This window comes from Heloderma suspectum, chromosome 2 (genome assembly GCF_057233095.1).
Source record: "Heloderma suspectum isolate Gila_16-S chromosome 2, 16-S_ref, whole genome shotgun sequence".
Lineage (NCBI taxonomy): Eukaryota > Metazoa > Chordata > Lepidosauria > Squamata > Helodermatidae > Heloderma > Heloderma suspectum.
In genome coordinates, this window is record NC_139459.1 from 385937312 (window position 1) to 386008497 (window position 71186).

The following is a 71186-nucleotide window of genomic DNA, read 5'->3' on the forward strand; positions in this document are numbered from 1 at the left end:
GTATTGGGGCAGCCTCTACGGCAGCTGCCATAGGCTTTTCTTCCAAGCAAGTGAAGGCGGTAGGGAGATGACGCTCCAGGGCCTTCCGCTCTTACATTCGCAAGTTGCCTGATGCTTCATGATGATTCTCTTCGCCTTCCCCAATGTTTTATTTAGATGGGATTCGACCGATGCCGGTACGGGTGCTCATTTGTGGGCACAGTATGGTTTTTTGGGCTGCCCGCAGAGCTTCTACGTCGGCCTTCGGATCCCGGCTGCAGTTTCCCCAACAGGTGGCAATTCAATGGCTCGGCCGATGGGGTATGCGATGGGACAGTCTTCTTCCCACACTCTTTCAACGAGGTTTGGTCATTTTCCCTCCACAGGTCCTGGTGCTGCACCTAGGAGGGAACGACCTGGGCTACAAGCCTGGAAAAGGCTTGATTGAGCAAGCATTGGCTGATCTGCGGACAATGCGACATCGTTGGCCGGGGGTGACCATATTATGGTCCTCAGTGCTCCCGAGAATCATGTGGAGGGCGCAGAGCAATGCGGCCATGGAACAGGCCCGGTGCAAGGTGAACAGAGAACTGGCATGTGGGTTGTCAGAGCATGGTGATGGTTATATCAACCACCAAGGAATCCATTGGACTAGGAGGGAGCTTTACAGGCAGGACGGCGTCCACCTGTCAGACATAGGCAATGACTTATTTTTGGCCGATCTGCAAAGGGGCCTGCGGCAAGTTCTTCTGCGCAGGTGGGGGGAGTTTCACAAGCAATAGGCTTGTGACTCCTGTGGCGGCTAGGACGGGCAAAACAGGAAAGGGAGTAGGGATGGTGTGCACACAGAGGCACCTTATGGTGACAGGTGACGTCTGAGGCCCCTCGAATGGGTTGTGCGGCTCGGCGGGAGGATAAGTGTTGCCTGGGAGACCAACCCTACTCACTCACCCAGGTGTTGTGCGGCACCGGGTTGGGGGTGACACGGGAAGGTCTATCTCCCCCAGAAGGGGCAGTCCAGAGGGATGGCGAGATCACCGCCACCCCTCAGGCTGGGTGTGTTTTTGCCCAAGAAGTGCCAGCTAGCCGCTGACACAGTTAGATGCCCATCCTAGTTACCCCTTTGCAAATATTTCAATAAATGTGGCCCAGTTTTCAATCCAAGCTTGTTGTCCGCGTCTTCGTTGACCCATCTCTGCTCGCAAATGCCCTACCTGGCGCCAGCTTGTCTGGCTGAAAGGGGGGGGCATTGCGGGCGGGTAGGGTGATAAGACGTATGGGCCTCTGATTGGTTCACCCCAGTCGCACCACCAGTCAGGGAGGAGCGGGCCGAGTTGTCTTAAACTTGACCCCCCTCCCTATCTCAGCTCTTTGGCGCGACGCAGCTCCCTCCCACCCTCCCCTTAGCAGTGTGGGTTTTGCCCCTTTGGGAGCCATGTAGGAATTTTTTGGTTCACAGCCAGATTGGCTGAGGACTGTGAGCCTTTTTTGCCTACGTCACACTGTTAAGCGGGTTGTGTGTGTCCTGTAAGGGAATACAGTCTATATCATCGGTCACAAGGGGCAGTCCGGAGGGATGGCGAGATCGCCGCCACCCCTCAGGCTGGGTGTGTTTTCGCCCTAGAAGTGTCAGCTAGCCGCTGACACAGTTAGATGCCCATCCTAGTTACCCCTTTGCAAATATTTCAATAAATGTGGCCCAATTTTCAATCCAAGCTTGTTGTCTGCGTCTTCTTTGACCCATCTCCGCTCGCAAAGGATGCTTCTCTTTCTTTCTTTCTTTCTTTCTTTCTTTCTTTCTTTCTTTTTTACAGTTACTTATATCCCGCTGCATGTTAGAAAAGTAAGAATTCATTTTAAAGATCCACTCATAAAACAATATTAAAACAAAAAAACTCATAAGGATCCAGCCTACAAGGTGCTTGATGGAGAAAGCCCAGTGGAGGAAGGGAGGGACAGTCCAGCTGGACCGGGGGCCTGAGGGGATGTTTTCCTGCCACCCTCCCTCTCTTCAGAGGAAGAAATGCATTCAAGGTCACCCAGAGTCGAAGGAAGAATGCTGGGAAGGAGTCTGTGACCCTGGGGAAAAGGGCTGATCCCTCAGGGGCTCAAGCAGGAGAATCAGCAGCTCACTCTGCATGAATTGCTCAGCCTCAGGAGATAAAAATGCAGCCCAGTAAGCCAGCACTGGAGGCCAAGATAGAGAAGACTTGCACAGCCACCATGTATTTGCCCTTCGTGCTCAAGTAGGAGGGCACAAAGGAAACCCAAACACTGCAAAAGACCAGCATGCTGAAGGTGATCAGCTTGGCTTCATTGAAGGCCCCAGGCAGATTCCTGGCTAAGAAAGCCACCATGAAGCAGATGGCAGCCAGGAAGCCCATGTAGCCAAGTGCAGTATAGAACATAGTCACAGATCCTTCATTGCATTGCAGGATGATCTGTCCAGGCTGAGAGTGCATGTCAGAGTCAGGGAAGGGCGGAGAGATGCCCAGCCAGATGGTACAGATGACAACTTGGACACTGGAACAAGAAATTATGATGGAGTTTGCAAGACTCGTCCCCAGCCATCTCCTCAGCTTGTTCCCTGGCTTTGTGGCCAGGAAGGCCAGAACCACAGTGATGGTTTTGGCCAAAACAGAAGAGACAGCAACAGAGAAGATGATGCTGAAGGCTGTTTGTTGGAGAATGCAGGTCTCTTTCTTTGGCCAGCCAATGAATAGGATGCAGGACAAGAAGGAAAGCAGGAGTGAGATAAGGAGAATGTAGGAGAGGTCCCGGTTATTAGATTTGACTACTGGAGTTTCTCGGAATTTAATGAAGACTATTAAAATGAAACCTGTTGTTAGGGATAAGAAAAGGACGAAGGAAACCAGAATGATCCCTAACATTTCGTTATAGGACAGAAAAGTTATATCCTTGGGGACACATTGATCTCGGTCGTTGTTTGGATGCTGCTCTTCTGGACACTTGGTGCAATGGTCTGCATCTGAAAAGGAGAAGAGTCGCTTCAGCATGACTAACATCAGGTGTCCATCCACAGCTGTCAGTGTTCTGTTACATTCTGAGCAAAGATGGGGATGTGGGAGAGGCTTAGGGCTGAATCCAGGAGCACCCCCAAACTGCAAACTTGAGACTTCAGGGGGAGTGTAACCACATCCAACACAGGCTGAAACCCTATTCCCTGATCTGCCTTTTGACTGACCAGGAGCACCTCTGTCTTGTCTGGATTAAGTTTTATTTTGTTCTCCCTCATCCAGTCCATTACTGATGCCAAACACTGGTAGGGATGTTGGGGAATTCTGTCACGGACTCCAGTGAGGCCGGATTCTTTAGAATCCACCCGCCCCGGAGTATGTGGTGGAACAGACTACCCCACCCACCACCACCCAAAATCCCTGGAACGGACCTACCTGGTGATGGCTCCGGTGGCGGCAGCAGGTCCGGTGGCGGCTCCAGGTCATCTTCTGGGCTGCTGCGGCCCCAAATGGCGGCCATCGTAGCGGCCGCCATTTGTGTCCCCACTTTAGCCATGATAGGCTACATAAATATTTATGTAGACTATCACGGCTAAAGTGGGGACACAAATGGCGTAGGGGACGCCATTTGCGTCCCTGCTTTAGCCGTGAGAGGCTACGTAAATATATACTTAGCCTATCATGGCCTAGCGTAGGGATGCAAATGGTGTCCCCTATGCAGGATGCCATTTGCGTCCGCAGCAGCCCGGCAGCGGGTGGAGGCCCCATTGCAGATCGACCCGGCCGACGGCTTCATGGCCTGGCTGTGGAGCAGAGCTGGCTGGGCAGGATTCCGGGGGGAGGACCAGATTGCCTCCCCGCCCATCGAGGATTCTAAGGGGAGGACTGGATTGCCTCCTCCCTCCATGGACCCCAGCAGAGCCAGGTAAGTGGGGTTTTGTACACCCCTAAACACTGGTTAAGGACAGAAACAGCTTTTTTGGAATCTGGTGGAAAGGAGTAGTAGAGCTGGCCGTCATCAGTGTCAGGGTGGAAACTGAGCCAATAGAGCCCCAGAGCATTTCTGATTCCGAGGAGGAACAGCAATCCTTGGGAGAGGAGCTTGCTCATCTCTCACAAGCGCAGCAGCTGGCAGAGATTCCTCCTGCCAGCATTCCTGGGATAGATAGTGACCCTGGCAGTGAGAGAGCGCTGGAGGGGGGCTTCCTGGATGCTTGGTGCAGACACAGGGAGTAGTGACAGTTGGAGGGCATGGAAAGGAGGCATAGTGCTCGGTTGGCATGCAAACAACAGTCGTGTCCCGAGGACCGAAGGGAAAGAGGGAGGATCTCTCTCTAGCCCATAAGTTCAGGGTCTTCCCGTGATTCTCCTTCAAACGGGGACCAACTGCCTTACCTGGAGCTTAGGCTACTCAGCTATCTTTCCCCGGTGCTGTTCCTTGCTTTGGCGCTAGCGACTAGTATTCTGAAAGAGTCATAAAGTAATAAAGGAATAAAGTCTGGAAAAGAATTCCTCGTCATCTGTGTCCTGAGTTGGCTATTGGTGGGGACTACAAGAGGCAGCTAGGGTGCTCCTGACAATCAGCATATTGGTGGCACCAAACTCCAAAACTCCTGACAACCTCTCCCAGCAGTTTGATGTAGATATTAAATGGTATGGGAGACAGAACAAAACCCTGAGGGACCCCACAAGCTAATGGCCACAGAATTGAACAGGCATCCCCCAACAACACCTTCTGAGTTTGCCCCGCTAGGAAGGAATGCAGCCACTGTAAAACAGTACCCCCAAGTCCCATCCCAGTGAGGCATCCCAGAATATTACCATGGTTGATGGTATCGAATGTCTCTGAGAGGTCCAGCAGAACTCACAGGGACACACTCCCCCTGTCCAGTTCCCGGCGTAGGTCAGCCACCAAGGCTATCAAAGCTGTCTCCATCCCATACCCAGCCTGAAACCAGATTGAAATGGATCAAGATAATCCATTTCATCCAGGAACCCCTGGACCTGGGAGGTCACCACACGCTCTAATACCTTGCCCCCAAATGCTAAATCAATTCTGGCGGGTTCTGATTGAAACCCAGAATGGATTCATGACCCCACCAAAATTGGAGCCTGAAGCCTCCACATTTTGCAGAAGACTTTCTATGTATAATGTAGACCTCTCTGGGTCTTTACAGATGGCCCTGCCTTAGTCATGTATAAAGCAGAGCAGGCAGAGGGGTGATTTATGGAATTAGTGGTGGGAATTAAAAATACTGAAGCCCAGATGGGATCCAAGTTCAAAAATGTCTTTAAAATCTTCACTGAAAATGTCTGAATTTTTATTTCATGTGTTGAAATAATTTTGAGCCTACCCTTCAGGAAAAAACAAAACAAAAACCTGTTAGGATGATTTACAAACCAGAAAAAAAAGATACTGCAAGGTCAATTAATCACAATTAAAATAAAACAAAGAACAACAGCATCAACATGCAGCAGAACAGAAAAAGCCATAATTAAAACCAGATTTGCTCGAAGTGCTGAAATGGTTGGGCAAATGAAGACATATTCACCTGTTGATGAGCCTTCCTGGGGAGGACATTCCAGTTATGGGGTGCCACAACTAAAAAGGCCATCTATCAGCTCACCAGCCTCTTCATTTCAGTTGACAGGGAGATCCAGAAGAGAACCCCTGATTACAAATGTGTTGTTGAGGCAAAAAAAAACCCACCTCAAATATTGGCTCTGTTTCCAAAGGGAGCACCCATTCCACTGAGGTCACCCACCTTCCTGAGTGGAGATGGTCCCTTCTGCACATGAAGCACAAGCATAGCAGCAAGGTGGCTCTCCTTCCTGGAACTCCTTGGCATATCCAGGGCAACAGCTCTCGACACACCTGGAATGAGGCACAGTCTAGGGATAAAGAGAAGGAGCAGAAAAGAAAACATGTTAGGGGCATTTGTGTCTATGGAAATGAATAATAATTTTTGGAAAGGACCCAATGAGATCTCCAGTCCCAATGACCTCAAGTGACCCCAGGATGCTCTTTGGGCTGTTCATTTGTTCATTTCAACATTTATATCCCACTTGACTCTACATAAGTAGACTGAACACTGAATACAAAACTGAAAGGTGAAAGACACAATATCAAAATAAACTAAAATGCAAAGCAGAACCAACAACAGGAATGAATCAGCAGCCATAAAACACACCAGTGAAGAGACATTTCTAGACACCTCATAGGTATTAACTGCCACTGTATATGGACCCCCCACTTGACTTCAGACTGATTCGGACCCAACCCACTTCGCTTCAGATTTGGACCTGAAGTGAGATTTGGATATCCAAATTGTTCAGATTTGACATTTTCCCATTGACTTGCATTGGAAAACAGAAATGGCCAGAATGTTTCAGTTTGTATGATGAAGACATGAATTTTAGGAATCTGTCAGCCCCCTTGGAGTGGGTTCTACCTGCCAAATTTCAGAGAGTTTGACTAAGTAGCTTCTGTGGTAGACACAGATAAATGGTGCTGTACTCAGAAACTCAAACCAAAGGTCATAAAGGACTAATCAGAGAAGTTAGGTGTTTAAGCAGCGATTAGGAATGTAGTCTCTGCTCTAGGTTTCTTTGAAGTAAAAATAACCCTTCTCCCCTTCCCTATACAGCTTCACAGTGAATGACCTCTGGCTCTCTTTGGCTGAAGGGAGTACACATTACCTGGGAAAACAGGCTAGCAGGAAGGCTGTGCTATGTCTTCCACACAAACCCCCAAAGCAAAGAGTAGGGATGGCGGAGAATTTTTCCCCGAAACTTCGGGGGGCTGAGCGCCAACGTGTTCGGCCCCCCGAACAAGTTTCGGGGAGAAATTCTCCACCCCCCCGCCCCCTGCACCCCCCCAGGGATGGGACTTACCTTTGCCAAATGTCCCTCCCGGCGGCGGGTCCGGCCGGCTGTTCGGCGGGTGTTCATGTGGGGCGGGAGCGGCAGCCGGTCTTTCGACCGGCTGCCGCCACCACCGCCATTGCAATAAAAGAAAAAAAAAACGCCCCTGTGATAGGCTACATGACGATTAACATAGCCTATCACGGCTAGATTTGCAAAGTCAGCCGTGATAGGCTACGTAAATCGTCACGTAGCCTATCACGGGTGACTTTAAAAAAAAAAAGCGCGTACAGATAATGGCGGCCCCCATAGGGAGCCGCCATTCCCGTTCCTTATTTGGTTGCTGTAGTCTACGTAAAGATTTACGTAGACTACAGCGACCAAATAAGGAACGCAAATGGCGGCTCCCTATGGGGGCCGCCATTAGCGTACACGCTTTTTTTTTTTTTCCAAAGTCACCCGTGATAGGCTACATGACGATTAACGTAGCCTATCATGGCTGACTTTGCAGGTCTAGCCATGATAGGCTACGTTAATCGTCACGTAGCCTATCACGGGGGCTTTTTTTTTTTTTTAACTTTGGAGTTCGCGGCCGGGCGAGGCGGGAAGCCTCCTTCCCGGCCTGAATTTCGGCCGGGCAAGGTGGGAAGCCTCCCCCCTGGCCTGAATTTCGGCTGGGCGAGGTGGGAAGCCTCCCCCCCCGGCCTGAACTTCACGGGGGGAGCAGCGAAGCGCCTCCCCCCACCACGAACAAGCTTCGACGACAGGTAAGTGACTTTCGTCCACCCCTAGCAAAGAGCTATAACTTTTCACTGCTTGCTCAGAAGTGCATGAAATCTGGGCAACGGGCAGCCCCACTGCCAAGATGCCAAAGATGTAGGGATGTCAGAGAATTCCACCATGGATCCCAGGGAGGCTGAATTCCAGTGCATTCAGCCCCCTGGAATCCATGGTGGAATGAAGCAACCCCCCCTGCCACCCCCTGAAATGGGCCCGGAACGGAGTCTACCATTTTGCGGCCATCCGGTGCTCTGAAAATGGCTGCCGCATCCGCCATTCACCTTCCCATGAATGGCCATGATAGGCTACATAAGTATTTACGTAGCCTATCACGGCTAACACAGGGACACCATTTGCATCCCTGTGGAGGCCGTGATAGGCTACGTAAATATATATGTAGCCTATCATGGCAAAAGACAGGAACGCAAATGGTGGCGGCTATGGCAGCTGCCATTTGCATCCCTGCTCAGCCCAGCAGCAGCCGGATGTCCAGGAGGATTTCGGGGGAAGGGACGGAGTGCCTCCCCCCCACCATGGATGTCCCTGGATGAAACCAGGTAAGTGTTTCATACATCCCTACAAAGATGCCTCATATTGGGCTTTCTTTGCCCCACAGTGTAGTATTAAATATGAGTAATATATGTTTTAATGTGTATAATGCTTTTCCATACCCTGTTTGCTTCTCCACAATAAAAGCACACACAGAGACACACAAGAGAAAAAGCAAAGCAAATACGGATCTATGCACAAGCAAAGAAAAGGTTTTTTCTCTTTCTTTTTTATGGAAAAGATATAGAGTTCAAACATGGGAAGGGAAAGAATACAGGAATTGGGAAGTGGGTGAGAGGAGAGCCAAGAACACACACACACACGAGCGCACACGCACACACACACACACACGCACACACACACACATTCTTAAAGGATCTACTAGAAAAATTAGGGGGGAAAGTTGAAAATCACTTTTTAAACCTTGCTCCTTGTTGTTTTTAATGACTAATCTAGAAAGAAAGAAAGAAAGAAAGAAAGAAAGAAAGAAAGAAAGAAAGAAAAGGAAATGAATAAGAATGATTGAATAATTTAGCATGGTGGGGGTGGCAATGAACAAGGCAAGGAGAGGAGAAACTAAAGCACTTTTTAAATGTTTTGGGTTTTTTAAAATAAATAATCTAGAAAAGAAAGAAAGGGAACATTGAATTGAAAAGTGCTGTGTGGGAAAGAATAAGGAGAACAAAGCTACAGTATAACACATACACACACACACACACACATTATAGATCTATCCAACTAACTAACCAATTCTCACAGCTCTCCCTAACCACCACCTCTAACAATATTCTCTCTTGCAATGAAACAAACACAGGCTGATCTTTCCAATATATACAGTATCCCGTGCCCCCTTCTCCACCACTGCCAATAATTGGAGACTGCTCGGTTAAGTTCAGCCCTAATCTGGCTACTAGAATTGCCATTCCCCAAAGCTCTCTCCCTCCCTCCCTCCCTCCTCCTCCTCCTCTCCCCCTCCCTGATCTTTCACAAGTTGATAAACTTCGAAACAGGCTGTTTGGGCTTCAGAAGTCATTAGAATAGCTCTGAATCTCCGAGGTGGACCGAGACACTTTGGAGATGGCCTGGTTCGCTTCAGACCACCTCGGTGCTAGTCTGATCCACTTTGGATCTCACCGAGGCAGCCCCGAAGCACCCTGATTCTCTTCGGTATTCAGATTTGGCACTGAAGTGATGCACAGCCCTAGTATTAACCACATTTTATTAGAGTTTAACAGATACCACAAGCCCAAAATATGACACTAATCATTCCCCCTACCTGATTGAAATGCCTGGGCCACACCATGATTTCTGGGTAAATAGTGAGCTTTCTGTCTGTGGATCCTTGTGTCTTTATGCTCCCGATTTTCACTCTGCCACGAGTCAAATTGGGAAACAGCACCCAGTTCACAAATTCAAAGTCAGCTCCCAGCTCCCCATGCTTATCCAGATACAGTCTGCTCACAGAAGCATTAGAAAATTGGACTTCTCTTAAAAAAGCATGAAGCTAGAATGAGAGAAAAACCAGCTGCCATTCAAAAACCATGAAAACATACTCAATATCTTAGCAAGGGATGTACAGATTTTGTTAAATCTGTTCCATCCTTCTTTTGCAAATTCTCAGGCCTGTCTCAACTTGAACCTACCAGGACACTACGATTAATATCTAGGGCTTTCCTCTGTGTGCCTCCTCTGAGGGAATCTGAGGCAGTGACAGCAAGGGAGAGCGGAGAGGGCCTTCTCAGTGGTAGCCCCCTGATTCTGGAATGCACTTCCCACTGGAATCCGCCTGGGACCAACAGTGTCATCTTTTCAGCATGAGATTAAGACTGCCCTCTATTCCCAGGGATGGCATGGAATACTGTGGAATATTTATTTATCAGCTCTAGTATCTTACTGTAATTGTTTTCGTGGATTAAATTAAAAACAAAACAAAACACAAATTGTATGTTAAAAATTTTAAATTTCCATTGTTATTATCTTCTATTTGTGGTTTGTAATTTTTGTGAACCACCCAGAAGGCTTCAGCTATTGGGTAGTGTGGAAAAAAATAAATACATCCAATCATTTGCAAATAAATAGGAAATAAACATCCATTTGCTGTTTAAAAAGAAAGACGGAGAGATTATGCCTCATTCCTTGAGAGGGGAAGTCAGAGCCTTCAAATATGCTGCCCCAATCCTGCCCCCCAGTTTACTTTTATTACCCCTGAAGGGCAAGGGTCGAGAGAGCACATGGTAAAATGATAACAGATGACAAGGAAAAGGCAGAAGTGCTCATTTCCTACTTTGGCTCAGTCTTCTCCCGAAAGAGGGTCTATGACCCCCCTGGCAAAGGCGAAGTACAGGCTGAAGGGGCAGGATTGCAGCTTGAGATTGACAGGCATATGGTCAAGGAACACCTCATTACTTTGAATGAGTTCAAATCTCCAGGGGCAGATGAACTGCACCCTAGAGTCATAAAGGAACTGGCAGAAGAACTCTCAGAACCGCTGTCTATTCTCTTTGAGAAATCATGGAGGACAGGGGAAGTGCCAGATGACTGGAGGAGGGCTAACGTTGTCCCTATCTTCAAAAAGGGTAAAAAGGAGGAACCTGGGAACTACAGACTAGTCTGACATCAGTCCCTGGGAAAATTCTGGAGCAGATCATAAAGCAATCCATCTGGAAGCACCTTGACAACAATGCCGTGATTACTCGAAGCCAACATGGATTTGTCAAAAACAAGTCCTGCCAGACAAATCTGATCTCATTTTTTGATCAAGTAACCTCCCTTGTAGACCGTGGGAATGCTGTGGACATCATATACCTCGACTTCAGCAAAGCTTTCGACAAAGTGCCCCATGATATCCTGATGAGCAAACTAGCTCAAAGTGGGCTAGATGAAACAACGATCCGGTGGATCCACAGTTGGCTACAGAATTGGACTCAAAGAGTGCTTCTCAATGGGACCTTCTCAAACTGGGGAGAGGTAACGAGTGGGGTACCGCAGGGCTCAGTCCTGGGCCCATTGCTCTTCAACGTTTTTATTAATGACTTGGAGGAGGAGGTGCAGGGAATGCTGATCTAATTTGCAGATGACACAAAATTGGGAGGGATAGCTAATACTTTGGAAGACAGAAACAGAATTGAAAGTGATCTGGATAGACTGATCGATCATGCCAGAGTGCAGGACATGGAATCATGGGCTCAAGTGACAGGAAGCCAGATTCCGGCTGAACATCAGGAAAAACTTCCTGACGGTTAGAGCAATACGACACTGAAACCCATTCCCTAGGGAGGTGGTGGGCTCTCCCACACTGGAGGCGTTCAAGACGAGGCTGGACAGCCATTTGTCAGGGATGCTCTGACTTGGATTCCTGCATTGAACAGGGGGTTGGACTCGATGACCTTGTAGGCCCCTTCCAGCCCTACTATTCTATGATTCTATGATTCTATGATTCTATGATTCTATGATTCTATGATTCTATGATTCTATGATTCTATGATGCAATTAAGCTATGAGGGTCAGGGTTTTTGCTTGGCATTTGCTGTTTGAAAGAGCAGGTAATGTAGCATCTCTGTTTTTTATCAGGAACAACATTAAACCAAAGGATTGTTCCTTGTGAGAAATGTATTTCTTCATTTATTTATTACAATGTATTTATTATTATTTATTCATGTGTTTATATTATTATTTATTGGAAACAGAATTAAAACTAATGCCCTACCCGGTGCCAACTTGTCTGGCTGAAAGGGGGAGGGGCATTGCGGGCAGGTGGGGTGATAAGACGTATGGGCCTCTGATTGGTGCACCCCAGTCGCACCACCAGTCAGGGAGGAGCGGGCCAAGTTGTCTTAAACTCGACCCCCCTCCCTATCTCAGCTCTTTGGCATGATGCAGCTATTCAGAACTAAAGACTCGCCTGGATTCGACGAGGGATTCTCGCCTGCTGGAGACCGGCTTCGTCATCGTCTTTCCAGCCACCTGGACTCAGCATGGTTCTGCGCGCCAAAGCTTCTCTTCACGCGAGGCTATCGAGTTACCGACACACGCGGGGGGTCTCGTGTGCTCCGGCGCCGCTCCCTCTGGGACGGCGCCCGCTGGCCGTCAGGAGAGCCAACCTTACTGGTGATATTGTGTCCACCCCCCTTCTCTCCCTCCCTGCCGGCTCCTTTCCTCGAGCGCCCACCGCAGCCCCGGTTTGGCTGGCGGCGCAGTAGCGGTGCTCGAGCACATGATCTCTCTTCTTCGCGGTCTAAACGCTGGCCGCGGCTCCTAGTTTGCATGCCTGGGTGAGGCGCCTTACCCCTTCCCGGGGGTCCGGGTGGGGCGGCGCGCGCCCACCCGCCTGCCCCCTCGGCCTTTGTTCACCCCCCCAATCACCTCGCTCGCCCGCCCGCCCGCCCGCTCGATCGCCCACCCCCTCGTTCCTCTACCTGCCTGCCCGCCCGCTCGCCCGCCTGCTCGCTCGCTCGCTCACCCACGCGCCCGGTCTCTCAATCGCCCACCCTTTTTGTTGCCCGGCTGGCCGGCTGGCTGGCCAGCTCCTGGCCTGTCTGCCGGCCGGCCTATTGGTCTGACATGCTCGCCTTCCGCCGGCCTCCGCTGGGCATGGCCTTTTGCTTACCTCGCTGGGCCTCAGAGGCGTTGGTGGTGGTGAGGTGCGGCAGCGGCGTGCGTTGAGCACAGCACCCGCGTTTGTCGGCTCCGGCTGTCCCGGCAGCTGCATGCCTGCCTCCCCCTCCCCCCAGCTCAACAGGTTAGACTGCCTGGTGGGGAGGGGAGTCTGGCGGCAGGGCCAGGGGCTAAGTGTTTCCCCCCCAGTGCCTTGCTATTCTCCTGTTGGCATCTCCCCCCCCCCCAAATAAATAAATAAATAAATAAAATATTTAATTACTTAAACGATCAAGTAGCCGCGGCTGCCTGTTTGGCACCTCCTGAGCTAGGGCGCCCTCAGCTGAGGGTGCCCGCGCTCAAGCGCGTTTCCTTCTAAAAAAAAAACAAAAAAACTTTGCTGCACCTCTTAAGCTTTAATCTCTTGGTCTGGAACGCGTATCCGCTGACTGTGAAGATTGTGTGATAGCTGCCTGTTGCCCGGGGTGCCCACTTGCTTATTCTCCAATAGCAGCTAAGCTTAACTTACCTTTTGCATCATGCCTCCCAAGAAGGGCCAAGGGGGTAAGAAAGGTAAGGGGAGGGCCCCTCCCCCCTCCGCAAAAGGCTGCTGCCAAGGCCTGATTCTGAGTCTGATGAGGACTCAGACCCGGTATTGTCATCAAGTCTTTCTCGTTTGGAAGCTGCTGAACGTTCCTCGGGGATACCTCTCCCTCCCCCAGCCAGGCCCCAAAAACCCTCAGCGGTCCAACCTAAGCGAACGTGGCAGCAGACACAACGCTCGTTGCTCCTTTCTATTTCAGCTCGTCTGGACGCTATTGAGGCATCCACCTCCTCTTCCTTGGCTCTTCCAGAAGGCGCACCGCCTTCAGTGGAGCTCCTCCCTTCTGTGGCCTCATCTTCCCTGGGCGCACAAGCAGCAACGTCGGTTTTTCCAGCTAGGGATCAGAGCACACCTACGATTGATACAGGTGAGACTGCTTTGGCACCTCAATTCGCATGGCCGGGCATGGGGCAAATCACCCCATGGGGTTGGTTGCTGTGGTTTACTCTTCAGGGTGGCCCAGTTCCCCCTCTCTCACTTCCTTCAGTTACTTCAGCCTCCCCAGTTAGTACTCCCCAGCCCGTTGCCTCGGCCTCAACTCTCAGCTCAACTGCTCCGGTGGCTAGCCCACCTAATTCAGTGGGGCCTGGAGCTTCATTCCCCTTAGCAGGAGATGCCACCACGTCAGCTCCGCCACTGCTCTAGCCTCATCCAATTAACGTCGCCCCGCCAGTGTTTGGCAGAGGCCCGCTGGTTCTTTTCAGGACCCCCTGGCTTCCCTATCTCCTCCTCTCCTAGGCCCACAGTTGTCCTCAGTTGACCCATGCACCAACCTGAGTAGAGGATCTATGCCCACAGGTGCTACTTCCTACCCTATTGGTTTTCATTTAACCATTGCCACCAGAGAAAAGATTCTGCAGGGTGAATTTACCAATGTCTTTGCCCTGCTCTTTCATGGCCCGAACCCAGCGATAAAGATAGGACCCGTGACCGAGATTCTGAGCGGAGCAAAGCCCGCAAAGTGCCTCTCACCTGGGCGAACTGGTTGCCAGGGTTTTTAATTTACACTGGCATCCTCCAACAGAGATTCCCTGAGAGGGCTTGGGTTCTCACCAAATACCTTGACATAATATACAGGGCTTACACCAAATATGAAGGGAGTGCATGGCTGGCCTATGATGAAGCCTTTCATAGGAGGGCCACCATTGATCCCTCCATGCGCTGGGATCTGAAGGACCAGGACCTTTGGCTCCAATTCATGACCCCTTCTAGGCCAGGCTTCGGCAACAGGTCCGACAGCGGCCACATCCTGGCCAAGCTGTCGCCCGCAATACCCGTTAGGCCTATTGCGGGTCCAGGGGTTCAACACCGCTGGCTGTACTGGGAGTTCAGCTCCAAAAGTTCTTGCTCCCAAAACCCATGCCACTTCCGGCACGAGTGCTCTCTTTGTGGCGGTCAACACTCCTGCTCCTCCTGCCCGAGAGCCAGAGGTTGGAGAGGTTCCCCAAGGGATGGCCGTGGTGGCAGAAAACATGGCGGTGGGCACCCTCCCCCTCACAAAGGGCCCCAGCCCAGTTAAGATTCTTCCGCTCCTTCAACTTCGAAGGCGTTACCCAAATCGTCGGGCAGCGATCTACTTGGAACGCGGCTTTACACTGGGTTTCAGGATCCCCTTTATGGGTCTGCGAAAGCCGTATTTGACTGGTAACCACCGGTCTGTTCTTAGCATGCGGCGCTTGGTGCAAGACAAAATTAACAAAGAAGTTCAGTCAGGTTGGGTCATCGGCCCCTTTTCCTCGCCCCCGCTAACCAACCTGCGGATTTCCCCTTTGGGAATTATCCCCAAGAAATCGCCCAGTGAGTTCAGGTTAATTCATGACCTCTCTTTCCCCAAAGGTCAGTCTGTTAACGATGAAATCCCAGATTCCCTATGTTCCATGCGTTACACTTCCTTTGGCACTGCAGTAGCCATGATAAGAACCCTGGGCCGCGGGGCATTGATGGGCAAATGTGATATCAAATCCGCTTTTCGCATTTTGCCTATCAATCCTCTGGATTTTGATTTGCTGGGATTTGCCTTCCAGGACAAATTTTACATCGACCGCGCCCTCCCTATGGGATGCTCCATTTCTTGCGCCATGTATGAAACATTTAGTACCTTTCTGGAATGGGCGATACGGGATAAGATGGGCTGCGGCGATGTGATCCACTATTTGGATGACTTCTTGTTTGCTGGACCCGGGGACGGCAGTCAATGCTCTGACCTGATTAAGGCATTCATATCCCTGTCCTCAGATTTAGGTGTCCCTTTGGCACACGAGAAGACAGAGGGCCCAGCTGTTACTTTGACGTTCTTAGGGATCGAGCTCGATACCCTCGCACATTGTTCTCGTCTCCCTCTTGATAAATTGCTGATACTTAGGAATAAGATCCAATCCATCTTGCACCTTCGTAAAGTCTCCCTTAGAGCCCTCCAAGAGATAGTTGGCCATTTGAATTTCGCTTGTAGGGTAGTGGCCCCTGGCCGCGCATTCCTGCGACAGCTCAGCTGGGCAATGCGGGGTCTTCGACTCCCGCATCATCGCACCAGAGTCACCTCCGCTATGCGCATGGACCTGCGGGTATGGCTTAAATTTCTGAGAGACTTTAACGGCATCTCCTTTTGGAGGCGTGAGTTACTTCTACGAGCCGACATGCAGATCCATTCGGATGCGGCTGGCACTTTTAGTTTTGGGCTAATTTGGCAAGACCGGTGGTGCCGGGGCCAGTGGCCAGAGAGCTGGGCTGCCGGCAGTATCTGTCGTGACCTCACCTTCCTGGAATTCTTCCCCATTTATGTGGCTGTACATATTTGGGCAGAATTGATGGCCAACGCTGTCGCTCTTTTTTGGTGTGACAATTTGGCGGTAGTGCACGTCATTAATACTTTATCCTCCAGAAACCAAAGGGTTATGGAGTTAGTTAGAGCATTTACCCTCCAATGCCTACGCCACAACATATGGTTACGCGCCCGCCACGTGCCGGGTCTGGGGAACCCTGTAGCCGATGCTTTGTCACGAAACCAGATCGACCAGTTCCGTGCGTTGGCTCCGTGGGCACATCCGCTGTCAGACCCCATGCCAGACGAACAGTGGGAGATTGGTGCTCTCACGTCGAACACGCTATCCTGAATTCTATAGCCCCCAGCACTAGAGCTGCCTACGAGAGAACAGGTAGGGAGTTTAGCGCCTTCAGGTGTGGACTGCAGTTGCAGGAGGTGTGGCCCTTACCTGTGGACCACTTGTTACAATTCTGTGTACATCTGCATAATAAGGGACTATCTGCTAGGACCATTTCGAGGAAGCTCGCCTCTTTGGCCTTCTGGGCCAAAGTGCGAGGGGTGGAGGACTCCACCTCAGATTTCCAAATCAGGAAGGCTGTGCAAGGCTGGGCACGGATGTCTCCCGCCCCGCCAGACTCCAGACATCCTTTGTCGCCAGCTATTCTTATAGGGCTTTGGGCACTGTGGCCCTCCATTTGCTCTTCTCCATACGAAGCCTCCCTCTTTCACGCTGCGGCCTTAACAGCCTTTTTTGGGGCCCTTAGGATTTCAGAACTGGTCTGGGCATCCAAATCCGACACCACCGGGAGGGCCTTGAGGTATTCCGATATCCTGATCCATTCTAACCTGATTCACCTCCATATTCGACGTTCAAAAACCGATCAGTCAGGCAAGGGAGCATTGGTGACCCTTAACCAGGCCCAGGCTGACGAGTTATGCCCTGTCAGGGCCTTGCAGGCTTTCATTGAGTATCGCGGGGCAAAGGAGGGTCCCCTATTTTGCCATGCTGACGGTTCACCACTGACAAAGTTCTAATTTTGGGCAGTCACTAAGTTAGCCTTGACCACACTGGGTCTGGGGCATTCTTGTTTTGGGACTCACTCATTCTGTATTGGGGCAGCCTCTACGGCAGCTGCCATAGGCTTTTCTTCCAAGCAAGTGAAGGCGGTAGGGAGATGACGCTCCAGGGCCTTCCGCTCTTACATTCGCAAGTTGCCTGATGCTTCATGATGATTCTCTTCGCCTTCCCCAATGTTTTATTTAGATGGGATTCGACCGATGCCGGTACGGGTGCTCATTTGTGGGCACAGTATGGTTTTTTGGGCTGCCCGCAGAGCTTCTACGTCGGCCTTCGGATCCCGGCTGCAGTTTCCCCAACAGGTGGCAATTCAATGGCTCGGCCGATGGGGTATGCGATGGGACAGTCTTCTTCCCACACTCTTTCAACGAGGTTTGGTCATTTTCCCTCCACAGGTCCTGGTGCTGCACCTAGGAGGGAACGACCTGGGCTACAAGCCTGGAAAAGGCTTGATTGAGCAAGCATTGGCTGATCTGCGGACAATGCGACATCGTTGGCCGGGGGTGACCATATTATGGTCCTCAGTGCTCCCGAGAATCATGTGGAGGGCGCAGAGCAATGCGGCCATGGAACAGGCCCGGTGCAAGGTGAACAGAGAACTGGCATGTGGGTTGTCAGAGCATGGTGATGGTTATATCAACCACCAAGGAATCCATTGGACTAGGAGGGAGCTTTACAGGCAGGACGGCGTCCACCTGTCAGACATAGGCAATGACTTATTTTTGGCCGATCTGCAAAGGGGCCTGCGGCAAGTTCTTCTGCGCAGGTGGGGGGAGTTTCACAAGCAATAGGCTTGTGACTCCTGTGGCGGCTAGGACGGGCAAAACAGGAAAGGGAGTAGGGATGGTGTGCACACAGAGGCACCTTATGGTGACAGGTGACGTCTGAGGCCCCTCGAATGGGTTGTGCGGCTCGGCGGGAGGATAAGTGTTGCCTGGGAGACCAACCCTACTCACTCACCCAGGTGTTGTGCGGCACCGGGTTGGGGGTGACACGGGAAGGTCTATCTCCCCCAGAAGGGGCAGTCCAGAGGGATGGCGAGATCACCGCCACCCCTCAGGCTGGGTGTGTTTTTGCCCAAGAAGTGCCAGCTAGCCGCTGACACAGTTAGATGCCCATCCTAGTTACCCCTTTGCAAATATTTCAATAAATGTGGCCCAGTTTTCAATCCAAGCTTGTTGTCCGCGTCTTCGTTGACCCATCTCTGCTCGCAAATGCCCTACCTGGCGCCAGCTTGTCTGGCTGAAAGGGGGGGGCATTGCGGGCGGGTAGGGTGATAAGACGTATGGGCCTCTGATTGGTTCACCCCAGTCGCACCACCAGTCAGGGAGGAGCGGGCCGAGTTGTCTTAAACTTGACCCCCCTCCCTATCTCAGCTCTTTGGCGCGACACAGCTCCCTCCCACCCTCCCCTTAGCAGTGTGGGTTTTGCCCCTTTGGGAGCCATGTAGGAATTTTTTGGTTCACAGCCAGATTGGCTGAGGACTGTGAGCCTTTTTTGCCTACGTCACACTGTTAAGCGGGTTGTGTGTGTCCTGTAAGGGAATACAGTCTATATCATCGGTCACAAGGGGCAGTCCGGAGGGATGGCGAGATCGCCGCCACCCCTCAGGCTGGGTGTGTTTTCGCCCTAGAAGTGTCAGCTAGCCGCTGACACAGTTAGATGCCCATCCTAGTTACCCCTTTGCAAATATTTCAATAAATGTGGCCCAATTTTCAATCCAAGCTTGTTGTCTGCGTCTTCTTTGACCCATCTCCGCTCGCAAAGGATGCTTCTCTTTCTTTCTTTCTTTCTTTCTTTCTTTCTTTCTTTTTTACAGTTACTTATATCCCGCTGCATGTTAGAAAAGTAAGAATTCATTTTAAAGATCCACTCATAAAACAATATTAAAACAAAAAAACTCATAAGGATCCAGCCTACAAGGTGCTTGATGGAGAAAGCCCAGTGGAGGAAGGGAGGGACAGTCCAGCTGGACCGGGGGCCTGAGGGGATGTTTTCCTGCCACCCTCCCTCTCTTCAGAGGAAGAAATGCATTCAAGGTCACCCAGAGTCGAAGGAAGAATGCTGGGAAGGAGTCTGTGACCCTGGGGAAAAGGGCTGATCCCTCAGGGGCTCAAGCAGGAGAATCAGCAGCTCACTCTGCATGAATTGCTCAGCCTCAGGAGCCAGGCCAGAGTCAGCAGAGGGACCCTGTTGGCTCCGTGGGCCACTTAATCACTGCTGGGCTGTGACTGGAGTGATCCTCTCTGCCCCTTTGCATGGGTGCTGCTGCAGCAGCAACACAGCTGAGACCAGGCCAGCAGTTCCCTCCCCTTACATGGCTCGAGGCTGACTAGAGCAGGAAGGTGCTTGTTTCCTGCCACCTGAGTCCCTGTTTCAAGACCACCCATGGTGCCCTGCAGAACTTCTGAATCATTGGCTGGGGAACTTATGAACCCTCCAGATGATTTGGCCTACAATGCCCACCAGCATGGGCCAGCATCACCGTTGGTGCGGGATGATGGAAGTTGTAAGCCAAAATATCTCGAAGTTCAAAATATTCTGGAACACGTCCCAATTCAGAGCTTTTATTATTTTATTTTATTTCAACAGGTGCCCACCGGTCACAGTGGTGTCTCTACCTGTCCTCATCTAACAAAGGTAAGAGAATCAATGACAGAGTGATTCTATGGGGAGCAGGATAAAAAAGGTATTTCTTCCAGGGCTCCCCTTCTTCACTCTGAACACCTTCCTCTATTTCTGGATCTACCAGCAATCCATGAGAATGGGACAGACTCTGGATATGTTCTATAACTCTTTTGCCACCAGCAGAACATGCAATTCTTATCCAGATTGTTGTGGGGGTGGGATTCCCATCTTTATTTTTTTTTGGCATGAGATGCTCCTTTGTATTCAGATCAGGCCTCAGTACAATAAAGTAGCACTTGGGAATACAGATGCAGCCCAACAACCCAGCACTGGAAGCCAAGATAGAGAAGACCTGCATGGCTACCACATATTTGCCCTTCGTGCTCAGATTTGTTGTTCAGTCGTTCAGTCGTGTCTGACTCTTCGTGACCCCATGGACCATAGCACGCCAGGCCTTCCTGTCCTGTGCTCTCTCCCGGAGCGTGCTCAAGTTCATATTCATTGCATCAGTGATGCTATCTAGCCATCTCATCCTCTGCCGTCCCCTTCTCCTTTTGCCTTCAGTCATTCCCAGCATCAGGGTCTTTTCCAGGGAGTTTTCTCTTCGCATTAGGTGGCCAAAATATTTCAGCTTCAGCTTCAGGATCTGTCCTTCCAATGAGCACTCAGGGTTGATTTCCTTTAGGATGGACTGATTTGACCTCCTTGCAGTCCAGGGGACTCGTAAGAGTCTTCTCCAGCACCACACTTCGAAAGCATCAATTCTTCGGCGCTCAGACTTCCTTATAGTCCAGCTCTCACAGCCATACATTACTACTGGGAAAACCATAGCTTTGATTAGACGGACCTTTGTTGGCAAGGTGATGTCTCTGCTTCTTACTATGCTGCCTAGGTTTGCCATAGCTTTCCTCCCAAGAAGCAAGCATCTGCAGTGATCTTGGAGCCCAAGAAAGTAAAATCTGTCACAGCTTCCATTTCTTCCCCTTCTATATGCCAGGAAGTGATGGGGCCAGATGCCATGATCTTAGTTTTTTTAATGTTGAGTTTCAAACCAGCTTTTGCACTCTCCTCTTTCACCCTCAACAAGAGGCTCTTGAGATCCTCTTCGCTTTCTGCCATTAGGGTGGTATCGTCTGCATATCGGAGGTTGTTGATAATTCTCTCAGCAATCTTAATTCCGACCTCTGATTCATCCAACCCGGCATTTCTCATGATGTACTCTGCATATAAGTTAAATAAGCAGGGTGACAATATGCAGCCTTGTCGTACTCCTTTCCCAATTTTGAACCAATCGGTTGTTCCATCTCTGGTTCTTACTGTTGCTTCTTGACCCTCGTACAGGTTTCTCAGGAGACAGGTAAGGTGGTCTGGTCCTCCCATCACTTTAAGAATTTGCCACAGTTTGTTGTGATCCACACAATCAAAGGCTTTAGCGTAGTCAATGAAGCAGAAATAGATGTTTTTCTGGAATTCTCTTGCTTTCTCCATGATGCAGCGAATGTTGGCGATTTGATCTCTAGTTCCTCTGCCTCATCTAAACCCAGCTTGTACTTCCGGTAGTTCTCGGTTCGCATACTGCTGAAGCCTAGCTTGTAGGATTTTGAGCATCACCTTGCTGGCATGTGAAATGAGCGCAATTGTGCGGTAGTTTGAACACTCTTTGGCATTGCCCTTCTTTGGAATTGGAATGTAAACTGACCTTTTCCAGTCTTGTGGCCACTGTTGAGTGTTCCAGATTTGTTGGCATATTGAATGCAGCACTTTAACAGCATCATCTTTTAGGATTTTAAATAGTTCAGCTGGAAGACTGTCATCTCTGCTAGCTTTGTTGTTACTAATGCTTCCTAAGGCCCACTTGACTTCACTCTCTAGGATGTCCGGCTCAAGTTCAGTGATCGCACTATCATGGCTATCAGTGACATTCAGATCTTTCCTGTATAGTTCTTCTGTGTATTCTTGCCACCTCTTCTTAATCTCATCTGCTTCTGTTAGGTCCCTGCCTTCTTTGTCCTTTATCATGCCCGTCTTTGCACAAAACGTTCCCTTGAGATCTCCAATTTTCTTGAAGAGATCTCTAGTCTTTCCCATTCTGTTGTTTTCCTCGATTTCTTTGCATTGTTCATTTAAGAAGGCCTTCTTGTCTCTCCTTGCTATTCTCTGGAACTCTGCATTCAGTTGGGTATATCTTCCCCTTTATCCCTTGCTTTTCACTTCCCTTCTTTCCTCAGCTACTTGTAAAGCCTCATCAGACAGCCACTTTGCTTTCTTGCATTTCTTTTTCTTTGGGATGGATTGAGTTGCTGCCTCCTGAACAATGTTACGGACCTCCGTCCATAGTTCCTCAGGCACTCTGTCTATCAGGTCTAATCCCTGAAATCTATTCCTCACCTCCACTGTATATTCATCAGGGATATGATTTAGGTCATACCTGAACGGTTTAGTGGTTTTCCCGACGTTCTTCAATTTAAGCCGAAATTTTGCAAGAAGCAGCTCATGATCTGAGCCACAGTCAGCTCCAGGTCTTGTTTTGACTGACTGTATGGAGCTTCTCCATCTTTGGCTGCAAAGGACATAATCAATCTGATTCCGATATTGACCATCTGGTGATGTCCATGTGTAGAGTCGCCTCTTGTGCTGTTGGAAAAGAGTGTTTGCTATGATCAGCATGTTCTCTTGGCAAAACTCTATTATCTTTTGTCCTGCTTCGTTTTGTACACCAAGGCCATGCCTGCCTGTTATCCCGGTGATTTCTTGACTTCCTACTTCCTAGCATTCCAATCCCCTATGATGAAGAGGACATCTTTTTTTGGTGTTAGTTCTAGAAGGTGTTGTAGGTCTTCATAGAACCGATCAACCTCAGCTTCTTCAGCATCAGTGGTTGGGGCATAGACTTGAATTACTGTGATGTTGAATGGTTTGCCTTGGATTCGTACTGAGATCATTCTATCATTTTTAAGATTGTACCCCAGTACTGCTTTTCCCACCCTTTTGTTGACTATGAGTGCTACTCCATTTCTTCTAAGGGATTCTTGCCCACAATAGTAGATATGATGGTCACCTGAATTAAATTCGCCCATGCCTGTCCATTTGAGTTTGCTGATTCCCAAGATGTCGATGTTCAATCTTGCCATCTCATGTTTGACCACCTCCAGCTTACCTTGATTCATTGATCTTACATTCCAGGTTCCTAAACAATATTGTTCTTTACAGCATCGGATTTTCTTTTCACCACCAGACACATCCACAGCTGAGTGTCCTTTCGGCTTTGGCCGAGCCGCTTCACTCTTTCTGGTGCTACTTGGAAATACCCTCTGCTCTTCCCCAGTAGCATATTGGACACCTTCCGACCTGAGGGGCTCATCTTCTGGCGTCATCTCTTTTAGCCTTGTGATACGTTCCATAGGGTTTTCTTGGCAAGAATACTGGAGTGGGTTGCCATTTCCTTCTCCAGTGGACCACATTTTATCAGAACTCTCTGCCATGACCTGTCCATCTTGGGTGGCCCTGCACGGCATAGCTTATGGCTTCACTGAGTTACGCAAGCCCCTTCGCCACAACAAGGCAGTGCTCCATGAAGGGGTCGTGCTCAGATAGGAGGGCACAAAGGACACCCAGACACTCCAAAAGACCAGCATGCTGAAGGTGATCAGTTTGGCTTCATTGAAGGCTGCAGGCAGCTTCCTGGCTTGGAAAGCCACCATCAAGCAGATGGTGGCCAGGAAGCCCATGTAGCCAAGTGCACTATAAAACATGGTGACAGACCCTTCATTGCACTGCAGTAGGATCTGTCCAGGCTGGGAGTGCATGTCAGAGTCTGCGAATGGTGGAGACATACCCAGCCAGATGGTGCAGATGACAATTTGGACACTAGAACAAGAAATTACAATGGTGTTTGCAAGACCCTTGCCCAGCCATCTCTTCATCTTGTTCCCTGGCTTTGTGGCCAGGAAGGCCAACACCACCATGATCATTTTGGCAAACACGGAAGAAACAGCAACTGAGAAGATGATGCTGAAAGCTGTTAGTCGAAGAACGCAAGTGGCTTTGCTTGGATGGCCAATGAACAGGAATGAGGACAAGAAGGAAAGCAGGAGGGAGATGAGGAGAATGTAGGAGAGGTCCCGGTTGTTGGCTTTGACTACTGGAGTGTCCAGGAATTTGATGAAGATCCCTAACACAAAGCCCGTGGTTAAGGACAAGATTAGTGCAAAGGAAGCCAGGACATTTCCCAAAGGTTCTTCATAGAAAAGAACAATTACATCCTTATGGACACACTGATCTTGGTCCTTGTTTGGATGCTGATCTGCTGGGCACTTGGTGCAATGATCTGTATCTGAGAAGAAGGGGAGTGACTTCAGCATCACTACCATCAATAGTACACGGAGAACAGTCCGTATTCTATTACATTTGGAATGAAGATGTGGATGTGGGAGAGGTCAGGAAATAACGATCTGTAGTTGGGCAGGGAGAGAGAGAGAGTCAAACATTCCTTGGTTGAGGAGATTCAACCCAGGGCCTCATTGCCAAGGAGGGATCTTAGAATCAGGGTAAGAAAAGCTGCAAGGAATAGAAGAGAGAATCAAGAGAGAATAGTGTATCCAGGCCTCTTTGGTGGAGTAAGTTATTTGGCTTATTTCCCAAGGGACCACCCTTTCCTCTTAAGTAACCCACCTTCCTGAGTGGAGATTGTTCCTTCCACACATGGCGCACAAGCGTAGCAGCAAGGGGGCTCTCCTTCTCGAATCTCCATGGCATATCCAGGGCGACAGCTCTCAGTGCACCTGGAACGAGGCACAGTCTAGCAACAAAGAGAAGGAGCATCCAGGAAAAGGTGTTAGATGTATTTCTGTGGATAGACAAGAACCATAGAGTTTGGAAAGGGCCCCGTGAGATCTCTAGTCCTAGTGACACCAAGTCACCCCAGGCACTGGTTTCAGGGAAGCAGTATTGATGCACCAGACCATGGCAGGGAAGCCTTTCTGGGCTGCTTGTTTGATTCAGCAAAGATCATTCAAAACAATGACAGAAAGATCAATACAGAAGAAAGAACACATCAGCAAGTTGTTATTTTTCATACAAGAACACAACAGCGAGGAATGAGAGAAGTTCCCAATGAGGTTGTCAGAATGGCAGCGGAAAGAGAACTGAGGGAATAGGCGGAAACCTGTTAGGGATATGTGGAGAAGAGTTCCCGCCCAAAATTCCTCAGTTATAGAAGTTATATTGAACGATATGTGTGATGGACAGAGACCATAAAGAACTGAAAGATGCAAAGTAAAATAATGAAACAAACAAAAATACAATCCTCAAATAACAGAAATTACAAACTACAATGAAACAGCTACCATAACATATTACTCCAGTACTTTTTCAGCTGCACTTGCTGCCAGTCCATTTCTGGGCCCGATTCAAAGTGCTGGTGTTAACATTCAAAGCCCTTAACGGCTTGGGGCCAGGGTACCTGAAGGATCGCCTCCTCCCATATGTGCCTGCCCGGACCTTAAGATCATCGTCAGCGGCCCTTCTCCGTGAGCCCCTGCCAAAGGATGTGAGGTGGGTGGCTACTAGGAGGAGGGCCTTTTCTGCTGTGGCACCCCAGCTCTCGAATGAGCTCCCTAGTGAGGTTCGCCTGGCACCTACATTGTATTCCTTTCGGCGCCAGATGAAGACCTTTTTATTTTCCTAGGCATTTTAGCATTTTAGCTTTCTAGACTTTTAGCTTTGCTGTTTTAAATCTGTATTTTAAACTCCTGCACTGCTGCTAGGTTTTATTGTGGTTGTATTGTTATATTGTGGTTTTAATGTTCTATATATTTTAAATTGTTTTATTGTGTGCTGCTTGGTTTTAATTTTTGTGAACCGCCCAGAGAGCTTCAGCTATTGGGTGGTATAGAAATGAAATAAATATAAATACATACATACATACATACATACATACCCTAAAACTGCTAACAGTCAGATTTCAAGTCTTCTGTTACATATAAAGCAAATTTCTTTGTTAGGAGTTGAAAATATATGCATTCAGTCAATCTGAATGCTATTGTGCTTAACTGTGCAGGTGATATCATAGAATCGTAGAATCATAGGGTTGGAAGGGGCCTACAAGACCATCGAGTCCAACCCCCTGCTCAGTGCAGGAAGCCTGATTCCCAGGCTGTCTCCCATCCAAGTACTAACCAGGGCTGACCCTGCTTAGGTTCCGGGATCAGGCAACATCAGGCACATCCAGCCCTGTTAACTTGATGTTTTATGTTCCATTATTACCTGTTTTTTAACCTATATTTTTTAGTCATATTTGATTTTCAAAACATTTACCACTAACAAACCTTTTCCCCTACCCCATTAAAATTCCTGGGCCACACAATGGCTTCCGGGTTAATGGTGAGCTTCATGTCAAGGGATGACTGTCTCTTCACACCCCCAATTTCCTCTCTACCATGAGACCTGTTGGGAAACAGCACAGCACCCAATTCACGATATCAAAGTCGGCTACCAGCTCCCCATTCTCATCCAAAGACAGTCCGTCCATGGAAATATAGAAAGCTGTCCTTCTCTTACGAATGCATGGAGCTAGAATGACAGAGAAAAGAACCAACATTTAGTATAAGATAGATAACACCTTTCATGTTACAATTAAACACATTTTTTCAAGATGTATTTTCTCTTATCTATATGGTTAGGGATTAACAAACTGTTATCTTAACACGGTTGCTGCACACACTACAGTGGCTGCATGGAAAATGATCACTGAGTTTATCTAAAATACCACCCAACAGAATGAAATGACTTTGTTTCTTTGGGCAATTATGGACTAACATGTCCCTCAAGCCTCATGCCTGTTTGTATGGAAAGAGAGGTTTCTTTACATTTTGGAATCTCAGATAACAGATGCTAGTGCTTCAGTAGTATCTATTGGACTTGGCTTTTATAGCTATCATATGTAAGAGGAATCACCACATGGTTATTTTTCTGTCTCCCTGCCTTAGGCTGCAGTAGGTCCTGGGGTTGGACTCTGTGGTCTTATAGGCCCCTTCCAACCCTACTATTCAGTGATTCTGCCTGTCTGTGTTCTTATCCCTGTATATGGCTTGTTTCAACATTCTTTTTGGATGACCCCTCTTCTCAAACTGGCCCATTAATATTTTGGCTTGTCTACAGGAATCAGTCACTGTGCTGCAATTCCTTCTTAACCTCATCATTTGAACATAAGCCCATTTTTCCTTGATGTTTCCTGGATAGAAGCTGTCATAAGTGAAAAAGGAATGTGCATCTGTTGATTTCCTGAAGACATGAGTGAGTGTTAAGTGATTTGTCATTTTTCAATATTCTGACATTCGAGAAATGTATTTCCTGTCTCTCGTAACTGATACCAAATCTGAGGGTCTCATGCTGGCCATTGATGTAATCCCTACATTCTAAAAGGGCTTCCTCTGATCCTTTCCAAATCAGAAAAATGTCATCCAGATAGTTCTTCTGTGCATGAATGGAATGAAGAAGTGGTTCTCATCATTCAAAATATGCCGTTGTTGTTCAAACCAATCCATTAAACGACTGGCCAGCTCAGGGGCAGACGTGCAACCCATAGCTGTGCCTGATATCTGCCAGAAGTACTTCTGCTGCCATGTGGGTGGGGGTAGTTTTCCTTCAAAGCTAACTCTGCTAGAGAACGTACAATGCTAGTTGGCCAGAATGGATCCTCTCTCTTATTTAAGGTCAGTTCTATAATTGCCATGCACTGTTCCTGGGGGACATTTGTGTATAATAAGGCTTCTTCACCATCTGAAGTCACTGTGTGCAAGAAGTTTAAAAAAGGGGTCCATATTTTTAATGTATGCTTATATCTGAGGAATAAATGGTTTAAGGGAATAATCTACACCTTCTAATAGGGGTTCTTATGGATTCACTTCCTGAGATAATTGGGCAACCTGGTACTGGAGCAGTCTATTTGTGAATCTTAGGTAGAAAATAAAACACTGGTGTTCTCCCCTCTGTCTTTCTTGTCAAGGAAACCCTCCAGTAGTCCCTCATCTAGCATCTGGACTATTTCCTTGTTCACCCTCTCAGATGGATCACACTAACATAGTGTGTTATGATCCCTAGTCATCTTTGCACCTCTGTGAGATATCCCTGTATGCCCCAGATGATCACTGCACCCTTTGTCAGCTGGCTTGAAAACTACATCCTCCCTCCTTCTCAAGTTGGTTAAGGCTGTTGTTTTTTGTCTATTGAAATTGTGCCAGACCCTCATAGTCTTTTTATCAATCTCCTTTACCTCATCCAGAATTAATTCTTCAAAGACTTGTACTCTACTATTGCTAGATGGTGGGTGGAAAACGGGTTTCAATTTCCATATCTCTTCCATATGAGATGCATCCCTATCAATAAATACATTTGTTCGGTAATAACTCGGGTCAAGAAAAATTGAATACCTGCCATGGCTGCAGCCTCTGATGTTCCAGCCTGTCTCTTGCACTCATCATCAATATCTGCTTGGTTTGGGATGAATATGCAGCATTCAAAAGCATGAGCCATGATTTGGATAGAGTTGTAGGTAGTGTAGCTATCTTGAGACAGGGCTCTCTCTATCTCCTCCTGGGGCAACATCTCCAGTTTCTCTTTCTCTGTGTATCTTGTCCACATTCTCATGGACAAACCATGCATTGAATGTAAACAGTGGAAGGCATTCTGCTAAAACCATGAAAAAGCAACAGAAAATGGATGGTAGTAGTCATGTTTGGTCCTTTTTTTGGTCTTCATTGTAAATGACAGTGAACCATGAAGAAACCGAAAGTGACCAGGTTCCAGAGACAAGTGTGAGTTGAGGTCCTGAAATGTTGTTGTGATCCAGACTTTTGCCCCAGTTTGATCCTTCTCAAGTATTACTTGTATCCATAAAATTGGAACACAGACATAGTGAGAGTCTGCATAGTAAACAATTACATTCACTTGTCTCCACATGACAGAAAGTTCACTTATGTGTATGATTTGTCGTGGTAGCCTTTTTGAGAAGGCCACACAAATTCCACCACTGGTCATCAGGGGAGTCAAGGCACCCATGAACCTTTCTCCATTGTCGGTGTCTGGCGCAAAGAGAACAATCCATGTCCATCCAAAAAATAGGAGCAGTTGGATGACCGCAGGGTACTGGGTTTCTTCCTTCGGGGCCATCCGGTAGACAAAAGAGAAAGGAGCTTTATCATTAAGAATATGCGCAGCAAAGCCATAACTGATCTAGAGAGAAAATGAAGAGAATGGTCTTTTGTATTGTTTTGTTTCCAGGATGAAAGTAAGGTATGTATTAACCTGAATTATGAGTATCACACCAAATGCCTGTCACTATGATAGGTGTGGCGTACAGTATATGAGGGGGATTGTATTTGTGGGGCAGCCCTTCTTCCTCTGGTTTATTGAAAGAAGTACAGAGGGGTCCTCTGTCAGTGGAGCTTCCAGGCTTGTCAGTGGAGATTCCAGGTCAAGTCAGCCAGCCCACCGAGTGTCAAAACAAAAGCCCCACAAAGGCAATGCTTTTCTTTCCCTCATAGCAGTGAATGATATCTTTTCATGTATTCAAAATACAGTAGAGCAGGGTCCTTGAGGACATCAGTAGATGGAGGATAAACCTGTTAACACGAGAACATAAGAAGGGCCGTGCTGGATCAGACCAAGGGTCCATCTAGTCCAGCATTCTGTTCACACAGTGGCCAAACAGCTGCTCATGGGCAACACACGCTCTGGTTTCAAGAAATCCTACACCTGTTTCCAGATTCATGGCTGCATATTCTCCACAATTAGGTGCCCCCAAAATACGATGCAAGAAAAGTGCTTGGACTTTTTCCAGAAAAGAATTTGTTGACTTGATCCATCCAGGGATACCGTATAATACCTGGTTCAGTGACTTAGCTCTGAATACTCTGAGGGCAAGGGGAACTCTCTGACCACCATGGGTGTAATAAAAACAAACGGCAGCAGATGGACTTCAATGTGCAGGACTGAGTGCATTTTTTGCATTCATAGAATAGTAGTATCATAGAATAGTATGGTTGGAAGGGGCCTACAAGGCCATCGAGTCCAACCCCCATTCTAAGTTCTTCTTAAGATTATATTGGGAATAAAAACCTAGGTACTTACATTCATTAACCTGTTCCAATGTATTCCCATTTAATATGCATTGAAAATTTTCCATGACATAAGAACATAAGAAGATCCATGCTGGATCAGGCCAAGCCACCAAGGGTCAATCTAGTCCAGCATTCTGTTCACACTGTGGCCAACCAGCTATCGACCGGGAACCCACAAGCAGGACAAGAGTACAACAGCACCCTCCCTCCCATCTTCCCAGCAACAGATGTACATAGGCTCACTGCCTCTGGTACTGGTGGTGGTAGAATCATAGAATTATAGTAGAGTTGGAAGGGGCCTACAAGGCCATCGAGTCCAACCCCCTGCTCAATGCAGGAATCCAAGTCAGAACATCCCTGACAGATGGCTGTCCAGCCTTGTCTTGAATGCCTCCAGTGTGGGAGAGCCCACCACCTCCCTAGGTCACTGGCTTCATTGTCGTATTGCTCTAACAGTCAGGAAGTTTGTCCTGATGTTCAGCCGGAATCTGGCTTCCTGTCACTTGAGCCCATGATTCTGTGTCCTGCACTCTGGCATGATCGAAAAGAGATCCTGGCCTTCTTCTCTGTGACAACAGTACTTGCAGAGTGCTATCATGTCTCCCATCAGTCTTCTCTTCTCAAGGCTAAACATGCCCAGTTCTTTCAGTCTCTCTTCATAGGGCTTTGTTTCCAGTCCCCTGATCATCTTTGTTGCCCTCCTCTGAACCCTCTCCAGTTTGTCTGCATCCTTCTTAAAGTGCGGTGCCCAGAACTGGACACAGTACTCCAGATGAGGCCTAACCAGTGCTGAGTACAAGGGAACTAGTACTTCCTGGGATTTGGAAGCGATGCTTCTATTAATGCAGCCCAAAAGACCATTTGCCTTTTTTGCAGCCATATAACATTGTTGGCTCATATTCAACTTGTGATCGACAACAATTCCAAGATCTTTCTCGCTTGTAGTGTTGTTGAGCCACGTATCCCCCATCTTGTAACTGTGCATTTGGTTTCTTTTTCCTAGGTGCAGAACTTGGCATTTATCCCTATGAAATGTCATTCTGTTGTTTTCTGCCCAGTGCTCCAGTCTATCCAGATCACTTTGAATTTTCTTTCTGTCTTCCAAAGTATTAGCTATCCCTCCCAATTTTGTGTCATCTGTCAATTTGATCAGCATTCCCTGCACCTCCTCCTCCAAGTCATTAATAAAAACGTTGAAGAGCACTGGGCCCAGGACTCAGCCCTGCGGTACCCCACTCGTTACCTCTCCCCAGCTTGAGAAGGTCCCATTGATAAGCACTCTTTGAGTCCGATTCTGTAGCCAACTGTGGATCCACCGGATCGTTGTTTCATCTAGCCCACTTTGAGCTAGTTTGCTCATCAGGATATCATGGGGCACTTTGTCGAAAGCTTTGCTGACGTCGAGGTATATGATGTCTACAGCATTCCCACAGTCTACAAGGGAGGTGACATTATCAAAAAATGAGATCAGATTTGCCTGGCAAGACTTGTTTTTGACAAATCCATGTTGGCTTCGAGTAATCACGGCATTGTTTTCAAGGTGCTTCCAGATGGATTGCTTTAACATCTGCTCCAGAATTTTCCCAGGGATTGATGTCAGACTGGTCTGTAGTTCCCAGGTTCCTCCTTTTTACCCTTTTTGAAGATAGGGACAACATTAGCCCTCCTCCAGTCATCTGGCACTTCCCCGGTCCTCCATGATTTCTCGAAGAGAATAGACAGCGGTTCTGAGAGTTCTTCTGCCTGTTCCTTTATGACTCTAGGATGCAGTTCATCTGGCCCTGGAGATTTGAACTCATTCAAAGTAATTAGGTGTTCCTTGACCGTATGCATATCATATAATCTTCATCTCATTGCAATAGTTCTGTCAGACATAGGACATTATTTTTTTTAATATTGTGCAGGAGATTGTGTCACAGAAGGACACAATCTCAGAATCACTTGTCCCCCAAAATATCACAGGAAAATACTTTTAACTAACACACCCATTCTCACACCGAGAAACACCACCTGAGCATTCATCCTCTTCTGAAACGTTCAATTGCACCATGATGCATTTGCTTCTTTTTGCTACAGAATAGCTGCAACTCAAATCCATCCAATTACAGTATATTTGCTACCTTATAATAGGCATTTATGCTAAGGATGGAAGGGGACCTATGCAATCACATTTGTGTTTAGACCATCTCCAAGAAAGAAACAGCCTAGCTACAGTCACAGGGCTTAATACCAAAGGGACCTTTTTCTTCTTGTAGTGGAAACAATGCAAGGAAGCCAGAATTATCCCGTCACATGTGTTTGTACCAAACTAAATGTAGCCTTAATGTTGATGATGCTCCAAATTCTCCCTCAAATGGCACAACCCGGGAAAAACAGGGAGAATGATTTTCCTGGTATCACATGGGGTTGCAGGAAATATGGATGATCTCCAGTGAATGGGGACAATAAGAGTTACATGCATTGGGAAGCATTCAGTCATCATTACTTACGGATCAAGCCTGGTTAAAGGGGACTCAGAAAAGATGTAAGGTTGTTCGGACTTAAAATATTGTGAAGATATAATTCTGCTAAGAATGCAGTCTCCTGGCCAGTAATAATTGGGTGCTCCCTTTCCAATCATATTCCAAGGACATTTTCTCTTCTGCGTCTTGCAGGCCGCATGAGGTAGAAGCAGAAGCAGGAAAAGAAGTGATACCATTCTGGGTCTTCCTGCTTGCTACACCTCCCTGTTCCCTTCACCTCCACAGACAGCTAATCAGAAGAAGCCAGAAAGACTTGCAAGATGGAGGTTGCAGTATCTTTATACATACAAGGAGTTCTGAGCTACAAGGGAGGGGGGTTATTGTCGTGCGACACAGGCATGGTCATCCCAGCCTGCCCTAGATCTCAGTCAGCTCTTGGTTGCCCAGGAGCTATTTGATGCACCAGACTTTTCAGGTTCAGTGCAAGAACTGACCTGACATTGCCCATGATGTTGATGTTCAGTTCATTGGTCTCAAAGGGAATCTCCAGGAAGCTCTCTTGAGTTTTGTCAAGAATAAAAATATATCACTATGTTTCTGATTATCGTCCTCTCTGCAACTGGACTCTGTGTGGCTCAAGGTGCAGGTACAGAGTTAGAGAAAAACATGTTTGTGACAACTCACCAATGATGCTCCATCTTCTGACATGGGTGGGCAAGGAGTGAAAGGGAGCATGGCTGGACCTATATGAAAGAAACATGAGCAAAAGATCCAACCTCAAGAAAATCTTTTAGAACGTATACCCACAGTAGAGAAGATTTAGGCTTCCTGATAGCATTGACCTGCAAGTCCCATCAGTCTGGGCCAGCATAGCCAATGCTGAAGACTTATGGGAGTTGCAGTCCAACAACATCTGGAAAGCCATATGTTCCCCATCTGTGATGTACAGAAAAGTGGACATAGTTGTGGCAGTTCCTCAGCCCTGCTCCCTATGGCGGCCCTCCCAATTGCCCCTCTGTGGCTGGATAACCCTGGATTGACAACCATCAAAGAAAAATGGTGGCTGCCAATTTTGCTCCCTTCATGCGTAAAACAGTCTCATTAATCAAAACTGAGAATAAGCATGTTTGGGAAAGAGGTATGTCATGTTTGCCTTCCAGACATTTCACAGTCAGCAGAGAGTGCAAATTAGGGTCATGACCACCACTGGCATCCATGGGCAATGGCCAGGGCCCCACTGTTATGACAGGGCTCATGGCTGATGCCTACCCTGAGCCTCCTTCATGTCCTTTTCTAAGCCAGAACTCTGGGCAATGCAAGGCAGCTGGATCTAGCCAGCTTCTAATTCCCCATAATGTCCCCATCAGAGGGTCATTCTGGGTCACTGTGAGGAATTAACAGGGTGTCCAGCCCAGGCAGCCCTTCCTGGAGTGCTGCCACCACAGCCAGGGGAGGCCACCAGGGCCCACCGACAGAGGAGGGGCCTCAGCAGAGGACACTTGGTCCCCCTCAAGCTTGCAGTTGGTCCTGTCCTGCTCCTGTCCTCATGGATCTGCATGGGACTCTAGTGAAGCCACCACCATATCATAGAACACATCTGTGGACACATAGGTGAGGCATGAGTTGATGGTGGCTTGTGAGTGGGATACCTTGTAAAAGTCACGAGGACTGGATCCATGCCTCGGATCCATGTTTTGTGCCATGGCAGTGCTGGAAATACTGGACCCATGATTTGTATGCTTCAGTCCATGAAGACACATGTCATCTGTGAATGATTTGTTGGTGGTTTGTGTGCAGGGATTTCATGTAAAAGAGGATCCATTTTATTGCATACAATCATTTGTATATAGACCATCTCTCTCTCTCTCTCTCTCTCTGTGTGTGTGTGTGTGTGTGTTACCCCCTGCCATTTTCCCTCTGACACCCAATTCCCACCCAGGATCACTCCCAGGCACCCCTTTTTCTCTCCATTTTTACCCCAGCCCCACTCTCTCCTGGGCACCGCTTTCTCTCTCCCTGTTTTTCTGTCTGTCTGTCTGTCTGTGTGTGACACCCTCTCTCCTTCTATACACTTTCTCTCTCTTGAACCCCACACACCACCCCTCCCCTACTGATCTGTTCTTCTCCTCCAAATTTCTGTCTGATCTTTTAGCCTTGTGATACGTTCCATGGGGTTTTCTTGGCAAGAATACTGGAATGGGTTGCCATTTCCTTCTCCAGTGGACCACATTTTGTCAGAACTCTCCGCCATGACCTGTCCATCTTGGGTGGCCCTGCATGGCATAGTTCATGGCTTCACTGAGTTTTGCAAGCCCCTTCGCCACAACAAGGCAGTGAATCCATGAAGGGGCTGACCCACACACAGCCCTTCAAATCACTCTGCTGCCCCAGCCAACCCCTTGATTCTCTCTACCACATGGAACCAGCCAGAGGCATTCTCAGGAAATGAAGATGGCAGGCAGCTGGAACTCTGGCCAGTGTTTTGCTTCCCAGCAGCCATGAAAAAAGTTAAATCAACAACTGGGAATGGTCTGGGAGGGGACAGGGGAGAGCCTTGTACATGCAGTAAGCTCTCTTATTACCTGTTCAGATTCCATTATTTTGTGTAACTCCTGCTTATTTCTCAGACCCGCACATAGGAAAACAGCAACAACAGCAGCAACAACATATGTATAGATATCCTAAACATGGGAGATTAGATCCTTCCCATGACACTCGTTTAGTGCTGCATATCATGGAACACCAAGGCTTTTAAGAAGGCCTTGAAAACATATTATTTTACCTTGGCCTAATATTAGTATGACTGCTACTGCTGCTACTAAAAATCACTGTTGGTTTTATTGTTGGTTTTAATTGTTGTTTTAATTGTTGGCTTTAATTGTTTTTATGTTTTTATCACTTTTAATAATTTAACTGCTTTTTATGTATTTTATTGTTGGAAACTGCCTCTGGAGGGCTTCTGCCTTGAAAGGTGGCCAAGAAATATTATTATAATTAATTAATTAATTAAATAAATAAATAATTAAGGCTGCAATCCTTCACCCACTGTAGCAGCCATATCGGGGGTCAGACTAAGTAGCCTCATGCAGTCTCATGCTTCATGTTCTTGCTGAGCTCTTTCTCCCTTGAATATATTGTTGTAAGCTGACGAGACACAGGAATTCCTTATCTTGTCAAAGGTCATACAATTGTATATCTTGTTCTCTGCTGTTCTCTTCTGTTCTCTCCTTATCATGGCTACCCTATAACCCAGTTCTTGTATTATAAACAATGGTGCTAGGAGGAAAAATGTTGAGGATTGCAACCCCATGCGGGAGGGGGAGGAGCCGTTTCATATGTGTCACAGTGTCTATAAAACCAATGTGCTAATGTAAATCGGGGCTTCTGGCTCTTTGGAAACGATTCCAGCCTTAAGCCCGCGCGTTAAATAAAGAATCTCTTTTTCCTTCACTCCGTGGTCTCTCTGACTCTGGGTTCTGCAACAGGAAGAGGAGTGTTTTCTGTGTGTGTAGTTCCCCCTATCCCCTCCCTCGCTCCATCCTGGCTGTTCTTCGTCCAATCAGGAGAAATCTCTTTTGGGGGTAAAGGGGGGGGGAGAGATGTGCCCAGGGTCAAAGCCACAGTCTGTATTAGGACAGGAGGGCAGGGGAACTCACTGCGCTGCACTCCCCTTCTGTCGGACATCTGAATTGGCTAAAGAGAGACTTAACTGGCTAATGGGAAATCTTTCCTCACCTAAAGAGAACACCAGGGGCTCCTTCACACAGAGCTTTTATCCTGCGATGGAGATTGCTCCTTCACGGAAGTTTGCGGGCCCTTTAGAGGACGCCATGAACCTCCAGGGTATCTCCTGCATAAATGACCTGTATTCTATTTTTATGTAGATTTAGAGTAGAAAGGTTATCTTTGGAATACTTGGATAAGAAATATAAGCTGCAGTAAAAATAGTTGAGACATATTTTATAGCATCCAAAAAAAATACATAAAGGAGGGAGACTCAGAACACGCAACAGTGGAAGCCCTCCTTTTAGGATCAACTTTCCCCAATGTGTTGCCTGTAGAATCAGCCTGGTAAGCTTGTTATTGATTACTGTTGGGAACTAGCAAATGTATTTAACTCTGCTTGGAAGCCTTCTTTAAGGATGATGTTAGATATTTTCATGTGTTTGAATGTATGCATGTGTAAGATCTTGTATTTAGAACTGTTATGCTAATACTTTGGAGTAAAAGCCCCAAAAGACAAAATCTTATCTGAGAGAGTGTTTCTTAAGAACTAAAATGTTGTATTACCTATATCTGAGTGAAGTATTGAACTGGCTCTAGATGGTGTCTAGAGAGATCTGATTGTATACACAATAGACAGGTAATCAGTGGTTGCCAATGTACTGACAATATAATTTGAGAGAATCTCTGAACCAGGGCATATGCCACATGGGAAACTAGTAACCAACGTCAACTTTAGCCTTGGCACTGCCCTCAACTGCAGGGCCCTTACTCATACAGACAGGGTCCAGCTGTGACTTCAGATCCAAAGGGAATTATAGTAAAACTCTTTACAGAAGAGTTTTGCTGTAAAGTCCCCGCCCCCACCCGCCAGCCTCCCTAAATCTCAGTCCAGGCTTTCAGCAGCACAGGTATCATTTATGCACCAACTTTGCATCAGCTTCTTCAGGCTCCATTCAAGTAATGATTACTACCTCATGCTGCTCTTGATTCTGATGTTTATGTTGTTGGATTCAAAGGCTATATTTTGGGAAATCCCCTTGAGCTTTAGCAGGAATAAATCAGTATGATTTTGATAGTTCTAAGGGGAAACGCATCAACTCTGCAACCTCTTGAACTCCGTGTGGCTCCAAGCACGGATGGAGGAAAACATGTTTGTGCAAACTCACTGAAGCCGCTCCATATTCTGGTTAGGGGTCAGCAAATGGACGATTGTGCTTGGCCAGGCCTTTACTATAGAAAGACGATGGTAAGAGATGGGTCAAGATACTCCCTTAGGATGTGGTTTTGTACTGTACATTATGAACACATGAAAAGTCTGTCTACTGAGCTAGAATATGGAGCCACCTTGCTTCAATATTGTCTGTTCTGTCAGGCAGCAGCTACCCCAGATCTCAGGCTGAGAAATAATGCTGAAATTGGTTTCTAGTTTCCAGTTCCTTATTTATGCAAAACTTAGAAAAGGAGCTCAATCAGTAAACTGAACAAGGACCTCAAATGTACATGGTCCTGCAGCTCAAACCTAGCCTAGGACTATCCCATATCATATCTCTCCATGATCAGGAGACTGTCCTCTTCAATATAAACAGCAAGTGCCTCTAATCAAAACCATCATGTCTGTGCAACACAGATTAACATGTGCTGATGACAGTGACAAATAATGAAATTGAGGTATAAACCCCACAATAAGCTTTGAGGCCCTTTATATGATACACTCAGAGATCCAGGGGTCTTTTCCTCTATGAGATGGCATTGAGTTGTGTCCAGCCCAGAGTTTTTTTTCTGTTCAGGACACTTTGAAAAGTGGAGTACCATGCCAATTATATCTAAAATAGGTAGAAAAGAATAAGGAACTGGGGGTCTCCACCTCAAAATAAGCCTTGTGCCACCCCAAATCATACGCCAACACATCCAGGAGGAGATAAGGGATATGCAGGTAGTCCTAAGCTGAGTCTGAGGTGCAGGACCATGCAAACTATAGGACTGCATTCAGTTTACTGAGCTTTGTTTCAAAATTTTGTGCAAATTTTGGGATGCTATTTTGCTTTCCGGTATTGTTTGCTTAGCTCCTGGGGAGGCCTTACTGTGCCTCTCTGCCAAGCCCCACCTGCCCAGAATGCATCCCATACAGGCATGGACATATTTTACATTGAGAAAGGTTTCCAGGACCATTTTGATCTTGGTTGGGACCTCAAGCAAGGGCTTTCTTCACAAGGAGATTTTATCCTGCAATTGAGATTGCCCCTTCACGGAAGTTTGCGGGTTCTTTCCATGATGTTGTGAACCTCCAAGGCGTCTCCTGCACTAAATGCCCTTTGTTCTGTTTTTAAATAGATTGCAGGTAATGAGCTATCAAATTACCCCATTGTGTTCTGCTTGAGTTCCCTCCATGAAAAGAGGAAAAGCGGCAAGAAGAGGAGTGAGATCAATGAAAGATAATGGGAGTCTCAGATACGGGGAGAAGGAGGGGAAAAGGGAGGGGGAAAAGGAAGCACATGCAAAGGGAGTCAGTTGTGATCATGCATTTAAAATGGAAGCAGAAAGCCCTGCTTTAAATGCAGGATTTTAGGATGGTGTAGAGCTGCCCAAGAAACTAATGAGCAACTCCATAACATATGCACAAGGTTAGCCTGCAGACTGTTATGTGTCCAACACTTATCATCCTGTGAGAAGCTAAGGAATTTAAATCATTCTGGTGTCCACTCTGCCCTGTACAAAATTATTTCCTGTACAAGCTGTGACTTGAAATCTATGTTAGATGCTGTAAGGGAAAAATGGACAGATTTCAAGACTACTTCCCCATGAGAGGGCTTCAGCTTCTTATTCTGCATTCAATTTAATCCTCAGGGGGTCCAAGTTCAGAAGGACTTTAAAGATTTTTAAAAGAATAGAAGAGTGAATCAATGTTGGACAAGACAGTGGTTTATTCAATGGGAAGTAGGAGGTTGTTGTGGGACAGAAGCATTCAAACTTGGCATCTTGCCCTTCATGTCATTTTCACATCCCCTTTTCTGCCAAGGAACCCTTGTTTGGCTGCCGTAGAATCACAGCACATGTCAGAGGATTGTCTGTATCTAATGGAACCTGGCCTGTGTCTTAAAGATGGCCCTGCCCAAGTCATGTAAAACACAGAGCTTGTGGGGTGCAATGGTGGCTGGTCCTCATGGGGCTGGTGGGGCAGCGGATAGGGCAGATACTAGGGATGTATGAATCCCTTACCTTGTTCTGTTGTGGGGCTTCCGTGGTGCGGGGAGGCGCTCCATCCCTCCCCTGAGAATCCTCCCTGGCTGACTCCGCTCCACAGCAGCTCCGCAGAGCCGCCGGCCAGGGCCATCCCCAGCTGAACATCCAGCCACTGGGCAGCCTTCCGGAAAAAAACAACAACCCACTTATGCAAATGGTGGCAGCTATGGCTACGTAAGCTATTACGTAAAAAAGGGGAACGCAAATAGCGTAGTGGGCGCCATTTGCGTTCCTTCCCCCCCCACCATTTTAGCCTACGTAAATATTTACAAAAGCTATTACGGGGGGGGGGGGGGAAGGAGCGCAAATAGTGCCCACAACGCAATTTGTGTTCCACTTTTTTTCGCCGTAATAGCTTACGTAAATATTTACGTAGGCTAAAACAGTGAAAAAAAGGGAATGCAAATGGCGGCCACTGTAGCGGCCACCATTTGTACATACAGGTTTTTTGTGGGGGTTTTTGCTTGCCATGATAGGCTACGTAAGTATTTACATAGCCTATCATGGGAACTTCAGCAAAGGAGATTGTTACCTTGTCGTGGTGCTGGAGCTTGAGCACCTCAATGACGTAATGAGCTAAACTGTGAAGGGACTAGGGATAGGGGAGAATTTCTCCCCGAAACTTCAGGGGGCCGAGTGCCAATGTATTCGGCCCCCCGAAGTAGTTTCGGGAGAAATTCTCCCCCCCCGCCCCCCCCCCCGGGATGGGACTTACCTTTCCCAAATGTCCCTCCCGGCGGCGGGTCCCGGCGGTGGTTCGGCAGGTCTTCGACAGGGGCAGAGGCGGCAGCTGGTCTTTCGACCGGCTGCCACCGCCGCCATTCCAATAAAAGTAAAAAAACAACAACGCCCCCATGATAGGCTACGTGACAATTAACGTAGCCTATCATGGCTAGATTTGCAAACTCAGCCGTGATAGGCTACGTAAATCGTCACGTAGCCTATCACAGGTGACTTAAATAAAAAGGAAAAAAAGTGCGTACGGCTAATGGCGGCCCCCATAGGGAGCCACCATTCGCGTTCCTTATTTGGTTGCTGTAGTCTATGTAAAGATTACATAGACTACGGTGAAAATAAGGGCAATGCAAATAGCCCCCTGGAGATTCGTGGAGAAATTATCTGACATCCCTACGATAGGCTGAAGATACAGTTCTAGCCCGTGTCTGATCGTCTTTGGAGCGAGACTTCCACCACCGGTGCTCTAGCCGTCTCACCTCCTGTTTCAGAGCTCATAGCCGCAGATTGAACCATGGTGCATTCCGAGCCCTGCTCAGGGGGAGAGGGCGTTTCGGAGCCACCTGATCTAATCCCCAGTGATTGCAGATTGTGAATGCAGGCTGTTCGCTGAGCATGGGCCATGGAGCAAGCAAGGGTAGTTCCAACCAAACTGGTTTCCACAAAACATGGAAGCACACCCAGCGTGAAGGTCTGAATGCAATCACGAGCATGTCACTGCTGATAATGTTCGCAAATGGCCAGACTTGTGCTCGTGTTCAATTTGTGCAAGAAAAGAAGCAGTTGTTCATACGACGCATTCTCTACCCCCCCCATAGGTCCAAATGCATGTGGAGTTGTTCCTATTCCCCAAAACAAAGCATATGGTCTGGAAGTGTGGTCTGGAATGGGGAACAGGATCCTTGGGTTGCCATTGCTTAAATACACTTTCAACGAATGACAGCCCACCACATCTCAAGACCACCTGTCCAACTTTCAAACAACCCTTAAATTAGGAAGTCTCTCCTACTGATGACAAGGAGTCACATCAACAGAACACTCCTAGAGCTGTGGTGTGTAATTTGGGGTCACCCCAAACTTAGTTTGGCCTGCACACTACAGTGCCTTTTTGATTCCTTTCTTTCTATTGGCAATGATTGGCATTGGAGACATGTGCTTCACAGCATCTTGTTCCAAAGGGAAGTGTTGGACAAGACACTCATTGGCAATTATTCATTTGGGCCCAAGACAGTGTCTTGAGTCCCAAAGAAATGTTGGGCCATATACACAATTTGGGTTTCTCTCATTGAGGACACTGCACTGGTTGTTTCAGTGGATGACATGTAGGGATGTACGAAAGTCACTTACCTGGTCTCGCAGCTTGCTTCGCGGTGGGGGGGAGGTGCTTCGCTTCTCCCCCCGAAGTTCAGGCTGGGGGGGGAGGCTTCCCACCTCGCCCGGCCGAAATTCAGGCCGGGGAGAAGCGTCCCGTCTCCCCAGCCGCAAACTTCAAAAGAAAAGTTAAAAAAAAAAGCCCCGTGATAGGCTACGTAGTGATTTACGTAGCCTATCATGGCTAGATCTGCAAAGTCAGCCATGATAGGCTACGTTAATCATCATGTAGCCTATCACAGGTGACTTAAAAAAAAAAAAAGCACGTACGCAAATGGCGGCCCCCATAGGGAGTCGCCATTCGCGTTCCTTATTTGGTCCCTGTACTCTACGTAAATCTTTACATAGACTACGGCGAAAATAAGGGCAACGCTATTTTTTTTTCTTGTAATGGCGGTGGCAGCAGCCGGTCAAAAGACCGGCTGCCACCCCCGCCCCTGACGAAGACCTGCCAAACCGCCGCCGGGACCCGCCACCGGGAGCAACATTCATGAAAGGTAAGTCCCATCCCAGGAGGGGGGCGGGGGGGGCACGGAGAATTTCTCCCCGAACAACCTTCAGAGGACCGAATGCATTGGCACTTGGCCCCCCGAAGTTTTGGGGAGAAATTCTCCCACATCCCTAATGACATGAGGTTGATTTCATGTGGCCCAAACCATGGGTTGGTGTGTATACCCCTCTTTCTGGATCTTTCAGTGTTTGTTGGGAGGTTATAAGAATTAATATGCCACAGAGTGTTACACAAAGCCAATGGTTTTGACTGGAGAAAATTGTTTTGGATCTCCAAGTGGGCAGTCACCCAGTCATTGAGATATATTGCATGGAATAGCCTAAACTTCATTTTTGTGCACAGGGGCATAAAAAGTTCAGTTCCCTCTTGGAACTGAACTTTATATTCCCCTCTATTCAGCTATACTTCAAACTTCCCAGGGAATCAGGAACTGGGAAGCTAATACCCAACTTCAGCCTTGACCTTGACACTGCCCTCAGCGGCATTCCCTTTTCTGACACAGATGGGGCCAAGCCATGGTTCAGATCCAAAGAGAACAATTAAAAAAAAAAAACTCACATGGGCAGAGTTATGTCTCTGCCTCTTCCCATCCAGCTTCCCTCAAACTCAGCCCAGGATCACAGTAGAACAGGTGTCGGTTATGCACCAACTTCTTCAGGCTCAATTCAAGGTAGAAGTATCTCCTTCTGCTCTTGATACTGATGTTTATAATTTTGTACTCTAAGGCAATCTTTGGGGAAATCCCCTTGAACTTTGGCAAAAATAAGAATAAATCATAATGATTTCCATCAGAGTGGCCATCACGGCTGCAACATCCTAAACCTCATGTTGCTCCAAGTGCAACTGCATGGGTGGAGGAAAACACAGTTGTGCAAATTCACTGATGCCACTCCATATTCTAGTTGGGAGTCAGCAAATGGACAATTGAGTTTGGCCAGGCATTTACTATGGAAGCAATATCATAAGAGACAAGGGCAAGATGAATGTCCACACGACACAGATGTGTAGGGTACTGTACATTATGAACCATTCTTCAACTGAAATACAACGTCAAGCCAACTTGTTCTAAAATTGTCTGTGGAGACAGGCAACGGCTCCCAGTGGAGGCTGCTGGCTCCAGTTGTGGTGGGCTTGTGAATCCATGCTGGTTCAGCACGTTGGATTCCTCCTTTAGAGTTCTCGCTGGTTCTGGCCGAAAACCAGAATGGATTCACAGCTACACTGAAATCAGAGCTGCCAGCCCCCACTGGCACCTGCCCCAAATCTCAGGCTGAGAATTTCAAGATCTAATGTTTAAATGGCCCTGCTAGGGATGTACGAAAGTCACTTACCTTATGATGAAATTGATGCGCAGTTGGGGGGAGGCACTCCGTCCCTCCCCCCCAGAAATTCTGGCCGGGGGGGGAAGCACTTCGTCCCTTCTGCCCCGAATCCTGGCGGGCCGGGTGCGCAAATGGCGGCGGCCATAGCCGCCGCCATTTGCATCCCTGCAGTCAGCCGTGATAGGCTACATAAATGTTTACGCAGCTTATCACGGCTGATTTAAAGGGGAAAAAAACCCGTGCGTATGCAAATGGCGGCGCCCATGGGCGCCGCCATTTGCATTCCTTATTTTGGCATGTCTAGTCTACGTAAACATTTACGTAGACTACGGCGAAAATAAGGGGAACGCAAATAGCGTAGCGTCTATGCTTTCTGCGTTCCCCTTATTTTCGCCGTCTTAGTCTACGTAAATGTTTACGTAGACTAAGACGTGTCAAAATAAGGAACACAAATGGTGGTGCCCATGGGCCCCGCCATTTGCGTACGCACGTTTTTTTCCCCCCTTTATATCAGCCGTAATAGGCTACGTAAACATTTACGTAGCTTATCACGGTATTTTTAAAAATCTAGCCGTGATAGGCTACGTAAATCTTTACCTAGCCTATCACTTCTTTTTTTTTTTTTTACTGGAAATGGTGGCGGTGGCAGCCAGTCGGAAGACTGGCCGCCACAGCCGCCGCCGAACCGCCGCCGAACCGCTGCTGAACCGCGCCCGGAGCTGCCACCGCCAGGAGGATTCGCCCAAGGTAAATCCCGTCCCGGGGGAGGCGGGGGGGGCAGACCGTTTCACCACCAATTTCGGGGGGCCGAATGCGCTGGCATTCGGCCTCCCCAAGATTCATGGCAAAATTCTCTGACATCCCTACCTGTACCACAAACAGAGCATAAGACTATCCCATATCAAATTTCTCTCTGTTCTGGAGACTGTCCCCTTTGAGATAAACAATTCCCTCTGATCAAAACCATCTTGAATGTGCAGTACATGTGTGATGACCATACACAACAATGACAACAAGGAAACAGAAGTATCAAAATTAAAATCCTGCATTCTCTTAGAATAAGTATTAATGACGAAAAGTGCATGGAGCCTCTGTAGCAAGCAAAGCAAACACAATACACTACTCCCATTAACAAACAAACAAAGAAAAATCCATTGGAAGTGTTGCATTCAGGACTTTCCATGGGCACTTAAGCTGTAAAATGCTGGTCCAGTGGAGCTATTAAGGGCCACACCTAGAACAGATGCAATATTTACACAATATGGGGATGGTATAGTTACAACTTGGGGGCCGCGGTGGCTTAGTGGTTAAGACGCTGAACTGCAGACCAGAAGGTAGGCAGGTCAGCAGTTCAAGACCCGAGTGCTGCGTGACAGAGTGAGCTCCCGTCTTCAGTCCCAGCTCCTGCCAACCTAGCAGTTGGAAAGCAAGAAATTGCAAGTAGATAAATAGGTACCGCCTCAGCGGGAAAGGTGACAGTGCTCCGTGCACCTCGGTGTTCAGTCATGCCGGCCACATGACCACGGAAGCGTCTTCAGACAGCGCTGGCTCTTCGGCTTAGAAACGGGGATGAGCACCGCACCCTAGAGTCGGACACGACTGGCTGGGGACACCTTTACCTTTACCATTTTTACAGTTACAATTTAAGGCTCTGTGAAATTTGATCACAGCAAACTAGTACCCCCTCCAAACTTACGCCGAATATTTGTGCCGGTTTTGTGCCATTCTGTGCCACAAATCCCTCGTTTTGTGCCACCACCCACAACTCTGTACTGGTACATCAAATACAGGTTCATGCACAAAAGAGCACAAAACTAGCACAACATTGTAGCATAGGTTTGGAGGAGGTAGGAAGAATTGGGATTTTTTAGCATTCTCCATGCCATACCAATACTCTGTCATTTTCATGCCTTTGGGTGTGGTACAAAACTCGGGATTTGTGTCTCAAAACAGCATAAAACTCTGCCAAGTTTTGGAGGAGATACAAGTGTGTGTGTGTGTGTGTGTGTGGGATTTAACAGACCCACATATAAACATAAGGAGCTTCGCTCAGCAGTCTTTGGTGAGGGAGTTTGACATGCACTTCAACAAACCTAGTCAAACAGCAGCAGGGGGAAATGCACATGCCAGAGGCATTTGGAGCAGTTGGCTTTCAATTTGTTTGGCTTGATTCCCTTGGCAGTTGCCATTCTGGGCCATTCCGTTCAGTACTGGATGGGTTCTGGACATCAAGGGGCTTATGATAAAACAATGATAGATCAGGGAACTACACAGCAGTATTTCTCAAAACTCATCTTCAGACTATGGAAAGACGAAATGTAATCCGTTGTGGTGAAAAGAGCTTTGGCTATGAGGCAGCATACAAATTTAATAAATGACAGAATAAATGAATTTATAAAGAAAACCTCCAAGCCATCTATGGATGCCACCAATATCTTGGTTTGCAAGGGAAAGGGGGGAACATGAATATCTGAAATGGACTACCCTTTCTTAATGATTAGAGATAAACCCTGTGTGTGTGTGTGTTTATTTCCATATGCACATATATGTGTGTATATATATCCAGTTAACAGCATAGCTACTGATGTATGATTCAGGGGTTGCTGTGAATCCATTATGGGTTTTAGTCAGAACCGGCCAGAACTCTAAAACAGCTATCCAAGGTGGTGAACTCAATCCCCTTAAGCAGAAGGTTAAAAAATTTCTAGGGCTGCCCCTACAGGCAGTGAAAGGCCTGCTATATTTATGGAGATACCTGAACCACACTGGAAAGCAAATGGTCCTGGGTCTGTTCCATAATTCTCTATCCCCCAAACAAAAGAAATGGTTCTGATCCAGACCATGGTGGATGTGGAAATCTTCCATAACTCTGCTTCTATAAATCACATGCCCTACTTGGTTTTGGACATCATATGCTCCTTCGTATTCAGATCAGGCCTCAGTACAATAAGGTAGCACTTGGGAATAAAGATGCAGCCCAACAACCCAGCACTGGAGGCCAAGATCGAGAAGACCTGCATGGCCACCATGTACTTCCCCTTGGTGCTCAGGTAGGAGGGCACAAAGGACAGCCAAACACTGCAAAAGACCAGCATGCTGAAGGTGATCAGCTTGGCTTCATTGAAGGCCCCGGGCAGCTTCCTGGCCAGGAAAGCCACCATGAAGCAGATGGCAGCCAGGAAGCCCATGTAGCCAAGGGCAACATAAAAGAAGACAACAGATCCTTCGTTGCATTGTAGGATGATCTGTCCAGGCTGGGAGTGCATGTCAGAGTCAGGGAATGGGGCAGAGCTCCCCAGCCAGATGGTGCAGATGACAACTTGGACACCAGAACAAGAACTGACAATGGAGTTTGCAAGACTCTTGTCCAGCCATCTCTTCACTTGGTTCCCTGGTTTTGTGGCCAGGAAAGCCAAGACCACGGTGATGGTTTTGGCCAACACTGAAGAAACGGCAACTGAGAAGATGATGCTGAAGGTCGTTTGTCGGAGAAAGCAAGTCAATTTTCTTGGCTGGCCAATGAACAGGAAGGAGGACAAGAAGGAAAACATGATGAAGATGAGGAGAATGTAGGAGAGCTCTCGGTTGTTGGCCTTGACTATTGGAGTTTCTTGGTATTTAATGAAGATTCCTAATATGAAACCCGTGGATAAGGACAAGAACAGAGCAAAGGAAGTCAGGACAATCCCCAAAGGTTCTTCATAGGTGAGGAAGTTTATATCCTTGGGGACACATTGATCTCTGTCTGTGTTTGGATGCTGATCTTCTGGACACTTGGTGCAATGGTCTGCATCTGAGAAGAAGGAGAGTGACTTCAGTGGGATTCACATCACCTGTTGTTTGTTTATTCGGTCAGTCACTTCCGACTCTTCGTGACTTCATGGACCAGCCCACACCAGAGCTTCCTGTTGGCCATCGGCCACCCCCAGCTTCCCCAAGGTACATCACCTGTACATCCAGAAAAATGTGCAGTTGGGCAGGGAGAGAGACGAACACTCCCTTAGAGGAGCTGCTTTGTAACTGGAAGTTTCAATCTATGGCCTCATCACCAAAGGAGGACCTTAGCAGAGCAGAACCAGGAAAGCTGTCTCTGTGGGACATTACAAAGTCTTTGTCAGTCGGAGAAGATAGAGAAGAGTGGGCTAGATGGACTGATGGGTTGACATGGAATAAACACAGCTTCCTACCTTGTAGAGATATGGAGAGGCGAATGTGTTTATCCCAACATTGTTCAGGGTAAGGGTGTATCTGCCTGGTTATCCTGTTTTTATCTTCATAATAATCCTTTAAGGCATGTTAAGCTACGTGGTAGCTGAGTGGCTTGTTAGTTATTTTTTTTTCCAAATTATGTCCTACATTTCCACCACAAGATGGTGGTCAAGGTAGTCCTGGTTCAGTTTGAAATCTGGAGTAGGAAACTTCCATAAAACCTTCTTAGTTTTTACTAAATTTTCACTAAAGATGTTTAAAGGATCAAAAGATTGTATCAACATTGGCTAGGGGAGTGCTCTGATCACCAGAAAGTGGGGGTTGAACCATTTCCCCATCCCCTTTTCTGCCAGGGACCCCCTGCTTGCCTGCCACAGGAGTTCAGCAGAGTGCAGACGATTCTCGACATATAATGGAGAAAGGCCCACCATGTCTGTACCTATGGCCCTGTCCCAATCATGGAGAAAACAGAGTGGTTCTTTGTGAGGGGCATGATTAATACCAGGAAAAGTGTGCACTAAGCATTCCCCCTGCCTTGCACCCCGGAGATTGACTCCCACAGTCATTTCTTTCCACGCACTTTATGCGATTAATGGTGGAGATTAAAAACACTGAAGCCAAGAAGGAGTCAGAGTTCAAAGAAGCCTTTACCATCCATTCCAAAGATGTATGAATATTTAATTTCTTCCATTAAATGCTTTTGAGCCTGCACATCAGAAAAATTATCACAGTGATGTACGAACAAGAATTAAATAACAAAAAAAAACACATTGTAGAAGAAGAGCAACTCATAACAAATACAATAAGCATTCAGTGGAATGGATCAAGCCATCGTTAAAATCACGCTATGTGCTGGAATGGCTGGGTGAATAATTATAGCACAGTGAGGTGTGCTACTGTGCTGAGTATTAGTGAATGGGCCATGACTGTAAGCCCCATCTCAGAGCAGGGATTTGAACTCAGGTCTCTCCAGTCCAAGCCCTACCTTCCTGATGCTTCATCTGTCTGGATAATTCGACAGAATTCCTATCATGTTTTAAACTAGGAGCAACAGTCCTTCATAAAGCCTTCTTCTCTTACCTACTCCTGGGATGTTTTGCTCAAGGAGCTTAAAAGAAAAGAAGAGAGAACCAAAATAGGGCTGTGGAGACAATTGGGTGTGTTCCAATAGTTGCTCGGATGTCTCCTTACCTTCCTGAATGGAGATGGTTCCTTCCGTGCATGGAGCGCAAGCATAGCAGCATGGTGGCTCTCCTTCCTGGACCTCCTTGGCGTATCCAGGGCGACAGCTCTCCGTGCACCTGGAACGAGGTACCGTCTAGCAGCAAAGAGAAGGAGCATCAAGGAAACAGTGTTGTGTATATTTGTGTCTATGGAAATGAGTCTTACAGTTTAGGCTGGACCCAACCGGCTCTCTAGATCTAGTGACCCTGAGTGAAACAGAGAAGAGAACCCAGGTCCTTGTTTCAGGGAGGCACTATTTCTGCATCACAACATGGGCCAGAAGTCTTTGGTCTGTTTGTTTGTTTCAAAATGTATATACCACCTTTACTATACATGTACTCAAGGCAATGTAAAAACTGAGGGGGGAAAGGTTCGACAATGAAATTCAATGACAATGAAAGAGAATCGTAGAATAATATAAATTATAAGCAACAGCAATAAAACAACAAGCTTCAAAACATATGCATGCTATCACAGTGAACAATAGGGGGAGGGAGATGAGCTTTGGGGGGGACATTGGTACCACCACTGAACAGGCCCTCTCCTATTTGCCGTTTTGATCTTCTGTGGCCAGGCAGGAGAAAAAAGAAGGATTGGAGGCCTCATACCACACCTGGGAAAGGAGAGGCTTTTTAAGAAGTGGGGAGTACATTGAGGATGTAGAGACACTGAGGGGGTAAATGGTGGATTTATATCCCCCTAATAGGATCAGAACCTTGGATAGCTCTTTTAGAGTTCTGGGTGGTTCTGACTAAAAGCCAGAATGGAGCCATAGCCCCACCCAAACCAGAGCCACCAGCCTCCACTGTACCAAGCCACAGAATACATCTAATGGAGGGAGTAATCCTATGGCCACTAGTCAGTGGCTAGACAGCCATAGGATATCTGCTTTTCTGGGAACCGACCTCAGAGCCTGCACTTTGAGGTCGGTTCCCAGAGAACCAACCTACCTCCACTTCAGCACTGCCTTGGAGTGTGGAGCGGCCACAAAGGGGTGTGTCTGGGGGCACTCCGGGGTGGTGAGGGTGGAAATGCCTACATGACACAGCCAATGGGTCATGTAGCAGTCTTCTCCCTCGCTCGGCCCTCCCAGGGCTAGACAGCCGCAATCAGATGCCTAGCTGAAAATGCAGGGCAGGAGACGCACGAATGGAATGATCGCCTCCGTGCTGCTCCTGCTCTGCACTGGATAGGCGATCACCTCTGAGTTCGGAGGCGACCGCCTGTCTGAATAGAATTGCACTCTAAACGAATATAATAAAGGCACTAAGTAAAAACAAAGAATTAAACAGAGAAGTATCACATCATACAAATCCCATTCAAATGACAAAAAGGGCCTTTGAAACAGAATGGACTTCCCCCTCGAGTCTCACGGGAGACCAAAAGGTCCACAACACAAAATGCCTTCCTGCCAGTTGTCACTAGCCAAATCACAGAGGGTTGCACCACTTGGAGGAGGTCTCATCAGATGTTCCAAGAGTCATGTGGCCCGCTTCAGTCTGCACCATGAATCACAAGCAGATAACGGATGTTTTGGACCAAAGCAAACTGCAGAGCCACCCCGAACCAGAATGCTTTCGTGTTCTCCTGCCATTGCTCCCTAGAACAGGTGGGGAGGATGGGCATCTCCTCAGAAAATCTCACCTTGACTCTGGCTCCATCACTGTTCTGTCCCAAATGGGCATTGTGTTACTTTTTATGGTGCCCCCCCATCACTGCACATACAACCACATTGATTTTCCCTCTCCAGATCTGTTAGCGACCGATCAAGCCTTTCTCTCCCTTTGTTCCCAGAGAAACATTCATTCCCACTTCAGCCTGTTTTTCTTCTTCTTAGAAAATAATATTTTCACCTCATCCATGTTTACAGCAGAGCAGCTTTTCACAGAGAAAGCATGGCGAACACACAGCATTCAGTACTGAGGCAAACATGCTGGCTGGAGTCAGCTCAAAGAAGTTCTACTCAACTTTGTTTGTTACGGTTTCTACACAAATCAGTATAAGAGCACGCAGCTCATGGCTGCTGCTGCTGCTTGCAAAGAGAAGAAGAGAGAGAAATCTAGAAAGCTATAGGGCCTAAAGGGGGGTAGCTAGACAAGCTGCATCTTACCACCCCTCTGTGTCCATGAAGAAGACATGCAGAGGTGTCTCACTGTCATTGCCCAACAATCCAAACCATCCCTTTTAACTTGATCTGATTCTGCCCATGCTGGTGCCATAAATCAGTGTTCGAGCACATGCTTTTCAAGGAGAAAGTCCCAGGTTCAGTCCCCGGCAAATCGATGTAGGGCTGTAGTAACTTCTGCCTGAAACCCTGGTGAGCTGCTACCAGATGGTGTCAATGATACTGGAATTGATGAGCCCATATTAGTGAAGGCAGTTTCCTATGTTCCTATATTTCCATTAGACATCCTTCTGCAGCTAAGAATTTTATCCTCTGCATTTATTCCTGGTTGGCTGCTCAACCTCTGGTATGCAGGAAGTTGTTGCTTGAATTCAGCATGCTTTGGGATTTGTGTTTATCCCATTGGATAGCCATTCAGCCTAACACCTGTTTAGAAGTCAGGGAAAAAACATCACAAAACAGGGCAGATATTATTAGACATGAAGAGATGTCACAAGCCAATGATAGGACAGAAATAATTTCCCCTACCTCATTAAAATGTCCGGGCCACACAACAGCTTCCTGGTTAATGCTGAGTTTAATGTCTGGAGATACCTGTCTCTTCACACTCCCAATATTCACTCTAGCATGAGACTTATTGGGAAACAGCACCCAATTCACAATGTCAAAGTCAGCTCCCAGGTCCCCACTCTTATCCAGATGCAGCCCGCCCATGGAAGTGTTAGAAAACAGGATTTCTTGTAAGAAAGCGTGAAGCTAGAATGACAGAGAAAGGGGCCCAGATTTAGGTATCATGAAAATGTAAATATCTTAGCCCTCATCACTTTGAGCTCTAATGTTCCATGGTCAGCGCACATCCCATCTGGGCTCAGAATAACACTCTTTGGGTTTTCACAGTCAAAATGAAGGAAGTCAGAAAAATCCTCAATGGATTTAAATGAGATCGGAGTCTACAGCGGTCCAGCCTTTCTGAGTTGTGCAGATTCCATGGACTTCCAGACCATTCCATGATTTACTGGGGTGGGGATGGGGGATTTGCACAAGTGCGCATTAGAGGACATTAAATACTTACGTAGCCTATCATGGCAAAATACAGGGACGCAAATGGCGGAGGCTATGGTGGCCGCCATTTGCATCCCTGTGCAGCCCAGCGGCCAGATGTCTGGCTGTGGGCGGCCCCAGCCGGCAGCTCCACGGAGTTGCTGTGGAGCAGAGCTGGCTGGGGAGAATTTTGGGGGGATGGATGGAGCTGGCTGTTGTCAGCTTATCAGCATGTAACACCTCCAGTGAGGCTCTGCCCTGGCTCTGCATCTGCTCCTGGGCTGGGTTCAAGCTTTTTGTGTCAGTCTATAAAGTCCTAAAAAGTTGGGACCAGGGTCCTTGAGCCCACACATTCTCCCTTATCATCCTGCCCAAGCACTGAGGTCTTCTGAAGTGGCCATCCACATGGGTTGGGACACTCTAGCACCAGAAGGTGGGAAAATGCAAACACTTCGGTTCATGGGGGATTTGGGGGAGGTAGTTAAATGGCTGCTTTTCCAAACTTGTCTCTGTCCACTTCCTCTTGTAGTGTGGAAATTTTACAAGTGGTTACTTAACGTCATGTTTCTTTATTGCATTTCACCGTCAAAAGGGCCAAGGAGCAAAGGGATACTGGCACAGCCATGTCCCCCATCCTGAAGCATGAGATGAATCAAAAGGGCTACATGACTGGAGGGGAGTTTTCCATTTTCTGGGGGTCCAAGACATCTGGAGGCCACCATGCTGTCAGGCTGCCTTAGGGTGGAAGCTGAGCTTCGATATGTAATGATGCTGTCTGTGGTTACCCCTGACAATGCTGAAGCAGAAAGCAGAGACTCAGGGATGTCAGAGAATTCCACCATGGATCCCAGTGAAGCCGAATGCCAGTGCATTCAGCCCTCCGAAACCTGTGGTGGAATGAAGCCCCCCCCCACGAAAGTCACGCGAAACAGAGCACTTACCTGGTGCCATTCGTGCTGATTTGCGAAGGGCAGCTGCGTATGCGGCCGCCGTTCGCTTCCCCATTTATGCCTTGACAGGCTATGTAAATACTTACGTAGCCTATCACAGCAGCCTGGAAGGATGCAAATGAACTCCGGCTGCAGCTGGCCTCGGCCAGCGGCTCCACGGACCTGCCGCGGAGCAGAGACAGCCAAGGAGAATTCCAGAGGGAGGGACGGAGCCCCTCCCCCCCCACCGCGGATGCCCCAGCGTGGGACCTGTAAGTATTTCGTACATCCCTACCGAGGACTGAGATCTGGTGGAGGGGTCCTCCTCTGTGTCCCACCAGTGTGAGGCATACACTATGGTGGGATGTGGGAGAGGGCCTTCTCTAGTGTGGTACCCTGGCTGTGGAATGCCCTCCCCTTGGAGGCCCGATTGGCACAGATAATGGTTTCATTTCAGCGTGAAAACATGGCTGTTTACCAAAGCCTTAAATGCCTTCCCTACAGTACCACACTGCTTTTAACAGTTTCATTGTTTTAGATTTTAATTGGCATTTGCTTGTTTAATAGTTTAATATGCTTAAGGTGTTTAAATTATGTATTGTTTTATACTGTTTAAATTGATTTTATCAGTACGCCACCCAGAGATCTTAATGATATAGGGCAGGATATAAGTGTTTGAAATAAAATAACTTAAAAACAACAAAAAAAGAAAACCTGTAGCTGCACCTGGGCCAACACCACCCTCTTGAGAACATTACCCCAAATCGGGTTATTAGCAACCAGGCAGTAGATATTAAAAACCATAGAGTCCAGAGCAGGATTAAAAAGGAGTGGTCATACTGCTGCCTTCTTATAAAAGAGCAGGCACTGCCGCTTCCCATCAGGATGAATTTACCACACACTGCACCCACCCAGTCATACCCCTCCCACAGCTAGCTTTTTTTAGCACTGGTCAGGAGGACAGGTCAGGCACATTGCTGCAAACAGTTGTCCACTTCATAACAACAACTGGTTCTCGATGGGCCTGGGGCTCCTTTTGCAAGGGATTTTTTGGAGGAGGCCATCTACTTGGGGAGGAAATGTAAAACAGGATCTATTTGCCACCTGCACTGCCACTCAGGAGAAACAGCCATGTGCTCTAACACATATTTGCTTATCTTCACCGTGAGCCTTTTGCCATTTGTGGTGATGTTGCAAAAGAAAAGGGGAATACCTCCCAGGGCTGTAGCCTTTGATGTTTCAGCCTTTCTCCATCACCCACCATCTGCATCCCCTTGAATTGGGAGGAATATGCAGCATGTAAGGCATGGGCCACGGCTTGGACACTGGTGTAAGTGATATAGCTGTCTTGAGACTGGACTCTCTCAATCTCCTCCCATGGCATTGCCTCCAGTTTCTTTTTCTCTGTACATCTCCTCCAAATTTTCATGGACAAAACATGCATTGAACTGAAACAGGTAAAGGTTTCATCCCAGAACAGTATCAGAGCAGAGGAAACTGGTTCATAGTAGTCATATTTTGTCCTTTTTTTAGTCTTCATTATGAAAGAGAAAGAACCATGGAGGAAACGGAAGAGATAAGGTTCATAAATCAAGCTCTGGTTGATGTCCTGAAAAGTTGTTGTGATCCAGACTTTTGCCCCACTTTGCTTCTTTTCAAGTATTCTTTGTATCAAGGCAATAGGACCAGAGCCATAGAAAGAGTCTGCATAGTAAATAACTACATTGACTTCTCTCCAGTTGACAGAGAGTTCACCCTGGGACAAAAGGTATACAATATCTCGAGCTACCATCTTTGAAAAAGCAACACAAATTCCATTGATCATCATAAGGGGTGGCAAGGCCCTCATGAACCTCTCTCCATTGTCAGTGTCTGAAGCAAAGAGACCGACCCACGTCCATCTGAAAAAGAGGAGGAGCTGGACGATTCCTGGGTACTGGGCTTCTTCCTTTGGGGCCGTCCGGTAGACAAAAGGGAACTGCATTTTATCATTAAAAGCATGAGCAACAACACCATAACTGATCTAGAGAAGAAACAGAGGGACTGTAGTTTAGTATTGTTTTGTTTTCTGGATGAAGGTCAAGTATTTATGAACCTGAAATAATTAGTATCTAACAAAATGCCTCTCACTATGCAAGGTGTGAGGTACATGTAGAGGGGGAGTGCAAAAATATCCCAAAGGTCATTTGTGGTGCAGCCCTTCTTTGTGTTATTTGCTCAAAGAAGTTCACTGGGGTCCTTTTCATGTATTCGAAATACAGTAGAATGATACACTTGAGGACACCTACCGATGTAGCTTAAAGCCTCTCCTTGCCTCATATGAGGCAAGGGCTCCCCCTGCCCCAACTATGCTCTTGATTCTGTTTGGGGAGCACACAAGAGCCATATTCAGGAATTGCAGCCATGAAGGGCCAACATGAGTACAAAGTACAACAGGGCTGCGTCTTTAGTTGAGAGATGGGTGACCTCATAGCTCCTGGGGCAGAACTGTGTTGGTGATGCTGCAGAAATGTCTGTGGAGGTCCCAATGTTTGAGGCCAAAAATGATTATGGTCCTCCTCCAGCCTCACTTTTTAATGTGAGGCTTCCTGCTCCAAAGCACCACAATGGCCACTATTCAGCTCCAACACACTCCAGAGGACAAGCTCACCCAGTGGGCAGAGAGAGACACAGCAGAGTTAGAACTCAGCTCAGCTCCCATGTCTATGCAGCTGGACTCCTCTCTTCCAACCCCACTGCCATGTCCTACCTGTGGGATTTTGTAGATGCTTGACATGGATGAAATATGGAGGGAGAGTTCAGAATCCGTCCCTTCAAGAACAGCCAGCAGGTGATTCTTTTTCCCACAGCTGTAATTTGGAATCTTGCTTTCGCCCCCAGCAAGGAGTTGCAGCATGGCGTAGGAAGTTGTTCTTCCATCAAAATAGGACTTGTAGATGTTGTAGCCCAGGGTATGGTTGGGTAAGAGACTGGGGCTCTTGTTGATCTCCTGAATGGCAAACATGAAGGCCAGGATGTGCCAGAACCTTACACCTAGCAAACTGCAAAACAATAAATAAAAATGTAATTCAGTGTGTCACACTGTCATTCTCCATTTAATGAAAACAAATCTCAGTTTCTTTCTTTGATACACTTAAAGTCTTTTTCATACAATATAAGTCTCAGAAGAGCTGATCATCTCATAAAGTTTTGGAAATTCGTAGCGGGCAGCAAACATGCCTGTCTTACAAGGTAATTAAGTATCCATTTTCCTGAGAAAAAGGAAGATGGAGATATTGTACCCCATTCCTTGAGAGGTGATGTTGACAAGCACCGAGGAACAAATATATACACATGATAGTGTGTCCTTTCTTAAGGTCGATCAGTTAAAAAACAATCAAAAAAACATTTTACCATGTAAAATGGTTATCTGGGTGGGAGATCATTCAGAATGGATCTCTCCCATGAGAACTCTGATACAGATCCTCCACTTTAACATGACTTCAAATTATATTCTATGAAATCTAGACAAAGTTGGACTATCACAATGGTCTCCAGCCAGTAACGTCATTAATCAGTCAAATGAAAAATATGTCACTGAAAACTTACTGCCAAATTTAATGCAAGTGGCTACAATGATTCAGAATCACCACATTTACTTGGGAGTAAATCCTACTGCACTCAATGGGATTTACTTATGAATAAGCAAGGTTCATGTTTATATACAGTCAGGCCCAGAAATATCGGAACAAGGATAACTGTTTTGGCAGTTGGCCTCTGTACACCACCACATTGAAGTTGAAAGGAAACACACCCAGATGGGAGCAAAGTCAGGACTTTCAGCTGTAATTCAAGGGGTTTGACAAAAGTGGGGCACTAACCATTCAGGAAGGACAGCCTGAATGGCATACACACACTCCCCTCGTTTGTGGCTCATAAGTAATGGAACAAACCAACATCATTTCAAACTTAAGGATCGCCTTCAATACCTGGATGAAAATCCTTTGCAGTCAATGACTGCCTGAAGTCTGGAACCCATGGACATGACCAAATGCTGACTTCCCTCCCTTGGGATGCGTTGCCAGGCCTTTACTGCAGCTGCCTTCAGCTGCTGCTTGTTTGTGGGTCTTTCTGCCTTCCGTCTTGTCATCAGTAAGTGAAAAGCAGGCTCTATGGGGTTGAGATCAGGTGACTGACTTGGCCATTGAAGAACATCCCACTTCTTTGCCTTGAGAAACTCTGGGGTAGCTTTTGCTGTATGTTTTGGGTCATTATCCATATGCAATATGAAGCAGCATCCTATCATTTTGGCAGCATTCGGCTGAATCTGAGCAGAAAGTATAGCCCTATACACTTCAGAATTCATCCTGCTGCTTTTATCAGCAGTCAGGTCATCAATAAACACCAGTGACCCAGTTCCATTGGCGGCCATACATGCCCATGCCATAACACTGCCTCCACCATGTTTGATGTGGTATGCTTTGGATCATGAGCTGTTGCTTTCCTTCTCCATACTTTTCTCTTCCTATCATTCTGGTACAAGTTAATGTTGGTTTCATCAGTCCAAAGAATCTTATTCCAGAACTGGGCAGGCTTTTTTAGGTGTTTGCTGGCAAAGGCTAATCTGGCCTTTCTGTTCTTCAGCGTTACCAGTGGTTTGCACCTTGTTGTGAAGCCTCTGTATTTACATTCATAAAGCCTCCTGACTGTAGATGTTGACAATGACATGCCTACCTCCTCAAGAGTGCTCTTGACCTGGCTAGATGTTGTGAAAGAGTTCCTGTTCACCATGAGCAGAATTCTGCAGTCATCCACTTTAGTTGTCTTCTGTGGTATTCCAGGCCTTTTGCTATTGCTGATCTTGCCAGTTAGTTCCTTCTCTTTCAGGATGTTCCAAACTGTTGTATTGGCCATTCCCACTGTTTTTGCTATCTCTCTGATGGGTTTATTTTGTTTTCTCAGCCTAATGATGGCCTCCTTCACTCGCATGGACACTGTCAGGGTGGAAACTGAGCCAATAGAACCCCAGAGCAGTTCTGATTCTGAGGAGGATCAGCAATCTGTAGGAGAGGAGCCAGCTCATCCCTCACAGGCACAGCAGCTGGCAGAGATTCGTCCTGCCGGCATTCCTGAGATAGTTAGTGATCCTAGCAGTGAGAAAGTGTGGGAACGATGCTTGCTAGATGCTCGACGCAGACGCAGGGAATGATGAGCAATGGAGGGTGCAGAAAGAAGGTGTAGCTCCCGTTTGGCATGCAAAGCAATGGCCACCTCCCATGGACCCAAGGGAAAGAGGGAGGATCTCTCCCTAGCCCATTAGTTCAGGGTCTTCACGTGACTCCTTCAAATGGGGATCAACTGCCTACTCGGCGCATAGGCCACTCTGCTGTTCCTCGCTTAGTCGCTGGTGAATAGCATCTGAATGAGTCATTAAGTTGTAAAAGGATGAAAGCCTTGAAAAGAATCCTTTCATCTGTGTCTTGAGTTGGCTATTGGGGTCTACTGAAAGAGGCCGCTAGGGTGCTCCTGACAGACACCTCTTTGACCTCATGTTGGGAGTTCCAGTGAACAGCTACCAAATGCAAATGTAACACTCAGAACTAGGGTTGGTGGAGAATTTCTCCCCGAAACTTCGGGGGGCCGAGCGCCAACGTGTTCGGCCCCCCAAACAAGTTTCAGGGAGAAATCCTCCGAACCCCCCCGCCTCCTGCACCCCCCCCCCCCGGGATGGGACTTACCTTCGCCTAATGTCCCTCCCGGCGGCGGGTCCGGCCGGCGGTTCGGCGGGTGTTCAAGCGGGGCGGGAGCGGCAGCTGGTCTTTCGACCGGCTGCCGCCATTGCAATAAAAGAAAAAAAAAAAAATCCCCTGATAGGCTACGTGACGATTCACATAGCCTATCACGGCTAGATTTGCAAAGTCAGCCGTGATAGGCTACGTCAATCGTCACGTAGCCTATCACGGGTGACTTAAAAAAAAAAAAAAGGGTGTAAGGATAATGGCAGCCCCCATAGGGAGCCACCATTCCCGTTCCTTATTTGGTCACTGTAGTCTACGTAAATGTTTACGTAGACTACGGCGAAAATAAGGGCACAGCTATTTGCTGTGGATCCCTTAGGTCCACAGGGGGAACATGTTCTGTTGGCCAGGAGGGTAGTTCCTGCCATTCGATCTGAATGAAGACTTCAAAATCTTGTTGTTACTCCAGCATTTGATGAGATCCAAGCAAAACTTTAATTGAGTACTTTGTTTTGTGCATAGATTCCCTGTAATGGACAAAAGGCTTATTGGATTGCAATTAACAAAAGCCTTTGCTTGCCTCATTTTGATTATCTGTTCATTTAGGTTGTTAGAAAAAGGAGAAGTAAGAATCCCTATAATCTGTCTATAACTTGTGTCCATCTATATCCATTTATATCAAATATAAGGTGCTGATCTGTGGCACCTAGCTACGCCTCTTCTATTACTAATAGTTACATCTATTTTTCTTTTCTCTCATCCTTCTTAACAGAACAAGATTCAAGAATATGAACATACTTAATGTAATTAAGGACTGGTTAATATTCCAGAATGGCTGGCTGGAATGGTGGGGAAACTCTCTTAGCATATTAAATTTGCTCTTTTTCTATTTCCCCCTCTAAATAATTTTGCCTCACATTTTGAAACATAGTAGAAATAGACAGCCTATGTTGAATCTCTAAACAATAACATGAAATGGAGGGAGGGGAGTCTGAGAGTGATATGTTCCCCAAAGGTAGATTAATTCTTGAAATACAGTTGTATCCAGCTGTGCAGTCCAAGGTTATAATTGTAGTCCTCAGTTCTTTGTCAAGCATCTACTGACTGGTACCTGAGGGAAGGGCAGAAACTTCCTTAACAAGCCCTGTCTCCCCCTCTCTCCTCACAGTCCCTTCAGAAACAGAATCCTTACAGGAGACCATCAGGGTCAGAAAGAGCTGAAATGCTGCCATTCCAAGAGAGACTGCACTCATGTCCCACTCGAATCGATTCCCCCCTGCCAACCTGCAAAAAAGAGCCTATCAAACCCCTTAGGCTAAAATGGGGTCAAAACCTACAAACACTGCATCCTTCTTCTGAGGCATTGTATGCTTTACATGTTCTCCATTACCTAAGAAGAGAGAGTGTTTTCCAAGAGACTCTGTGCAAACAGGAGACAGGATAGTACCTCCATGTACATCTCTGGGGGAAAAGATGGACAAAACCTGCCAAACTGCTGGAGGTCACTCATCAAAGTTTAAACTCCTACAGATAAACCACTTCTTACCAGTTCTACCGCCAAATTGGCACAGGCCATCCTCAAACACACGTCTCCTCCACAGCTAAGTTTCAGACTGGTCTGTTCAGCTGTTTTCTCAGCATAACCCCCCTCCTCAATTTCTGATTATGACAGCAGAATGTGATTGACCCAGCCAACTTACCCTTAACACACGGTCACAACTGCAGCTCTATAATGATGCTGGAGGGGAAACCTGTGTGTGGGCATTTGCCTCCAGAAAGAGCCACCCCAGTGCCAGCCTGTGTCTTATCACAGCGATTAAAAGCAAAGAGGGTGTTTGTTCTTTCTGTTGAAATAATGCAAGGGAGCCCCATTTATCCAATCATATGTGATTGTACTGAACTAAATGAACAAAGTGTTGCCATTATTTTAATGATGCTCCTAATTCTCCTTCAAACAGCACAGCGGGGCCGAAGTAGGGAGAATGATTTACCAGGGATGACCAGATATATGCCAGAAAAGATGGACAGTGTCCATTAAATGAGAACAACTGGTGTGAAGGTTTGGAAGCATTAAATCATCATCACTTACGTCTCCACCCTGGCTAATGGGGACTCAGAGAAAATGTATGGTTCTTGACACTTAAAGTACTGTGAAGAGAGGACTCCACTAATGAGGTAGTCTCCTGGCCGGTAATAATATGATCCTCCCAACTGATCTTTGTCCAGAGTCCTCAGGCATTTTGTCTTCTGCACTTGAGAGGCTGCACAAGGAAGCAGGAGCAACAACAGCAATGAGATCATTCTGGGTCTGCCCGGTGCTTGCTATTCCTGTGCTATTTCTGATTGTTCCTTTCACCTCCACAGCTAGATAATCGGAAGACTTGAGAAAAGTCTCGCAAAAGCAAGGATGCAGTGTCTCTAGAAAGACATCAAAATCTGAGCTGAAGGCAGTGGTGGGGTGGGTGGGTTGTACTAAACTATAGCACAGGTAGGGTCATCTCAGCCTGTCCTAAACCTAAGCCCGAGCTCTCCGGAGCACAGGAGATATTTTATGCACCAAGCTTTTCAGGCACGGTGCGAGAGGTTTCCTGGTGCTGCCTTTGATTTCTGATGTTTGCTTGATTGATCTCCAAGCAAACAGAAAACAAAACATCTCTTGAGCTTTGGCAGGAATCAGAAGAGATCACTGTGTTTTTGATAATGATCAGGGGAAGCTTCACAACTGCAACTTCATGGGTTCTCTGTGTGGCTCGAGGCGCAGCTGCAGAGCTGGAGAAAAACATGTTTGCAAGAAGTCACACATGCGGCTCCTCCTTGTGGCACGGGGGCACAGGGGAAAGGTGAGCTTGGCTTGACCTGTATTAGAGAAACTCACATGAAAGAGCCAAGATCAAGAGAATCCTTTAGGATGCGTACCAGTGGTTGGGAACACATGGCTGTCCCCAGATAGTGCTGGACTGCGAGTTCAACAGCCCCAGCTGGCATAGTCCATGGGGAAGAACGACAGGAGTTGCAGTCCAAGAAGATCAGGGGGGCCACTTCTTCCCCATCCATGATGCACATGAATGTGCACACCACTTGGGGGAGTTTCCCAGCCCTGATCCCTTTGCCAACCCTCCCAATTGCACCTCTGGTGCTGGATAAGCCACGATTACCAGTGGTGAAAGAACGAATGTTTGCTGCCATGCAACTCAATGATCTCCCCTCTTAGTACTACCAGTGAGCTCATCAGAATTGTGCATAATCTTGTTTGGGAAGAAATAAACTATATTCCATTCAGAGCTGGCATTAGTGCTGGGAATCCATAGGCAGTTGCCAGACCCCTGTACCCTGTCTTGGTCCACTGCTGATGCCTATCCTGAGCCCTCTGTGTCTCTTTCTCCTGACTCGGCCATCCGTGATGTAGCCACCTTTTAATTTCTGTGTCCCTATTATACCATTTCTCTAGGGTGTTGGGGGAGATTAAAGTGGCGGCCAGACCCAGCCAGGTAGCACGGCTTGGAGGGCTGCCAACACAGCCAGGGTGAAGCCATCGGAGCCCACAGACAGAGGAGGGGGCCCACCAGAGGGGACTTGGGCCCCCTCAAACCTGGATCTGGCTCTGGCTTCCCCCCATGGATCTTCCTGCAATACCAACAAAACCACCACTAAATCACAGAACACATCCGTGGACACTGAGAGGTGGCATGGTGGTTTTGGAGGGAGTTCCCTTGTAAAAGCCATGGATCCATGTTTTTGTGCCCTAGCAGTGCTTGAAATGCTGGATCCACGGTGCTTAGGGCTCAGTCCATGGAATCCCATGTGATCTGGAAAGCATTTGATGGTGGTTTGCGAGGGAAGGATCTCATGTCACAATCATGAAAAATCAAGAGGATCCATTCTACTCAATCCATTGATTACCCTTGTGTATTTGGCCTAGTGCTTGTGTGAGTCTCTGTGTGTCATTGACTCCTCCCCTCCCAACACATGCATCTTCTCTCTGGCACCCTGTTCTCTCTCAATAGCAGTGTTGTATATTTGTGCCTCCCCCAGTCCCTTGCCTCTCTGGTTTCCCTTTCTCTCTCCCTCCCACTGCCATTCCATTATCTAACTTTGTGGCCCCTTTCTCTCATATTGTGCCCTTTCTCTCATATTGTGCCCTTTCTCTCACTTGACCCGAGCATCACCTTTCTTTCTCTACCCTCAACTGCTGTGCCTGGTTGTTCTGTATTCTGTACTCTTCCCCAGTTGCTGCCTGACCACCACAACTCTCACTCCCAGGTAGGGAAGTACTGATGATGAAAAATCTGTTCAGGCAGCTTTTATTCCATCACCTGCCCATCGACTGAATCTGTTTGTTTGGTTTAAAAAAAAAAAAAAACTTTCTGAATTTGTGGAAATTTGCACATGGAAAATGCATGAATTCTCCCCCCCAAATGCATGAATTCCCTCCAAACGTACATTTCAATGCTATAGCCTATGGGGGAAATGTGCATTTTCAGCCAGTTGTTGTTGTTGTTTTAATTGTAGTACATTTGTCTACAACAAAATGTGCACAATATGGTCGAAGGTTAGAAAAATGGTTCCCCAAGTCTGTGGAATCCACCCAACAGGGAAAATACAATCCATTTGTTGGATTCATAACAAATCCAAACTCATTTGGTTCCATTCCAGATTTCTCCAAGATCCCTAATTCCAGGTCTCTCTGGCAGTCTGTAAAAAAAAGTTAAAAAAAAAACAGCTGGGAAAGGACAGGGATAAGAGAACATGGTCATGAAATGCAGATGTCCAGGTTTTGGAAGTGGCCAGGGCTGAGGCTAACGTAGCAATTACACCCATTTCAGAGATGTAGATCTGACCACAGTGACACATGCCTAAGTTACACCCCGTTTAGCCTACAGAAACATCCTGTATGTGGGGCTGTCTTTGGGAGAGATGGGGTGATCACTCATCACATTTCCTGCTCATGATTCCTGATCACTTTGAACAACTGGGAAAATAAAGCAAATCAAGCAGCAATCTAATGAGAAATTTGTGCGAATTCCCTCAAATTTGCACCAATTCCCTCAAATATGCACCCATTTCCTGATTTGTGCAAGTTTCCTCCTTAGACTTAAGCAGGGCTGGTTCAGTCTCCAGGGGAATTTTCACAAACTGAACTGGGAAAGTTGCACAAAGTTGCATGAACACTGGCATGTGTCACATGATTTGCAAACATTTTTGGGAGACATGTGCTCATGATCTCATTTGCAGCTTTATGCTGGGTGTGCTTGCATGTTTTGCGAGCAAAAACAATATTCTCATGTATCCCCAGTCCTTGGAAAGTGATTTTAAACTTCAGATGGTGCAGAATGCTGCAGCGGACTACTGACCAGGGCTATTTACAGGTAAAATGGAACTCCCAAATTACCACACTTTCACTGTTGGCTACTGGTCTATTTCCAGAAACAACTTATGGTGCTGTCTATTAGAAAGGCATGCCTGACCTGGAACCAGGCTATATTTGGAATATGAATGCGTAACATTTACTCCATTAATCCTTACACCATAACAGCACAAAACCAAGTCACAGAACTTACAAAAACTGACATAAGAATTGAGTAATAACTCAGTTTGAAACTAGGGATGTACGAAAGTCACTTACCTTTTCGCAGATGTCACGCTGGGGGGGAGGCATTCCATCCCTCCCCCAGGAATCCTCCCTGGCCAGCTCCACTATTTGCGTTGCCCTTATTTTCGCCATAGTCTACGTAAACATTTACGTAGACTACAGCGACTAAATAAGGAACGCGAATTTAAGTAACTCCCTATGGGGGCCGCCATTAGCGTACGCGCTTTTTTAAAAAAAAAAGTCACCCGTGATAGGCTACGTGACAATTGACGTAGCCTATCACAGCTGACTTTGCAGATCTAGCCGTGATAGGCTACGTGAATCGTCACCTAGTCTATCAGGGGGCGTTTTTTTTTAAAAAAAACAAAACTTTCACGTTCGCGGCCGGGCGAGGCGGGAAGCCTCCCCCCCGGCCTGAATTCCGGCCGGGGCGAGGCGGGAAGCCTCCCCCCCCGGCCTGAACTTCGCGGGGGGAGCAGCGAAGCGCCTCCCCCCCACCGCGAACGTCCTTCGACGACAGGTAAGGGACTTTCGTCCACCCCTAGATCCTGGCCTTCCTCTCTGTGACAGCCTTTCAAGTATTTGAAGAGTGCCTAAGTTACATCCAGTTTGGGCTACAGTAACATCCTGTATGAGGGTCTGTCTTTGGTAGAGATGGGGGATCAATGATGTTCGAGACTGCTAGGGTTCTGTAAATATTGTATCATGGCTCGTCACATTTCCTGCTCACGATTTCTGATCACTCTGTGTGAATGGGAAAATTGAGCAAAGGATGCAAATCGAGCAGCAATCGAATGGGGAATTTGAACCAATTCCCTCAAATTTGAACCAATTTTCTGATTTGTGCAACTTTTCCCCACTTTTTAAACTAAAGTGGGGCTGATTCAGTCTCCAGGGGGATTTTCACAAATCCAGCTGGGAAAGTTGTCCAAATAGAACATCAGCACATGTCTGGCCACTTGCAAACATTTTCAGCAGACACGTGCTCGTGATAGCGTTTGGAGCTTTATGCTGGGCGTGCTTGCATGTTTTGTGAGCAAGAACAATATTCTTATATATCCCTGGTCTTTGGAAAGTGTTTTTAAACTTCAGATGGTCCAGAATGCTGCAGCCAGATTACTGACAGGGGCTTTTTACCAGTAACATGGAATTCCCAAGTTACAAGAGCTTCACTGGCTACTGGTCTATTTCCAGACACAATTTAAAGTGCTGGTTATTACTTAGAAAGACATGCATGACTTGGAACCAGGCTGTATGACATATGAATGAATAACATCTAGTGTTATTCCTTAGACCATAGCAGCACAAAATCAAGGTACAGAACTTACAAAAACTAGGGAAGTACGAAAGTCACTTACCTTTTCGAAGGGTGACATTTGTGGGGGGGGGGAGCGCTACGTCCCTCCTCTCAAAATTCTCCCCGGCCAGCTCCACTCCTCAGAGACTCAGCGGAGCCACTGGCCTGGGCCACCCGCAGCCGGACATCCAGCCACTGGGCTGCAGAGGGATGCAAATGGCGGGTGCCGTAGCCGCCACCATTTGCGTCCCTGTATTTTCCCGTGATAGGCTACATATATATTTACATAGCCTATCATGGCAAAAAAAAAAAGGAACGCAAATGGCGGCAGCCATGGCGGCCACCATTTGCATTCCTTTTTTTTTTGCCCTGAGTTTCCTTTTTTTTGCCACCAGAGTTTCAGTGGAGGATGCACTAATTTCTTAGGCAGCACTGAATGCCCTCAGCCTGATATCCCTTGTCTCTCCTGAATCAAATAGGGATGTACGAAAGTCATTTACCTTTCGAAGGGTGACATTCGTGGTGGGGGGGGAGGTGCTCCATCCCTCCCCCCGAAATTCTGGCTGGGGGGGAGGCGCTCTGTCCCTCCCCCCCCGAAATTCTGGCTGAGGGGGAGGAACTCCGTCCCTCCCCCCTGAATCCTGGCCGGCCGGCTCCGCTCCACAGGGATTCTGCAGAGCCGCCGGCTGGCTAGTAGGGACGCAAATGGCGGCGGCTGTAGCTGCCGCCGTTTGCGTCCCTGCAGTCAGCCGTGATAGGCTACGTAAATGTTTACGTAGCCTATCATGGCTGATTTAAAAGAAAAAAAACGCACGTACGCAAATGGTGGCGCCCATGGGCGCCGCCATTTGCGTTCCTTATTTTGGCATGTCTTAGTCTATGTAAACATTTATGTAGACTAAGACGGCGAAAATAAGGGGAACGCTTTTTTTTTTCTTTTAAATCAACCGTGATAGGCTACATAAAGATTTACGTAGGCTATCATGGTGTTTTTTTTTAAATCTAGCCGTGATAGGCTACATAAATCTTTACGTAGCCTATCACATTTTTTTGTTTTGTTTTGTTTTTAACTGGAAATGGCAGCGGCGGCAGCCGGTCAGAAGACCAGCAGCCGCCGCCGAACTGCCACCGGAGCCGCCATTGCCAGGAAGATTCACCCAAGGTAAGTCCCGTCCTGGGGGTGGCGGGGGGGGGTGGCAGATTATTCCGCCACTGATTTCGGGGGGCCGAATGCGCTGGCATTTGGCCTCCCTGAGATTCGTGGTGGAATTCTCTGACATCCCTAGAATCAAAGAGTTGGGATGTCTGGTGTGACTTGCAGCGCAGTAGCCTTATATAGACAAAGCATGGTAACACAGCATGTTAGTATGTTAGAGTGGAAAAACGCAGGCTAGGGCCAGTTTAGAAGACGTTAACATTAACTATGGGCACAATCCTATGAAGATGTCTGTTGGGAGGTTATAAGAATTAACATGCCACAGAGTGTTACACAAAGGCAATGGTTTTGACTGGAGAAAATTGTTGTGGATCTCAAAGTGGGCAGTCACCCAGTTATTGAGATATATTACATGGAATAGCCTAAACTTCATTTTGGTGCACAGGGGCATATAAAGTTCAGTTCCCTCTCCATATGCATGTCTCTGGGCAGAAGGAGACATAAATGCATGTGGCAAAGCTGAAATCATGTGAACAGCCTACAAACGCAGATATAGCACAGTGTAAAAGTAGTTCCCCACCAATCCAGCCATCCAATGCTAACTGCATAGGGGCGTATTGTACAGCAGATTAGGCAGAAAAGCCCAGGATGAAGGATGTGGTCCATCCATGCGGCCTGAAAAACACAAGCCTACAATACACACAGCATGCTGGGGGATGGAGTCCTTATCAGCAGGCCTAAACACAGGCTGCTGGCCTGGCCTGGCCTGGCCTGGCCGCCCAGGCAGGCCCGCCCCAAAATCACTCAGAAACACTAAGTACATGGGGGCACATGACTCTTGGAGTTGAAAAGCACATTGATTAATCCTGGAAAGCCGAGAAGGATGGAGGATGGAGTCCTTCTCAGCAGGCCTAAACACAGGCTGCTGGAGGATGACTTCCCAGTTCCCCCCGCCCCGACCCACCCCAAAATCACTAAGCATAGGGGCACATTCAGGTAAAGTAAACATATGAAAGAACATACCTTCACTGTAATAAAGGTTGAACTGCAGTGCCGTAGAACGGGGGGAGACAGAAACACACTCCTTGTAGCTGCTGGACACGGACACTCTGTCTGCAGCAGCGGCGCCTATGGTCTCTAGTCTGGACAGGAGCAACTGAGGCTGCTGGACACTCACACACTGCCGTCCTATGTGTAAAGGCGGGAAAAATGGTTGGTGAGTTCCCTCCCCTCAGTGATGTTATCTTCCGGTGGTGGTGGAGTGGCCTGGAGGGATCTCACTCACCTGACCTCACGTGACCTCACCTTCACAGACAATAAAAAAAAGTTGAGGCTTCGTGCATTTCATGACTCAGGCAGGCTACGTGCACTTTGTGACCCTGTCCCTCCCAGAGAAAGAAAGCCATATCGACGCAGGAAACTGTGTATTTATTAAACACTTTCATAAAATCCCTTTCGCTGTTTATTTCCTTCGTTCCAATTTGCGACGTTTCTTTCAGAAATACTTTTGTAAAATTTTTGGCGGAGGAAAAAAAAAAAAAGGGTCTGCATGAGCTCCGGTCCAGGTAGACCGGGACGCCCTGATCCAGGGTGGGTTCGGCGGATTGGATGTATCAGAATTCTATCCCATTTAACTTTCGGGTGCATTTCTCTGATATCCCTACTTTAAACTCTTTGGAGAAAAAAGGCTGCAGATGAGAAAATTGCAATACAGTTGTAACACTGCTTGATACCATCCTCCTTGCCACTTTCTGCTATCGAGCCTCTCAAATTCACCTCTTTAGGAAAATCAAATTTAACTGAGCTGGGATTCTTTCAAACCAAACTTCAACAGCAGAAATAAATTTACTACTCTGTCTTCCTGCACATCCTCTGGAAAAAAAGGCTACTGTCCCTCCCCACCTTCAAACTATACACCACACAGCACAGAACTGTATAGCTTTTTCTCACGTCATAGGGTTAGAATTCACATTTGAACGGCAGTCAACTCCACTCTCTCAGACACCAGCAATAGTCAGGCCATGTGGAGATAGGGATAGTGGAATTACGTCTGAAGCAACAGGACTCCATAAACAAGCCGCTGTTAGCATCAAGAAGTCTGGCCCATTATTATTATTATTATTACTATTAAATTTATTAATCGCCCATCTGGCTGGTCACCCAGCCACTCTGGGCGATGTACAGCATATAATAAAACAGTTTAAAACAATAAAATTCTACAATAAAAACATTTTCTAAAAAACCCTAACCCACTCCACATGCCTGCCTGGACAACCATGTTTTTAATGCACAACAGAAGCTCATTAAAGAGGGGGCATGGCGGAGTTCCTTAGGGAGGGAGTTCCACAGAGTGGGGGCCACCACAGAAAAGGCCCTTTCCCTCGTCCCCACCAGTCTAGCTGTCCTGGCTGATGGGACAGAGACAAGGCCATCCAAGGCTGATCTTGTTAAGCGGCCTGTCTGGTGTTGCTGGAGGCACTCCTTAAGATAGGCTGGGCCAGAACCATATAGGGTTTTAAAGGTCAAAACCAACACCTTGAATTTGGCCTGGAAAACAACTGGTAACCAGTGCAACTCCTTCAGCACTGGAGTGATGTGATCTCGCTGGTGGCTGCCTTTAATCAGGTGAGCCGCCATGTTCTGTACCAGCTGCAGCTTCCGAACCATCCTCAAGGGTAACCCCACGTACAGCGCATTACAGTAGTCTAGATGAGAGGAGACCAGGGCATGTACTATTGATGGGAGCAGATGGTCGGGAAGAAAGGGGCGCAGCCACCATATCAGATGGAGTTGATACAGCGCTGTCCGGGTCACAGCTGACACCTGAGCCTCCATGGACAGCTGGGAGTCCAAAATGACCCCCAGGCTGTGGACCTGGTCTTTCAAGGGTAGCCGTACCCCATTCAACACCAGGTCAACATCCTCCAGCCTCCTCTTGTCTCCCACCAAAAGTACCTCAGTTTTGTCAGGGTTCAGCTTCAGCTTATTCCTCCCCATCCAGCCACTCACCGTCTCCAGACATTTGGTCAGGGATTCTATGGCCAACCTTGGTGAAGATTTGAATGAGAGGTAGAGCTGCATGTCATCTGCATATTGATGACACCTCACCCCAAACCTCCTGATGATAGCCCCCAGCGGCTTCACATAGATGTTAAATAGCATTGGGGAGAGGATGGAACCCTGTGGCACCCCACAAGTGAGTGGCCACGGGTCCGAAACCTCCTCTCCCAGTGCTACCCTCTGGTACCTGCCAGAGAGAAAGGACTGGAACCACCGCAATACAGTGTCTGCAATGCCCAACCCCTCCAGGTGGTCCAGGAGGATACCGTGGTCAATGGTATCAAAAGCCACTGAGAGGTCGAGGAGAACAAGGAAGGAGCATTCACCCCTATCCAGAGCCCTCTTCATATCATCTACCAAGGCGACCAAGGCCGTTTCTGTCCCATGGAGGTCGACTGAGTCATGGAAATGATCCAAAAACATCCTTGAGTGACCAACCACAAGTGCATTATAAATGCCTCATGTAAAGACAGCCTTAGGCAAGACGTCCAGTTTCTTAAGGAGTCTTAAGTCTTCTTTTCTCCAGTACCTTCCTCGACACTGCTCATCCATGCTTTGGATGTGGTGCTACTTCACTTTATCTGTGGTATACACTGTAGCTGAGTTTCTCTTCTTTTGATTTTGAGTAAACTTTGAAGGGATCTAACCCTCTTAACCCCACCCGACCCTTTCAACTTTTTTTTTAATCATTTCCCTAAGTTTTGAACTTTTTTTTTCTTTTGAAGTCAAATATATTGGATTTCATTGGCAATTCTTCACTTACATGTACATTTAATTTGATACCACTGTGGTCACAGTTTTGAATCAGTTCAACAAAAATCATTTATCACATGAGGTCCTGGTCAGCACCACTGAATATTAAGTCCAGGGTCACGTCCCCTCTGGCCAGTGCTGTGACCAAAAGTTCTAGAGCATGGTCATTTAGGAAATGAAGCAAATGCTACATTTTATCTTGATGAGAACCCGCATTTGTCCAGTCTATGGGTGTCTCTGCATTAGCATACATCCCCACAACCTTACTTGTGCATTCTGCTTTTGGTTTCTTTGCAGGATTAGGATTTGATCCATTACACAACACACACATGGTTTGAATCAAAGGCCTTCTTGGCATGTGTGCAAAGGAGCAGTGGAGTGTGGGGGGGAGTCTGCTTTTCATCTCTTAACTTGTGCTGTACTTTTTCCTCGCAGCCCCCAGGAAAGCTACGACTTACTTCTGAGTAGACATAAGATTGTGTTGTAAGTCTGGGAACCTGAGCACACTTACTTGGAAGTAAGCCCCAATGAACTCAATAGGAAGCTCTGAATCAACAGAGGATGCTGATTCTGAGCTTGGTGGGGTGGGGGATCAGATCTGTCACCTTTCTTTGCAGGGAGGCTTTTTACCCTCTTCTCCCTCCCATTGAGAAATGTGCTCAAGCATTTACATGGCAGACATGGAGAGAGAGTGCAGGTGGCGGGCGATTCCTGCCCTCGCGCCTGTCAAATGTGCTTGGTCTCTTTCCATTCAAGGAACTCTCCCAGCTGTTCTTCCCTCCTTGT

At 47.3% G+C, this 71186-nt stretch overlaps 3 protein-coding genes across 3 annotated transcripts; 1 reads left to right on the forward strand and 2 right to left on the reverse strand.

Moving 5' to 3' along the window:
• Window positions 1–12015: 12015 nt before the first annotated feature.
• On the forward strand, window positions 12016–32989 carry LOC146356424 (uncharacterized). The gene is made up of 5 exons (XM_084832623.1): window positions 12016–12257; window positions 13547–13714; window positions 17582–17773; window positions 19779–19826; window positions 32587–32989. The coding sequence occupies exons 1-5, from the start codon at window positions 12021–12023 to the stop codon at window positions 32593–32595; spliced, it is 654 nt and encodes a 217-aa protein (XP_084688749.1). The 5' UTR covers window positions 12016–12020; the 3' UTR covers window positions 32596–32989.
• Window positions 32990–46190: 13201 nt separating this feature from the next.
• On the reverse strand, window positions 46191–52523 carry LOC146356425 (vomeronasal type-2 receptor 26-like). Its single transcript, XM_084830110.1, has 5 exons — window positions 52482–52523; window positions 51452–51613; window positions 48824–48826; window positions 48589–48616; window positions 46191–47092 (listed from the first exon to the last, which is right to left on the reverse strand). Exons 1-5 carry the CDS (start codon window positions 52521–52523, stop codon window positions 46191–46193), a joined length of 1137 nt encoding a protein of 378 aa, XP_084686236.1.
• An 840-nt stretch (window positions 52524–53363) lies between these two features.
• Window positions 53364–58652, reverse strand: LOC146356426 (vomeronasal type-2 receptor 26-like). The gene is made up of 3 exons (XM_084832625.1): window positions 58545–58652; window positions 55577–55868; window positions 53364–54850 (listed from the first exon to the last, which is right to left on the reverse strand). Exons 2-3 carry the CDS (start codon window positions 55829–55831, stop codon window positions 53987–53989), a joined length of 1119 nt encoding a protein of 372 aa, XP_084688751.1. The 5' UTR covers window positions 55832–55868; window positions 58545–58652; the 3' UTR covers window positions 53364–53986.
• Window positions 58653–71186: the final 12534 nt, after the last annotated feature.

Coding starts and splice junctions, on each gene's coding strand:
- LOC146356425 (XM_084830110.1), bottom strand. CDS start 52,523: ATGGCTGTGCCAGTATCCCTTTGCTCCTTGGCCCTTTTGACG. Junction 51,614..52,481: donor GCTCCTTGGCCCTTTTGACG/GTGAAATGCAAT, acceptor CTGTCATTCTAG/CTTCACGCTTTCTTACAAGA. Junction 47,093..48,588: donor GCAAAACATCCCAGGAGTAG/GTAAGAGAAGAA, acceptor CCTTCTTCTCAG/ATGCAGACCATTGCACCAAG.
- LOC146356424 (XM_084832623.1), top strand. CDS start 12,021: ATGATGCAGCTATTCAGAACTAAAGACTCGCCTGGATTCGACGAGGGA. Junction 13,715..17,581: donor CACACCTACGATTGATACAG/GTGAGACTGCTT, acceptor TTCCCTCCACAG/GTCCTGGTGCTGCACCTAGG. Junction 17,774..19,778: donor TGGAACAGGCCCGGTGCAAG/GTGAACAGAGAA, acceptor TTATTTCAACAG/GTGCCCACCGGTCACAGTGG.
- LOC146356426 (XM_084832625.1), bottom strand. CDS start 55,831: ATGTTTGCCATTCAGGAGATCAACAAGAGCCCCAGTCTCTTACCCAAC. Junction 54,851..55,576: donor GCATCTACAAAATCCCACAG/GTAGGACATGGC, acceptor TTTCTTCTCTAG/ATCAGTTATGGTGTTGTTGC.